Source organism: Acomys minous (genome assembly GCF_964271855.1).
Source record: "Acomys minous genome assembly, chromosome: 6".
NCBI lineage: Eukaryota > Metazoa > Chordata > Mammalia > Rodentia > Muridae > Acomys > Acomys minous.
This window is the reverse complement of record NC_140487.1, coordinates 59,521,921-59,592,259: the sequence shown is the minus strand read 5'-3', so window position 1 is coordinate 59,592,259 and position 70,339 is coordinate 59,521,921. Positions and strand designations below refer to the sequence as shown.

General features: G+C 49.0%; 4 protein-coding genes across 7 annotated transcripts; 3 read left to right on the top strand and 1 right to left on the bottom strand.

Annotated features, from left to right (window-relative positions):
• Positions 1–5,867: 5,867 nt before the first annotated feature.
• On the bottom strand, positions 5,868–13,568 carry TMEM176B (transmembrane protein 176B). 4 transcript variants are annotated; one of them, XM_084787351.1, is made up of 8 exons: positions 13,458–13,559; positions 12,699–12,919; positions 10,652–10,860; positions 8,290–8,400; positions 7,912–7,968; positions 7,455–7,685; positions 6,589–6,708; positions 5,868–6,191 (listed from the first exon to the last, which is right to left on the bottom strand). In XM_084787351.1, exons 3-8 carry the CDS (start codon positions 10,853–10,855, stop codon positions 6,096–6,098), a joined length of 819 nt encoding a protein of 272 aa, XP_084643477.1. In that variant the 5' UTR covers positions 10,856–10,860; positions 12,699–12,919; positions 13,458–13,559; the 3' UTR covers positions 5,868–6,095. The 4 variants fall into 4 exon arrangements, with proteins under 4 accessions (XP_084643477.1, XP_084643478.1, XP_084643479.1 ...); XM_084787352.1 differs by having other exon boundaries at positions 12,699–12,804; positions 13,458–13,551; XM_084787353.1 differs by lacking the exon at positions 13,458–13,559 and adding an exon at positions 12,951–13,014 and having other exon boundaries at positions 12,699–12,804.
• On the top strand, positions 13,263–17,684 carry TMEM176A (transmembrane protein 176A). Its single transcript, XM_084787358.1, has 8 exons — positions 13,263–13,377; positions 13,972–14,057; positions 14,635–14,838; positions 15,069–15,179; positions 16,090–16,146; positions 16,272–16,490; positions 16,951–17,061; positions 17,403–17,684. Exons 3-8 carry the CDS (start codon positions 14,635–14,637, stop codon positions 17,442–17,444), a joined length of 744 nt encoding a protein of 247 aa, XP_084643484.1. The 5' UTR covers positions 13,263–13,377; positions 13,972–14,057; the 3' UTR covers positions 17,445–17,684.
• A 34,193-nt stretch (positions 17,685–51,877) lies between these two features.
• On the top strand, positions 51,878–55,610 carry LOC311600274 (diamine oxidase [copper-containing]; the record flags this gene model as incomplete). The annotated part of the gene is made up of 4 exons (XM_084786775.1): positions 51,878–53,447; positions 54,162–54,447; positions 54,741–54,873; positions 55,091–55,610. 4 exons carry the CDS (start codon positions 51,878–51,880, stop codon positions 55,355–55,357), a joined length of 2,256 nt encoding a protein of 751 aa, XP_084642901.1. The 3' UTR covers positions 55,358–55,610.
• Positions 55,611–56,408: 798 nt separating this feature from the next.
• LOC311599646 (diamine oxidase [copper-containing]-like) lies at positions 56,409–68,591 on the top strand (the record flags this gene model as incomplete). The annotated part of the gene is made up of 6 exons (XM_084785669.1): positions 56,409–56,465; positions 62,409–62,487; positions 65,128–66,732; positions 67,498–67,771; positions 68,095–68,344; positions 68,475–68,591. 6 exons carry the CDS (start codon positions 56,409–56,411, stop codon positions 68,589–68,591), a joined length of 2,382 nt encoding a protein of 793 aa, XP_084641795.1.
• Between the last annotated feature and the right edge of the window lie 1,748 nt (positions 68,592–70,339).

Genomic DNA, 70,339 nt, shown 5'->3' with positions numbered 1-70,339 from the left:
TTTTGACTGGTCCTGGGACATTTCTCTGAAGGATGGATTAAGACGAATCAGAACCGAACACATCCCTAAAGGCACTTTGAGAGACATTTAATGGAGCAGCAGGCTTGACCTAAGTACAGCAGCTTGCTCCAAAAAGAGGTTACCTAGAGACTACTTTCCTACTTCAAGAGGGAATTGTGTTGGTTAAGTTTTCCTAAAGCGTCACTGCATTTTTTTTTTCAATCTCTTCCTCAGATCTGAAAGTCTGGAATCTTCTCTGCAGAGTTGGAGGCAAAGAGTTTTATCAGAAATCCCCAAAGAGACATGCCATGAAAGGGTAGAAGATTATACACACACACACACACACACACACACACACACACACACACACACACACACACACACAAGCAAAAACCTTGCCACAGGGGTGTGGTGGATTACACATGTTTTTGTTTTGATCCCAAGTGTGGCATGGGGGACAGAAACAGACTTGTGAGAGAACAGGTGATGTTTATCCACGAGAAGACCAACCACCTCATGTGAGGGCTTGGTTTTTGCCAGCTGAAACACATCTTAGTACAGACTCTGAGAGGAGATATATATGAGCCCAAAACAGGAGGCTGGGGCTTTTATAGGTCTTGGCTGTTCATCACTTCACTTCAAGAGACTCCTAGAGAGAACCACGCCAGAAAACACTTCAGGACTCTGGGTTCGGCTGCTGTTCCAGGTGCCAGCAGCAACTTTGGCTGAATTGCTGGTCTGTTGAAATCCAGCCAACTATGCCAACGGAAGTGCTCCCAGGAACTGAGTCCAAAAAGGTCTACTTCTCCTGTTCCAATTAACCTCTTTTCTCTCCTATCTAGGGTAGGTGGGTTGGAAGGGAGGTCTAAGCATTAAAGAATCTCAAATAAAGTACGTTTGGAAAAGGTCGAAGCCTACACAGGGGAGTGTGACTCCCTCCCTTTAAGCCCAAATTTCTCTCCTTTAATGTGGCTTTCCAGGCAGTTAGAGAAAGAGAAGAAAGAAAAAAAACCCAGACAGCTAATGCAGCGAGGTCAGGGGAATTCCAAAGTACTTTCCAGACTAAGCAACAACAGTACAAGAGCCCAACACCCCTGCTTATAAACAAAAAACTGAAAGCATCAGTTGGATTTAGGTTGAGTCAATAAAGCCTGTCTCTCATCCACTCATGGCCATCCTCCAGCCTTTCTTCAGCCACTCAGTTAAAGGGCAAACAGAAAAGCAAACACCCTTCACCTTTCTTCCCTATCCCACTCATAGTGCAGGAGAAAGGCCCCTGCAGAAGGAAGAAGGAGCAGCAGCCTCATTCTAACCCAAGTCTCTCTCAGTCCAAGCAACGTGGAGGGTAGGGCTACAGAGACCCAAGCTCTAGGGAGCACCTTTTAAAAAGAAAATGAATAGAACTCAGCTTCAAAACCAAGCGGGACTACTCCCTTTGTCTTAGTTTGCTTTCTGTCACTGTGATAGACACTATGACTTACAGCAACAGGGGAGGAAAGGGTTTATTTCATCTTCCAGCCTACGATGATCCACCATGAACATCCTGCTTTTTTGTTGTTGTTGTTTTGTTTTTTGTTTTTCAAGACAGAGTCTCTCTGTGTAGCCTTGGCTGTTCTGGACTCGCTTTGTAGACTAGGCTGGCCTCAAACTCACAGCGATCCGCCTGCCTCTGCCTCCCGAGTGCTGGGATTAAAGGCTTATGCCACCACCGCCCAGCTCATCCTGTTTTCTTATACAACCCAGAACCACCTGCCCATGGGTAGCACCGCCAACAGTAGACTGCAGCCTCCCTCATCAAGCATTAATCAAGAAAATGCCCCATCGATTTGCCTACAGGCTCATCTGGTGGAGGCGTTTTCTCAATTGAGGTTCACACTTCCCAAATGTGTCGTGTTAACAGAAACACCAACCAGCACACACACTCTTGAACAGCCAAAATGTGCAAGATGGAATCTGATCCTGAAATTAGAGGACCCAAGAGCCAGTGGGGTATCACAGAAGAAAAAAAAAACAGTGAGGGGGGCAGGGTAAGGAGGACAAGGAAGAGAAGAAGGAGACCTTTCCTGTTTACTCACTGTGGATTTAAGTGTTCCGTTGAAAACATTATATACAAACAGTCTAGAGAGAATTTTCCGGACTCCATCAGGGACCTGGAATCATTCCCATCTGTATACAGTTTTACCAGCAAGGCAGAGCTTTCTGGAGAGAAATGGATGCTGGCTTTTCCAAGTAAACAAAAGGAGGAGAGGTGGGGTGACATGTGATAGTCTACAGAAAAGAAGAAGAAGAAGAAGAAGAAGAAAACATCCAGAGAAGCTTCTGTGTTCCTCACTGGGTGGAGGCCGGGGACCACATTAAGACAAGCACAGAGGACATGGCGGGGCGGGTGGGGAGCCAGATAGGCAGGAAGCCCGTATCTCCAAAGTGGGGGGAACGGGGTTGCTGAAGTTTTGACACAGACGGCTTTGTACAAAAGCAACCAAACAGAAGCCAAACAAATTGATACTTGTTTTCCAGAATGAAAAATGCCAAGATTTGTCCAATGTTGGTTGCATAAGACTTGTGTAGAAACACTGAGGCAAAACTTAACATCACTTGGTGGCGGGGTGGGGTGGGGGGACATAATACCTTCTTTGACTTTGACTTTGATTGAGCTTTGCCTGTGTTTCTTTAGGCTGGGCCTCTACTCCAAAATCCTGTGCTGAATGAAAAGGAGGAACAGGCTGGAGAGATGGCTCAGTGGTTCAAGGTGCTTGCTGCTTTTTCAGAGGACTTGAGCTTGGCCCCCAACACCCACAGGGTGGCTCCCAACTCCCTGTAACTCCGGCTTCAGGGAATCCAGTGCCCTCTTCTGACCTCTGCAGGTACCTGCACTCACATATGCATGCACACATGGGGAAATAATGTTTAAAACAACAAAAAAGAAGTTAAACAAGATAGGAAATTCAAGTGGCCCTGATCCATATCCTAACTCCTCCCATGAGGCCGTCTATGTGACATCGATATACTGTTAAGTTACACAGCCTCTACCCGAAAAAATCAAGCCATACAACCTGCAATCAGCCCCCTACCCTTGCGAGCTACAGAGAGCTGCCATGGCCTTGGCATTGTCCCAAAAGGTTGCGTATTCGCCTTCCCCCTTGCTTCTGAGGGCAATCCCAGCTGCCCCTGATGCCCACACCTAATATAATCTCGAGCTGCTTGTACAGCCTTCCTACCTTATGACTTCTGGCATGGGCTAGGCCACATGGTATGAAACTAAACGCCCATCCCTGAAAACCTCTAAGTGCAAGAAACTCCCTTTGTTTCAGTTCCTCTGGAACTGAAAGGTTTGTCTCTTCATTCCGGGTCCCTTCGTGCAATTATGGGATGGCGCTATAAACCCCCTAGTACCTGGAACTAAAGAGAGTTGGAGGTCATTTTCCTTCAAGATACCCATCATGCTATATATGCCAGCTGTCTCTCCTAATCCCCTCTCACCTGAAGGCCTCATCATGACTGCCTATGGCTATAATCCCATGACTCTCCTAGTCAAGCTTCTTTGATGTGTAATTTGCTTTAACTCCCTCTCTATGACCCTCCAGATTTCCTCATATCTTTAACATATGCTAGCATCATGGAATCCTGAGGTATCACCTCAGAGTGCACCACATCCCCTGCCTCTAAAAGCTTCATGATTTCAAAGAGCAAGGTGTGGTTGCTACTAAGCCTTTACCCTCCATGATTGGAGTTTCTCCCTCCTCTGCCCCATCACGTCCAGAGCCACCCACAGGTAGCACATATGCCAAACTGGAGAATGGGGGCACTCCTACAGGGCTGTGCTGTGGGGCACCAGAATCATCTACTGTAAGTGGAAATAGAAATGGCAGTGTCTCAAGTAAGGGAGGCAAGGCATTGCTCCAGAGGAGAAAGGATGCTCGAGAAGATGGGAAAACAAGCAACCTGTTCAGCTTGACAGTGTCATGACAGTTACAGATCAAATTCGTCTGAATTGGAACATTCCATTCTGGAGATGCAAAATATCCCAAAGGGAAGCTTGCTAAGAATAGAGAAATAAGCAACTCAAAAGCCTCAAGAAGTTCCAGAAACTTACAAGGCCCCATTCTCCTTAAGATTATATAAGCAGAGAGCTGAAGAAGCTTAGATCAGTCAAACTGCCTAGAGAAGACACTCCAACTCATCAAGTTGCCTGTAAGTTATATAGAGAACTCCAGGATCCCAGGTCTTACAAGTTGTCACTCATGCTTATGTGGATTTTGGATGGTGGTGTTGCCTTTGAGCCATCCTTGTTTCTGTAAGTAACCCCTCACCCATACTTCTGTAAATAACCTCAGTAAACCCATTGGTTCATCAAGGTGGACTTTGGTGGTATCTTTATTTTGGTCTGTTGTCACTTCCCTATCTGTAATGAGTAGACATGTGCTCATGTCCACAAGGCAGAAAGGCTTGCTGACCAAGGCATTATCAGTTCCTTTTTCCATCGCACTCCCCTTCCTCTTGGGGGAAAAAAGGAATATGCCTGAGATGAAGGCACTGACAATTCCCCGCCCCCCTTGCCCTGTATCTTCACAATGTCCTCTTCCTATAAGGACACCAGTCATGTTGGATTGGACCCACCTTGATGACCCCATATCAACTCTACAAAAAGACTTTATCTTTAAGCAAAGTCCAAACTTTATCTCCAAACCTCCTGGGCCACTGGGGATTACACATTCAACATATACATACATATATATACATGTATATATATATATATTAGGGGAACATAGTCATCATAACACCTAACGCCTATGACCTCCAACTTTACCTCAGAAGTTGATGAGGTAGGGCCCTCTCTCTTAGTCTCCAGTGTTTGTCAAGTCATCCAGGAAGGCCCTTACTACACCATAGGCTGAGATCTTGGCAGGTGTAATCCTGGGCATCTATACAAGTAACAACTAAGAAACATCCCTGCTTGGCTAAGCCATAGTTTCTTGAGATTTGGCTAATGACCAGGTAACTGGTCACTACCAAGTGCACCAGTGCATACTGAGGCAGGGCAATGCTGATCACTTCACACTGCCCCAGCTAGTCAAGCGCCAATAGCAATCTCAGAGCTTCTTCCGAGTGACATCATTATAACTTCCCCTCTGTTCTTCGCCTCTGACAGACACGCAACAAACACTTCACGCTCCTTTCTTGCCTGCTACTTCACACTCTTTGTGGTGGAGGCTTGGTGCCTCACCTTCTAAACAAAGTATAGTGTCCTTAATTCCGTGAGACTCGAACCCACAGGACTGCCTTTGGCAGGTGACCCCTGACCATGCAGAGGGCTGAGTTCTGAGAGAATCAACTTGACATTATCTAGGACCACATTAAAGCTGGGCTTCTGAGCATAGATGTTGAGGGGGGGAGTTGGTAATCTTATTATGATAATTGAGGAGAAAGACCCATCCACTATGGGAGGCACCATCCCCTAGGTAGGGAATCCCGACCAAAGATGGGAGAAAGTAAGCAGGCACACATTTATCATTCTCTGCCCCTGCTGCTTTGACCCTCTCCCCACCACGATGGGCAGCATAGTAAGATAAACCCTTTCTCCCAGAAGTTATTTTGGCCAGAGTATTTATCCCAGCATCAGGAAAGATAACCAAACAATGGCCGAGAAGATTCCAAGCACTTGACTTATGTTCAACTTTACACAGTAGAATGGAGGCCAATCCTGAAGCAGAGTGTGAGTGACATCAGGGACATGCCACTGTAACCGACACCACTCTTCTATCTCCACACACGCCAACTCAACGATTGGCTTTTCCCACCACATCTGTCTCCAGGAAGAGCCCACACCTTTCTGTGAGAGGGTTTGTTTGTTTGTTTGTTTTGTTTGGTTTTTGTTTTTTTTTCTGGTTGTTTCTGCTTTATCAGCTTTGGGGAAAATGACACAAGAGCTATACATGGATCAAAGGACATTAGAGTGAGGACAGTGGGGAGAGAGGGGGCGAAAAGGGGCTGAACTGTGGCTACATCGGAAGTAGGTGTGTGCTGTGGGGCCAGAAGAGGCCCTGGGAACAGTCGCCGTCCTCCCTGGATTGCTCTGGACAGGGACACATGTGGGCTCAGGCAGCTCCCAGGATGACAGGAATCTTCTCCTTGATGGGAGAGGAGGGTGCTGAATCCCCCGCAAGAAGCTTCTTCTCTGTCTCTTCCTCATTCTGAAAATAAAGTAGGAGGCAGAAACCAGTGAACGGAAGGAAAGCATAGGATGAGGTGAGAGCTTCAGCACTTGAGCCCAGCAGAGGAAAGGAGGGACCGGGAATGACGGCAGGGAGCGCATCTCCAGCAAGAAGGATGGGAAATCAGAGTAGGGGACGTGGGACGTGAGCCTGGGCAGAGTGGGGAATGAGGGTGAAGGAAGGCACGGAGAGGCACAAGGCAGCAGAAGCTAGCCAGGAGATGCGTTCATCCCCAGACAGTGAGGGACGAGTGAAGACCAGGGACTTCCAAGGCCAAGTGCTCAGCTCCCCGACCCCACCCCATCCCCCACCCCCCCGCCACCTTTTTCACTGCCCAGACCCATACTGTCCAGGAAGCGCTTTCCTGAGTACTCACCGGGGCCTGGGAGCTCCGGCCATTCATACTCTGGAGACTCAGTGCCAGGGAAGCCACAGACACAACATTAATCAGGATACAGACAACCGTGAACATGATGCAGAAGGACAGGAACAAGTTCTAGACGCAAAGGAGCAACAGACTCAGTCAGGACTCGGCTCCTCTGATTCACACGGCCACACTCAGACACTGCCCTCCAAGGCACGTGGCACCTTCTAGTGATGGGGTGGCCACCACGTGCTCGGCTGGTGGAAATGACACCATTCCAGTGATCAGCTTGCTAGTTTCTATTCCTGCCTCTTGACAAGCCTTACTCCCAACCTGGGACCTGACTGCTATCCTGGGAAGCCAGAGGCACATGAAGAAGCTGCTATAGGTTCCCAGGCTGACAGCCCAGCTGAGCTCCCAGCCAAGAGCCACCACCTCATCTGCCTGCCACATGAGTGCCTCAGCCTGAATGCCCAGCCCCAGTGAGCTCTTGGATGACCAAACCCACTGTCTCTTCCTGTAGCTGCCTAGGAAAACCCAAATGTGAGCTGTCTGCCTCACCCCAGCCACTCCAGATAACTGCATTTAGACCCACCAACTCTGGAGGTGATTCCTTATGCATCAACAGATAAACACCTAGAACAACCATTCAGCAGAAAAGTTGAGGGTGGCCCACAGACTGTCCCCACCCCGACCTCTGATCCGGGGATCATCTTGTATCAAGGTCTGAGAAATGCCCCCAGCTTGAATGACAACTTCCTAGCCAAGGGCCTAAGGTGAGGGCCAACTTCACAGAACCTTCATCCTCGTCCTCCAGGGCTCCAAACCCTTAAAAAGCAAGAGGGTCGTGACGTGTTCTAGAAAAGCCGCAGTCTCACCATCATCATGTTCAGGTACTCTCTGCACGTCTCTGTCCTCCAGTCCGAGCTCTCAGCGAGTTGTGCCATCCCATACTCACTGCCCATGCCAGGGTATGAGGAGCTGCACACGGAAATGATCTTGAAATGGTAGGGATCACGGGTCTGCCAGACTAAGCTGGTCACACCCACAGCGGTAGCAGCTCCAGCTGTAGCCATGCAAGCCAGGAGGAAAACAAGTGATACACAGCCCTGGAAGAGAGAGGTCCAGATGCAGATGCTGCTCATCCGTGGCAGCCTCAAGCTTATCCATCTTCCTCCACTGCCGTGGTGGGAAACCTCTTCTACGCCCCCCTCCCCCAGGGAAAGCCTCATTGTATTGGTAGCTACAGGGTAAAAGGTAGAAGGTGCAGGGAACGCTGGCCATTTTGGAGGGCACAGAAAGACAGCGTTGATAAAGAAGAAGCCCGACACTCACGGACAATTTTCCCTGTCTCTTCTCATGTTCAATGATACCAACTCCAGCTACAATTGCCTGGAAAGAGAAGACAGCAGGAAGAAAAAAAATGGCCTCCAGTTTACTTTCCTGGCAAGGTTTCCCAGTCACCCTTCCACCAACAGCTCCCAAAACAGCCTGACTAAAGCAGGGTTCAAAGGGCAAGCAAGCCAACAAAAAAAGCAGCATATGACACTAGTCACCTATGTCCTGTCCTTCCTAACCTTGCCTAGAAAAATAAATAAATAAATAAATAAATAAATAAATAAATAAATAAGTGCATCGGAAGGTTTTTCTCTAGCCCTAAGGCAATTGTTTCCTATTTGGCTCCACTGAGCTCCTTGCTAGCTCCTTACTTACCATGGACCCAGACCAGAAGGCACAGCCAGTGTCACACAGCTTAGTCCGGGGCCCATAATAGATACACACGCCAAGAACGCAGCTCATGAGCCCCAGCAATATCTGGGTCACCTGTAAGATGGGAGGAAAATATCAACCCCCTTCACATCCCAAGGAAAACTACACAGCTCCAACCCAGGGGGCAGGCTTGACCACTTTCTCTGCTTTGGTCTCCTTGCGGCCCTGGGCTCTCATTCTGGAAGGTTCTCTCCTAACATCCATCGCATCACACTGATCTGCCTTTCCCCCCACCCCCATCAGAGTATTGGCTACCTGTCATTCATTACTTTGTCCTAACGTCATCACTTTATGTTGATTCTTACCATCTTCATCTCATTCTCCCTCAGGAATATCCTGCCAAATCCTGCCACCTGTCCTCAGCGGCTGACACCAGCCTAACTCCTCATATCCAAACACAATGTGGGGGGTGGGGGGTGGGGCGGGGCGGGGCTCTGTGTAGACAGGATGTAGTGGTGAGGGGCTGGGCATGAGCATGGAGAGACATCCAGGAGCCCCTGGATTCAATCTCTGGGGCCAGATAAGCTTCAACGAGATTGTCCGTGTCTGTAAGCCCAGCAGTTGGAAAGTGGAGGCAAGGGAGTCAGAAGTTCAAGGCCGCCCTTGATTACATATTCAAGGCCAGCCTAGACTACATAAGATCTTGTCTGAGAGAGAGAGAGAGAGAGAGAGAGAGAGAGAGAGAGAGAGAGAGAGAGAGAGAGAGAGAGAGAGAGAGGCGCCAGTGAAACCCCATATTTTAGGAAGAAGGCATGGCTTCAGATAGCCTACCTTGAGGAACAAATCCCACTCTTCCAATACGTGGGCAGGTTCTTTAAGGAATCATCCCAGGCTGTGGTTAAGCAATGTAGCATTCCCCTCCTGCACCGCACCGGGGAGTTTTTTCCTACAGGCTGTTCTACCCTGTGATGCTCCCCACTGCTCAATTTCATCCCAGCTCTTTTCATCCCATCAGTGTAAGCCCCAAATAAACCCCAGACAGCCCTCACTCTAATGAGTGTTTTCTCCCTAGACAACTCAGCTGTCACTAACACCTGCACCCTGTCTGCATGTCCTTCCAGCACCTTGGATTCACCCAGTAGTTGTACCACGCCCCACGCCCCACGCCCCACGCCCCACGCCCCACGCCCCACGCCCCACGCCCCACGCCCCACGCCCCACGCCCCACGCCCCACGCCCCACGCCCCACGCCCCACGCCCCACGCCCCACGCCCCACGCCCCACGCCCCACGCCCCACGCCCCACGCCCCACGCCCCACGCCCCACGCCCCACGCCCCACGCCCCACGCCCCACGCCCCACGCCCCACGCCCCACGCCCCACGCCCCACGCCCCACGCCCCACGCCCCACGCCCCACGCCCCACGCCCCACGCCCCACGCCCCACGCCCGAGCGCTGCCTCTCCTGTACTCCAGGGTTCTCATCATCACCTCTAAACCTCTACATGTCCCTGGCATCTCTTCCTTACCCCTAAAGTCCACCCTACCCCAAGTCAGGGGGGATCCCTTTCAAAAGCTCTGGGTTCCTGTTTCTCCTCATTACTTCCACTCTGACACACAAGCGCAGGGCCTGGATCATCCTTGCTGGCCTCCTCCTGGCTCTGAGGCAGCCTGAACCCAGTCTGTACTCAAATCTCATGCACAGAAGCTGGCTCACCCTGTCACTCAAGGCCTTCGGCAAAATGGCTCCTTATCAGCCACGAGTTCCTTTACCTCCGCTCTTTACTTTCACAGCACCGGCTGCCTTGTTCCTGGCACTCCTTTACCCCGGAAGTTCCTGGCACTCCTTTACCCCGGAAGTCCTTTCTTTTCACACCCTGTTGCTCCCTGTCCAAGCCTGTTCCTGCTCTACTCAGGGCCTTGCTCAGGCACCAGTTCCTCAGGTGTGACGCTCAGCGCTTACGTCACCAGATCTACCTTTAACTCTCGTCATGGTGAGCTCTTTTAGGCAGTAGCTCAGTCGCTCTGCCTCTCCCCGAAGAGTTCGGTTAGCCTTGTCTTGCACCTGCAGCCCCTATGAACTAACTCACGGGAACAACTTCACAGCCCTGAAATTCCTCTCCTGTCACCTAGCCTCTGGCTCACACAACCCTCTCTACAGCAAAGAGGAGGTCGGTTATACTTTTCCATCCAAATCCCTACAGAGAAATTTCCAAACTCTCTCCCCAAATGCGAGGGGACCTCCCCATGAGCCCCTCCCTGCGTTCCTCCCTGGGGATTCAGCCCACTTTCCTTTGCATCCTACCCAAGAGGAGAGTCCCCACCCTCTGTGTCACCTCACTAACCCACTGATGACTCCACTCTCACCCCTAGAGCCAGCTGCCCATGGTGGAAGCTGGCCTTGGAGACCCCAGTGGCCTGGGGGCAGGAGAGAAACTTCTTGAGGGAGCCCATAGCTCCCAGCAGCTGCTCCAAAGCTGACTTCTGGTGGATGTGGATGTTGATATGAGTGGACGGGGGCAGTGTGGAGGCCACTTCGACTCCATTCACCATCACTGTGGTCTGGGTCATCTTTCCTGGGGTGGGGGGAACAACAGAAATAGATAAAGTGCAGGACCTAGGAAGGGTAAAGTGGAGGGGCTAATGGCTCAAGGTCACAGTGGCATTTCTAGAGCCTTTCACCGTGCACAGCCTTGTACCCCTTCCCCAGAAGATTAATGGAATGCTATTGTTCCCATGTGCTGTGCTCCTATGCGCTGCTCCTCTCAGACTCACGCAGCTGTTGAGTGCTTGGTCTTGGCTGAAGGTCCTTTTGCAGGGAGATGGTGGAGACTTAAGAAGTGGAGACTGCTTGGAAGATGGAAGTCAACGGTGGTGTGCCTTTGAAGAGCCTCTAATCCTGACCACCTTGAGGTGAGCAGCCTCAATGATATCCTCTGCCCTGACTCTCTGCCTCGCCTTGGGCCCAGCATCAAACATCCAAAGCAGCAATGCACGCGAGCAAACCTATAAATCTACCTTCCTTCAAGTTTTTCCCCCTCAGATATTTATTCACAGTAACATAAGGCTGCGTAAAACAGCTAGGCTTAGGATGGGACAAAAGAGGAGTCTGAGTTTGACCAGCCTTCAGATCCCTGGTCGATGGACAAGCCCAGCAGGCACAATGGCTTCCTGTAATCCCAGCACTTGGGAGGTAGAAACAGGATGCCCGGGGCAAGCTGGCGAGCTAAGCCCTGCATTCAACTGAGAAAACCTACCTCAGTTAAATAGCTATTAATCAAGGAAAACATACAACGTCAACTTTGGTCTTCTACACGCAATGCTCACACTTGCATGTATGCGCCTACCCATACACATAATGCCCATACACATATTAACACACATGCACACACTATACAAATATACATGAAAGTGCAAACAATTTAAAAAAGAGTGTAACTTTAAATTTTTCATTTTTATCTTCGCCCAGTTGCCTAGTTGCCTTTCCAGGTGGGGACTGACATGATTAGTTTCTTGCAGAGCCTCCGGTTGGCATGTTTTGTGCACAAGAGTATGTAAAGCTAATTCCTTCTTATGCTTCCTCACCAATGACCTCCTACCATACATGGCCCTGTTCAACACGGTGTTGTTGTGTTCTAGAACACTGGTCCATTAAGAGCTTCCTTTTGTGTGGCTGCATAATACTCCAGGGCGTGTCTGTCATAATATTTGAGCAGACACTCAGGTTATCTCCCACTCCTTCGTATCACAAGCAGAGTAGAATAATACATTTTCCGTGGCTGCTGTCAGTTACCCTCCATGGATAGTGCAGCAAGGACTGTGTAGGCGGTCATCCAAGAATGGAGCTGTGCTCCCCACCCCTCTGAGTGTGCTAGCAACTTCCGCTCTCTTCAGTCTTACCCAAGAGATATTACATTCTGCAGTAGGTCTTAATTTAATGCAAAACCTGCTCCATTTTCAGTGTTTATCTTGAAATTTGACAAATATTTATCTTTATTCGTTTCTGAAGAATAGGTTCTACTGTGGTTTATACATTACCTTTCTTTCTCCCACTGCCTAAAACACTGCCCTGAGTTTCCACAGGCCTTGGGCTCACAAGGTCTTCATAGCCTGCATACATGAATGTCTCATTAACTCCTAGGCCCTGCTATATTCCAGCCAGCATGGAGCAGAGCACACGGCTGCCTGCTCTCTGACTCTCTCCTCTGCTGGCTCCGAATGACTGTGGCCACCTTGGCCTCTCTGATGAGTGGCCTCTGTCCAAAGGAAATTCTGCCCAGGTGACTCTACTGGCTTAAGTAGAGTCTGGTTAAGAATCAGTGTTAACTGGATATTAATAACCACTCCATCCTCACCTCCTCCCGAACTCGTTTGTCTTCTCTACACACCTCAGAGCCCTTTCACGTCCACTCACCTGGGCACCTCTGAGTTGAGAGGGCGGGAGTCCGACAACTCTTCAAGGAGGAGGTGGAGATGCAAGCTCCACGGGGACACAGTGAAGGACCCAGGTTCTTGCCTTCCTTTACGGTTCCAGGGGTCAGAAATAAAGTCTCAGTTGCCGGTGTGCTGGCCTCCTCCAGACTCCCGGCGCCACCACTGCCCCCAGCCACTCCACTCGGAATCCCTTTGCTTCCTCTGCAGAGCAGGAACTGAACCCTTAGTCACCAAGAAACCTCTGTGCTCGCCACCGCTGCCACCACGCCAGATAACAGCTCTCCTCTGGTATCCCTCTGCCCAGTGCCCAGGAACAGGGAAAAGAAACACCCTGTGTGTCTCCACTCACTTCACTTCACCCACATCCATCCCATCTCTGCTTGGTCTCAAAGGCCCCTCCCCCTCTCAGAACGCAGGCGTGAGGCTCTGGGTAATTAAGACAAAGCCAGGCCCTTGGCCTCCACAGCCTCCGCCCTGTCCCCAGAGTCACAGCCTCTGTCTGACATGTCCCTCCCTCCCTCTGTAGAGTCCTACAGGAAAGCAGAGATGGAAGAAGAAGAAGAAGAAGAAGAAGAAGAAGAAGAAGAAGAAGAAGAAGAAGAAGAAGAAGAAGAAGAAGCAGCAGCAGCATCATCCTGGGCCAGGATAAGGCTTCACGAGTAGGTCTGGAGACTTCCAGAGAAGGGGGCTCTGTGCTCCAGGAGGGGCTTCCCTGGGTCTGTAAAGAGCCCTGCCTCACCTGCTGTCCTCTGAGAGAGGTGGGGCTGGAACTGGGAGGTCTGGGAGGAGCTGACTTCAAGCTGACTCCAAGGGGAGCAAGAAGAAGCGGTAGGGGATGGGGGGCCTGACCTGGAGTTTCTCAATTTCCCAGCAAGTAACTGACAGGAAGGGGCCCCACTTGAGGGGGGTTCCATCTGGGGTAGATGACCAGGCCTGCTGTTCACAGGGATGCAGGTGACACTGGGACACTCACACTCCCAAGGCGGCATAGGCACCCACTCGCTCTGAAAGCTCTAGCCTTGACTGGACTGGAAGAGGAGGTACTAGCAAGGTGATTCCACAGGATTGACCAGTGCCAGCCCCAACGTGCTGCCTACCTCACCTACCTTCTCCAGCTCCCCCGTGGCCCAGTGAGGAACTGCCTACTGGAAACCCCCTGAAGGGGCCCTCAGTCCCAGTTGCTTGCCAGGAAGTACTGAAGTCTGTTGTCTCCCTCCCCTTCTGGCTCCCACCCAAATTCTTCCTCTCACCAGGGCTGAAGTCCTAGACCATAGCCAGCTCCTCTCTGTGCCCTCCAGCCTTACCAGCTCCGTACTGCCCTGGCCCCAGAGGAAAGCAGGTAAGACAGCCCCCCATCACTTCCACATAGACCCTGACCCCCACTACACCCAGATGCTTCCAGTCTGGCTCCCTAAGAGATTGCTGTGGGAGTTGGGGGGGGGGGGACCCTGGGATGTGCCTGTAGGATCAGGTGTGCCATCCATGTCCACTGCTCAGTCCTGTGGACACTAAGCGATCATCCACGGAGATTAACAGATCTGCAGAGTGAGCTGGTCCCTGGGGCCCTGATAGGGAAGAGATTGCACCACAGGAGCTTTGTGGGCCCCTGTTTAAGAAGCTTGGGCTCTGACCCTGGGGTCAGAGAACTCTAGAAAGAGGCTGAGAGAAGAGACCAGTCAGGGGTGAGACGGAGAGGTAAGGCACGTGGGCAGCGGCGATGTGGGGCGAAGAGGGAGCTCCAACAGCATCACGCTTTCCTGACAGACAGCCCTCCAGGAGATATCGGGTACAGCTCCATGGGGGGGGGGGGCAGGGACAGGGGGGTAGTCTTTCTGTGTCACTGAACTCTTCAACTCCAATAAGCCTCGGAAAACCTGCCAAATATGCCTTCCCGATGTTCCTTCTCTCCCTCACAGATGAAGCCCACAGACATGGAGACAGCAGACGGTGGCGGCGGCGAAGTCGACCCTGAGGCCCCACAACCCACCCACATCAATGTGCACATCCATCAGGAATCTGCTCTCGCCAAACTCCTGCTGGCCGGATGCTCAGCGCTAAGGCTTCCAGCATCTGCCTCCACCTGGAGCCTGGACAGCAGCAGGCTGCTGGTGGCCTCTTGGGTGAGAGTAGCTGCATTCCTGATGGGTCCAGCCTGCACTCACTCAGGCTAAGGAAAGCTCCCTTTTCTTGCTCACCACACTTTCCTCTGGCCTCCCTCTATGCCTAAGGCATTGCGTTGACTGTATTTTCTTATTAGAAACGGATCCAAGCTGCAGCTGCCGTCAGCTGTGGCTAACAGGTGGCCCCGCTGCTCGAAAGGAGCTGCGCTCTCAAGTCTTCTCTCTTCCAGGTGGTGCAGATTGTGCTGGGAGTTCTGAGTGTGATTCTGGGTGGAACCCTCTACATTGGCCAGTATTTAGGGATGTACACCTCAGGCGCCCCCTTCTGGACTGGGATCGTGGTGAGTGCAGCAGCCTGACGGTCCAAGGCTGTCAGAGGGCACAGGGATGGGATGATGTTCTCTTTGCTTCCTTCCCGCCACCATCTTTGATGCGGCATCACAGAGTGGGTAGCCAAACAAGACCTGAATGACGTTGGGCAGTTCGGTGCTTGTGTAAATGACAGAAGTGAGGAAACGCTTGCCCACGCAGGTGCAGGTCAGCTCAGCCCCGCTGGCTGCTACTCCTCACCACCAAAGGCAGTCACCAGTTAAGCCTCTAAGGGCTCACCTACTTCTAACTCCTGCTCCAAGACAGGGAAAGTGGACACATGTCAGGCAAGGGAGCACCGCCTTCTGGCTCTCTCACTTCCTTTGGCTCATCCTATGCAGATCCAGGGATGGATTCAGACAGACAGTGCTAATCTATGTCCTGACAGCCGGTGAGGTTGAGTATGATGGGTACAGAACTCTCTGACAGACCCACACTCTCAGGGCAGCAAAACTCATGTATTTATTGAGAGGAGAGACTAAAGCGACCGTGCTAACCCCTCCAATGGCAGAAACAGATGGATTAGTTACAGAATGATCAAATAGGATCAGGACCCATGTGTCCGCTGGGCTGTAGCAGACTCCTGTTCTTCCATCCTAATGAACCCAACAGCTGCTAAGACAAGTGTCTGGACCCGAGGCTGCCCGAAGTCACGGCCAGCATTGACAGCTTTTCCAAGAGTGTGGGAGGCTGACCGGCAAGACCTCACAAATGGGTTCCATGACTCCATCCCAGACAATAGAATGTGGCAGAGCACCTGGGATGCAGATGGAGTGGTAGAGGCCATGTGGCTGGCTCTCCAGGAGGCAGGCACAGGGAAATGAGGCGGGGGCATTAATGGGCGTCTCCTATGCTGACTCTTTTGGTTCCGTCTCTCCCCAGGCTGTGCTGGCTGGAGCTGTTGCCTTCCTTCACAAGAAACGAGGTGGTACCTGCTGGGTGAGTTTAGGACCAAGTGAGACCCGGGATCTCCCTCAAGGCTATGCCAGGCCTCCCGCTCCATCAGACACAGGCTGGGTAAAACTGAACCTTCGGGGTCTCCCTCTTTCTCCTCTTCTCCTTAGGCCCTGTTGAGAATCCTTCTTGTGCTGGCAAATTTCTGCATGGCTGTGGCGGCCATTGTCCTTGGGGCTCGGCAGTTCAACGTTTCCCTCTACTATAACAGAGCTGAACTCTGTCGAGGCTATTCATCGGATCCCTGGCCCACCGAGTCCGTCATCACCCCACTTCCGGAGGAAGCTGATAGAATAGACATGTGCAAATTCTACTTACAGATGCTAACGGTAAGTGGCCCCGGGAGAAAGGCAGGCGCAGAGAGTGGACGGGAGAAGGGCACTCCATCAACAACAGCAGGTGCCCCTCCCCCATCGTCTTGGCTCCTGAAGATGCAGGACTGAGAAATTCAGAAACCGTCGCCGCTGCTGGGCGCATCACATACGGTTAGGAAAGAAACATAAGCCATAGCCCGAGATTGCTAGTGGGGCAAGGGTTAGCAACATGGTAAATGCGTATCTTCCCTGAGCTTTTCACTCACATCACAGCTCTGGCTACTGAGGAGAGTGAAAGCGTTTCCTAGTGAGTTTTGCAGTCTACATCTGTGATCTCTCCCCATTCCAGAAGCTGTAGACGTGGATGTGAGGGGTTAGAAAGTGACCCTGGTCAGGAGAGAATTGGGGGGGAGAGGCGCAGGACCGTGGTCGCTGCTCCAGCACGCATGTCTTGTCTTTTGCCCTGTGTCCACAGACCCTGCTCACAAGCCTCCATGCAATGATCTTGGGCGTCTGGGTGCTGCTGCTCCTGGCTTCTCTCGCCCCTGTATGCGTTTTCTTATGGAAAAGATTCTTCACAAAAGCGGTGAGTCCCCGTGTCGGTGTGTTTGGGGGCAGTGGCGCTGTGCAGATGAGACGTCAATGCTTAGGGAAGAAGGGGACTCATATGTGAGTCCCAGGAAGAATCCTGTCTTTCTGTCCTATCCCACACAGTCCCCGTTTCCAACCAATGCCCCATATGCAAAGTCCCCAGGGAAACCGGAGAAGGCCACATCTACCCCAGAGCTGTGGCTTTTTTTTGTTGTTGTAGGTCCTTCAGGGCTAAGGTTGGCTCTGGCTGGCCTCGGAACTAGCTGGCCTAGAGCACAGGACCCTGCATTCCGTTTTCTCCGTGTCACTAACATCTTACTCTGTCCTCTTCCTTAGAAAACAGATGAGAAGAAACCGATGGGTGCAACTGTGATCTAGGCCTGTCTCTCCTCTTGCTCTGCGCGTCCCTCCTTCAGAAACCTGAAAGAAGAGTCTGACAAGAGGAAACAGACCCGACCCACTGCCAGGGCCAGGGTCAGGGCCAGGGACACTGCCTGCCTCTGCCCAAAATCACAGCAGCTCACAGCAGCATGTGCTCACTTCTCCTTTGCCTTCACCAGCCTGTGTCACTTCTCAGGCAGTGGCTTGATAATAAACTCCTGTGTTTTTGCTAGTTGAGCATCGCTTAGTCGCTCCATGGAATTCTCATTGGCTGGGAGGCAGCCTGAGGGCAGTGAGCCTATGATGCTCCCCACATGGCTCCAAACTCCTACCCAGGTGCAGGATTGTGCAACTTGAAAACAGCTGACTGGGTGTGCAGGCTGAGGGCTAGAGCCCCCCTACCCAGGTACAGGATTGCGCAACGTGAAAACAGCTGACTGGGTGTGCAGGCTGAGGGCTAGAGACCTCCTACCCACACTCTGACTTAAAAAGATGGATATTGGGTAGTTGGATAAATGGGTAGCATAACACCAAGATACAATCATGTCAGAACTTTCCTTTCTTTATTTTGGGGTTGTTGACAATGGAGACTTGCTATGTAGCCCAGGCTGAACTTGAACTCATGACCCTTCGGCTTCAACCTCCTGAGTACTGGGATTGCAGATGCGTTTCACCATCCTGGTTCCAACTGCCCCCCCCCTTTTTTTCAAGTTAACTATCTAGTGACATGGTGAGATAAATGTGACTTGGGCATTACAAAACCACAGATTAGTTGTCTCATTAAAAAAAAAACTAAAATTTTAGGACAACCTATGACTCATACATTTAAAAATTCCCAATATCTATACTATAAAGAAAATAAGAGCAACTTCACAGGCCATAATGGAGGCAGGAAGATGATTCCAGAGAGCCGAGTCTCGAGTCAGCCTATATCGGGGTTCCGTGAGCACCTGCACACTTGGGGTTCCTGCTGAAGGACCCGTAGGGCTCAGCATGTGTGTGTATTCATGGATAACCTATAACATCAAAAAGATACACCCCAGAATTAGGGGGGCAGAAAGACACTGTAGATGGATACTAGGGCCACTGGCCCGGTCCTGCCGGAAGAAGCCACGTAAGATTGTGAGGCAGAGGATTTTACTGATGGTAGGACACAGGAATCCGCCGCCCCCGCCCCCCTCCCCAGAGAACAGACTTTTCTAGTCAAGACTCCCAGTGGGAGGCCTGCCTGGCATGGGGGGTGCACACCTTTAATCCCAGCCCTGGGGAAACAGAGGCAGGCGGATCGCTGTGAGTCCAGGACAGCCAACGCTACACATAGAAACCCTGTCTCAAAAAAACTAAAAAAAGAAAAAAGAAAAAAAGTCTCCCAGTGGGGGAGGAAGATGTTCTCTTAAAATCCCATTGTGTGTGTAAACTGGGCAGCCTCACACTGTGGGATTTTGTGGTTTCGTGCCTGAGCACACAAACCCACCCAGTCAGCAAAAGGGTATTCTAAAAGCCAAAATCTGACCAAGAACATGACCGAACCGCCCACCATGATGAAGAGGGTGATGTGGAGAAGAGGAGGCTGAGGCAGCCATGGGCACAGAGGGCTCTGGAGATGAGGAAGATGCTGGCACGGGGAAGCAGAAGATGAGGAAGATGCCGGCACGGAGAAGCAGAAGATGAGGAAGATGCTGGCACGGGGAAGCAGAAGAGCCTTAGGCTGGGTAGCGGGCAAAGCAGACAAAATTAAACTTCAAAGCCAAAAGGCCCCTGTGACCTCTTCACCTTCCACTTCCGTTTCAGAATCTACATGTGGCTGCCAAATATGCAGATTGACCAACACATCTGACAGCAGCCCCCCTCCCCAACCTGGCAGGTGCTACATACACTCTACTGCCCCCACAATCCACGAAGGTTTGCAGGGGGGGGGGCAGGGGGAGAAAAGAAAAAGAACCAAAATTTTCCAAGATCCTGCTTTTTATTCTTAAAACTACCTCAAAAGGGGGAAATTGGTATTTCTCATACATGTCTTGTATGTTTGTACAGACTGCTAGACGTCGTGACTCAGGCTACCCAACCAGCACCCAGAATGTTCTCTGGTTCTCTGTTCTGCATCTTTACTGTCTTTGCCTGCAGTGTGGCTGTGTTTGTTCTACTCTCAAAAAAGAAAAACAAAATCTTACTTTAAAAAAGAAAAAAAACCTCGGGACTGGAGAGACGGCTTAGGGTTACAGGTGTGTACAGGTGTGTGCTGCTCTTGCCAGGGACCTGAGTTTTCTTGGGGCCACGCATCTCAGGCAAGCTCACTGTTAACTTTGGCTCCAGGGCCTCTGACACTCTGCTAGCCTCTGTGGGCACTGCACTCCTGTGCAAATACCCACACAAACACCGTACACACATTTTTTTTCCTTTTTGGTTTTCGTTTTGTTTTGTTTTGAGACAGGGTTTCTCTGTGTAGCCTTGGCTATTCTGGACTCACTTTGTAGACCAGGCTGGCCTCGAACTCACAGAGATCCACCTGCCTCTGCCTCCCTGTGTGCTGAGATTAAAGGTGTGTGCCGCCACACCGGGCTGTTAATACCATCTTTTTTTTTTTTTTTTCATTTCTGTCTATCAGAAAGTGACAAATATTTCGGCCACCCACTCCTCTTGCCATAGTGTTCTAGGCCAGGGCAAGCCACAATGAGAGAAGCTGCTAAAGCCATGGGCCCAAACCCTTTCCTCCTTAAGAAATAGATAGTAAAACAATGACAAAAAAAAATAATCTTATTCCGAGCATTCCAAGAACCTCCTCCTTACTTCAAAGGAACTAGGACAGAGTCCCCCAGTGAAAATATACCTCCATCCAGGCATCTAGAACAGGCATTAGGCAAGCCTATCTCATGGTCAGCAGGACGGACCTGGGCAGACACTGCAGAAGGCGTGTCTTCACTGCACAGGGACAGCCAGCGATGAGCCACTGGCAGGGGCTGGCATCGTTCCCTGGTCTTCACTCTTTCTCTGATACTTGGAACACTGCCCTGGATACTGACTGTGTACATTACCTCTCAGGATAAAGGCTGTGTTTCCCAGCTTGCTTTGGTGAGTTGATTCTAGTAAGCAGACATGCCCTGTGCTCTCCTTTCTGGCCCTGGGACAAGCCACACTGGGGTGATTTTGCAATGGAGAGGGAAAGCACGGTGCGCAGGACACAGGGATGCTGGGGTGCTAGGGTTGACCTGGAGCTGCTGTGTAGGTTAAGTGCTTGCCCCGCCCCCCAAGATCTTCACTGTGCTATACACAAATTCACATTGTGGGAACCTTGCCTCTCAGATTATCCCTGATTGGCTAAATAAAGTCACTTGCAGCCTGGACTGGGCAAGAAGGGAGGTAGGCGGAGCCAAGGCTCAGGGGCCTGGGCGTGTCAGAGAGACCATGAGAAGGAGAGAGGACTGAGGAAGAAGAAGCAGAGTTAGGGGGAACTAGAAGCACGTGGCTGGAAGGGGCTTGCTCTGGGGATTGGCTTGAAGGAGAGAGAAGCAGCACAAATGCAAACCATGTGCAAGCATTTATGAGGGTTTTGGCTGGGAAGCAGACATGGTAGCATAGCGGGTTAAGATCTGCCCAGCCCCAGTGTGTTAAGGCTTATTAAAGATGTAACAGGTTTCTGTGTCTTTATTTGTTTTTTAAAAATAGCAGGTTAAGGAATAACTGCTGCCATAATAATTACATAAGTCAATATTAAATATTAATAATCGTACAGCACTGGGGTACCTAGTTAGATACCTGTGTGTGAGAGAAGCCTGTGTTAGTTTGTATATTATGTCTTCACAGGCAGAAACCATTCTAACCAAGGCACTGGCAGCCAAGCTTGTTCAATCATCACATTGTAGACAAAAATCCATCATTAAAAAAGAAAAAAGGTCATCGGGGCTGGAGAGATGCTCAATGTTGTAATGGAAGTTTTGGTTTCATTGTAAACTCAGTTATGTTACACAAATATGTTTTTGTTTTAATCCCAATTGTGAGACTTTAGTTTGAGCTTTATTTCGTCCACACATGATAATTGTCTCATGTGGGGTGTGGTCTTTGCCAGGTGGTAATGGTCCACCTCATGCAACATGGAAAGGGGCGTGGTCTAGGACTCTGAAGAAGATAAATAGGAGAGCCCGGAAAGAAAAAGTGTGGCATGAGATGGCGGCGTGTGGCGTGTAGCAGTTTGGAAAGACTGAACTGATGGTGTTGGACATAGATGGAGAGAAACATTGCAGCAGCTTAGTGGAGACTCCTTGCTACATTTGCTATTGAGGGTGATTAGTATTGCCCCCAAAGGACTCAATTGACCCTAAACAGCTGGGTCTGCACCCTCTCTCCTCATTAACATTCTTTCTCATATCCAGGGTTAATGGCTTGGTGGAAGGGAGGTAGAGGCTTCAATACCCCAGGTAAAATAGAGTTTAAAAGCAAGTGTCAACACAGTCTTAAGAGTACTTGCTCCTCTTTGAGAGGACTCAGGTTGGGCTTTTAGTACCTCCAGAGTAGCTCACAGTTCCAAAGGATCTGAGACCCTCTTCTGTCCCTTGTAGGCACCAGGCACGCACATGGTGAACATACAGACAGACAGGCAAACACTCACACACCTAAAATAAAAATAAACAAATAAGATCTAAACACTACAAAAAAAAAAACAAAAAACAAGTATCTTCCTGATAAGGAGCCGCAAAGCATGTCTGAGCACAGTCCACTACACCTGGGTACGGACCTTAGCAAGAGCCAACAGAAAAGGCACTGCTTGGAGAAACACGGATAAAACCGAGGTCTAAGGAAGACACGTGGCTCTTGATTCACTTGACTGGTCTCCATCCTTGTCACCCACCTGCAGCCACTGAGGACATACATATCACTCTGCAGAAATGTTCTCCAGTCTCTTCTAGTGTGGCGAACGGGAAATCAGCCATGGTGCCTCCCTGGCCACATACCTTACAGTCTCTAAGGCCTCTTCAAAAGGCCCCCAAGTGTGAATTCTTGGCTTTCTAGGCCTGCACTTAGTCTTGTGCTGCTCTGTCTCCACCCACACAGAATCTGGGGGGGGGGGGGCAGGGAGCTAAAACAAATCTTGGACCTTTGTTTCGGAATAGTGACCTTTCTGGCCCCTCTCAGCTGTGTGCTGCTTCTCACTGCTTCAGAATCAAAGAGTGTGTTGCTTTTACCTGTATAAGTCACAGCCGAGGTAAAAATCAGAGGGATATAGGGGAATCAGAATAGTTTCCTTGTTTTGGGGTAAATGAATGGAAATGGGCCTGTGGAATCACATGGGGGTCTAGAGTCATCGTTATCTCCTCACTCTCAACCCAGGAGGTGCGTGTGTGTCACTAATGAAACAGTATGCACCCGTATGCACGTTTATACCCTCCTCTGCGTGGATACTGTAATCGCAGCAGAACCATATGCTGCAACTTCCTGTGGTGAATTAACACTGAAATTATAGAAGCAAAGGGTTGTGAGAAAGCCATTCATTGTGCCAGTTCACACACACACCTGCTCCGCACCATCTCATTGAATGTTCTGCATCACAGGACTAACATAACATTTCAAAGCAGTGCCTGGTCACTCCCACCGCAGCCTAGAACTTCTGGTAAAATAGTTTCTGACAATTGTTCCCAAACGTACAAATCGCTACAATGTTTATAGTTGGGTCAATTACCATCAGCCACAAAAAAAAGGGGGGAGGAGAGAAAGAATACTGTATGCAACATTGGGACTTTTTTTTTTTTTTTAGTTCTACTGGGTTATGACCTTATGAGGCCTTATAAATGCAGATATTTAAACATGCCCACAAAGTCATAGGAAAGACTAAGTTGACTAGAATAGTAAAGAGTCAAGTGAAGATTAGCAGAACGCCAAATGAAACATTACAACGCCAGGCGTTGGTACACGCCTTTCACTAATGGCCCTTAGTGTTAATGGCCTCGATTTTCCAGGCAAAAGACAAAGATTAGCAGACTGAACTTAAAATCATGACCCATATAGCTGTAGCCTGCAAGCAACATACCTCCCCATCAAAGATGAACACGGCTTTAGGGTAAAAGACTGGGAACTGACAGTCTAAGACAACCAAAGTAGAAAACAAACCAGTACAGCCGTACTAAAATCTACCTAATTAGTCGTCAAAGCAAAATTATTCAGAAGAAGAAAAAAATCATTGAGAGGCTATTACAACTCTAAACATAGATGTATTGAACATCAGTCAGCCCAATATCATAAAACAAACAATACTGGCTGCAAAGACATACTAATCCATGACTTCCACATCCTTCTTGCACCAATAGACTGATCATCCAGTGCCATAGAAACAAAGCCAGCATGGAAGACCTGGATCGTGGAAGACGTTGATCAATGGGATAGATTAGTTGACCGAGGCATAAACCCATGCAGCACCAGTCACCTGATTTTTGATGGAGATGAAAAGAAAAACGAACAAATAAATAAATGGACAATCAGAAACCCAAAACAAAGAAAACAAAACAAAAAGCAACATACGTTGGAGAAAAGGCAACATCCTTAGCAAATGGTTCTAGAAAACTATATCCACACACAGAAGAATGAAGCAGAAATCCCTGGTCCACACCTTTGTGTAAACATCAGTTCAAAGACTGAAAACCTGGAACACTGAAGCTGCTAGGGGAAAGCACTTCAAGGTATAGGTGCAGGCAAAGGCCTGTTGAAAAGCATTCCAGCAGCTTGGTAAATAAAAGCAAGAACTGACTGCACGAAATTAAAAAGCTTCTTTCACAACAAAGAAAACAGATAGCTGAGTAAGGAAACGCCCTACAGAATGGGAGAAAAGATTGACAAATAAACATCTGGGTTAATATCTAGACTATATAAATAGCTAAAAGAATAAATGCCACCCCCCCCAAACAGCTAGTGAATGAAGAGACAGCTGGCAGCTCTCTCTCTCTCTCTCTCTCTCTCTCTCTCTCTCTCTCTCTCTCTCTCTCTCTCTCGTGTGTGTGTGTGTGTGTGTGTGTGTGTGTGTGTGTGTGTGTAAATAATGGTTGAGAAACTCCTAACTATGCTTTTAAAAAAACATAAGCCTAAGAGTGAAGGCACTCAGTGTACCTCAAGCAGAATAAAGTCAAAGAAAGATAAGCCATCCATTCAATTACACAGATACAATCAAAGGCTCAGCCAGTGGAAAGCAGCCTTCCACTTATGAGAAGAGTGGTCCAAACACTTGGCAGAGCCAAGAAGCCAAGGGAAATAACACAACGCTGAAGTGCTGCAAGAAAGGAGGTGCCAGCCCACAGGCAACTTCCAGTGGGACATGCGTCATTAGGGAGAGCAGGAGGTGACGATTTGCAGATTTTAATATGCTCTCTTGTGTTCTTTAAACAAGTAATAAAATGTCTGATGGAATTTCCATGAATGTAGATTTGATACACATGACAAATAGGGCACCAAGGGCAAAGGACAGTGTATTGGTAAGCCAAATACACTGACGTATATACTAAATATACTGAAGTAGCCATGTATATTGTAATTCTCACAGCAACAGATAATGGTACCCTAAAAAGAGTAAAAAAAAAAAAATAAGTGTTATACAAATTCAAATGGAGGGATAAAAAGGTTCATGTGGCCTGAAAGTGAGCAAGGGGTAAGAGACATGGAGAAGAAAAACAAAAAACAACAAACAACAAAAACAAAACAGCAGGATGCAGCACAACCAAATAATGAAATACAGAGCTTACATGCACTATCTGCATAACTAGTCTAGTCACAGCGAGAAGATGGACTGTCCACAGTGACTGCCTTAAGTGGACCAACTTATACTGTACCCAGGAAAATCACCTAAAATACAACAGCATGGGTGCATGACGTGCAAAAGGGCAGGAAAGGTCTATCGCACAAACATTAATCAAGGAGAAGTAGGAGTAGATGCTTTTAATACCACACAAAGTAGCCATCAAAACAAAGAAAAGTTCCTGGGTTAGGCTGAGTCATTACATAATAATGAAAGGGTTCTGGGCTGGAGAGATTGCTCAGTAGTTAAAAGCTTTTACTGTTCTTCCAGAAACAATTCAGACCCCAGCCCATGGTGGGCAGCTCACACAGGCACCTGTAGCTCCAGCTCCAGGGAATCTGACAACCTCTCTGGTCTCCATGGACATCTGTATATACACATTCTCTCTCTCTCTCTCTCTCTCTCTCTCTCTCTCTCTCTCTCTCTCTCTCTCTCTCTCTCTCTCTCTCTCACACACACACACACACACACACACACACACACACACACACACGAATAAATCTTGGGACGAAGAGATGGCTGCGAGCTTAAGAGTACTGGCTGCTCTTCTAGAGGACCCAAGTTCAATTCCCAGCACCCACAGTGTTGGCAGCGACCCTCTGTAATTCCAGTTGCGGGCAATCCGATGCCTTCTCTTGGCCTCCACAAGGCATGAAGCATGCATGTGGTGAACAGGCATATACGCACGCAAAACACCCACGCACCTACAAATAAAATATATTTGAAAATACATCTTTTTTAAAAGGGTGGGCTCATCAAGACAGAAATACTAAAGCTAAATACATATGCACCCGATGACAGAGCTTCAAAACACATTAAGCAATGATGGGTACACCTGAAGGGAGGAATCCATCACTAAGGTAGGAAGCTGCAGCACCCTCCTCAGTGGCAGAATAAGTAGGGGTGCTTGCCTAGGAGATCTAGCGCCAAGCACTCCAAAAGCAACTATGAATACAAGAATGAATATACAGAAACGCAGGGCACAGAGGAACATCGTTAATAGCCGGTTCCTGCTACACTCACGGAGTATTCCGCAACCACAGAGTACACCGTCTTTCACAACTCAATGAAAATTACCAAGACAGGTCTTCAAGATGGCTCAGTGGGTTAAAGGCACTGGCAGCCAAGCCTCAAGGCCTGAGTTCAAGTGCTGGGTTGCACTGTAGAAGTGAAGAGCTGACTCTCAGAAGTTGTCTCCTGACCTCCACAGATGTGCCATGGCATACCTAGCCCCCAACACTGCAAGAGATCCTGCCTCAACAAGATGGAAGGGCAAAGCCCGCTGCCAAGAGTTGTTTTCTGATCTCTGCGTGAAAGCTGTTTCCGCCACTCCAGGCTGGCTGTCCCTAGGGCTTCCAGACCAGTCTCCAGTCTCCACCTTCCATCTCAATGTAGGAGGCTCTGTCACTCACAGGAGTGCTGACACTACAAATGTGAGCCACCGAATCCTGATTTCTTGGGGATTCTGGGAATTCAAACTCAGCTACCTCACAATTCTTTTCCAGTGCACAATCTGCTTTTGACTCATTTGTTTATTTTTAAATGCAGGATGAGAGGGGAATGAAGAACAGCAAGGGTCTGGGATTTTGCTGGGGTTGCAGAAACCAAAGCATGGCAACAGATAGGACTTACGCCGGGGAGCAGGGCAGGGTGGGGACAGGAGATGGAAAGCAGGGTCAGGCTGCATGCTGTAAGGCAGCTCCCCAAGTCTGGAAAGCTCCAGAGGTGGTAAACAAAGCAGCTCGCCAGATCCTGCCAGTAAAAGGCCATTTCCTAGCGGAGAAATTTGGCTGACATTTGTTTAATTGGATTTACAGTCTGGCCACAACAGGGCAGATCTAGAAACAGCGCTGTGGAAGCCAAATCCACACCATCTTTAAAGGCTGAAGCGGGAGGTGCTGTACCAGGTCTTGTCTCAGTTTCGCTGTGTGTTGCTCATCACAGAAATATGTGTTTAAAACTCTGTGACTGGTGAGTTCACAACAAGAGTGAAAGGAAAGTTGAATTTAAATCCAAATGCCTCCTTCCATCCATAGTCCTTATTTGAACCCTTTGCTGCAACCATCCAGAAGCAACAAACCTGCCACCTGGTGGCCATTTAAAACAAAACAAAACAAAACCTGGCTTTGCAGGCTGTGACTACATGGTTGGGGAGGAGGTCCCCTTCTGTCACAGACCTAGAGAAGGGGAATAGGGTGAAAGAGGGAGTGAGAGAAGAACGGGAGGATACAAGTGAGGGGATAACAATTGAGATGCAATCTCAATAAATTATTTTAAGAAAAGAAAAGAAAAACCCTAGACACAGCTCTTTCAAAAGCGCTCATCCCCGACTGAGCAATTGCCCCCTAAGGCTTCCTGTGTAGAAGGTCCTGTCAGCCCTGGAAATTCAAGGAGGATAGGTTGTGCTGGTCCCAGTGGATGTTTGCCCAGACACCTGTTCTATCTCAGCCAGCTGGTCTGAACTGTGTCCCGGGGTCTCAAAATTAGAAGCCTCAAAAGAGTTTTCCTCTGCTCCAGCCTCCCACCCATTTCTTCTCCGATCCACCCCCACTCACCTTGGAATACACAAAACAGGAAGCAGGCTCAGTAACTCTAAGTGGGAGTCACCCATCACAGCTCACCCTTCCCCCACCATCTGCAGAGACCCTCAGCCCAGTCCTGCTCTGACTCGGGCCTGAATCTTACTGAAAGGACCCTCTTCATCCAAAAGCAGGAAGTGTAAATGACCTGAAGGATGCTTTTGAAAGTGTAGTTGTCTCCCTCCCAGAACACAGAAGCAGAGAGGCAGTCTGAGCGAAGACCAAGAGAAGAATTTCCTGAGAGCACAGCTCCGAGTCCCCCTGTACCATCTGGGCACATATTTCCTAACAGGACACAAAAGAACCAACCGTACAACGAGGGGCTGAGAAGGCCCATTGCACTGGAATCAGAAACCTCTGGTTCCCTCAAAACGAGCAAAGGAAGTGGAAAGGTGCACCATCCGCTGTCAGAGGCTATCTGTGAACAGGTGATTGACAAGGGACAGGTATTCAGAAGGTTTTAATTTGAACTGCGTGAAGTTGCCATTTGTACTAGGACCAAGATGGTAATACGTATCAGCTGTCGCATATGAAGAGTTCATATAACTCATTATGGCAACAGAAAAGATAGCCAAAACTAGGAATAGACACCAGATATCAGGGGAAATCCAAGTGGACAATAAACAGGAAATGTATTCAGTATCAACACACACACACACACACACACACACACACACACACACACACACACACGAGTTGAATTGCATGCACAATAAGATAACATAAACCAAATCTGCCATGTGTGACAAAAGAAAAGGCCCTGTCTGGCCATACCACGTAACAATAAGGATGAGAACTGTCTCGTGCCCCTGGCAGGAATTGGCGCCATCACACTGAGAAGTGACCACACACTAGAATAAAGCTGCAGCCTGTCACTGACGACTCCACCGACGCGGGAATAGATTCACCAGCCCACGTGCACCAACACGATCGATCGTAGATGCACAGTCTGTAACATCCCCAGTCCGAAACACAGACCAGCAGTAAGATGGGTATGTCAGCTGTTGTAGACTCCCGGAGTGCCAAACATACAGGAGCGCCGTGGACACATGCAGCTCGGCAAAACATAAAAAAGGTGCACCAGGCACCACCTTCAGTAAGATTCTGTTGGTGAGAGGTTCAAAACAGGCAAAGCCAGCCTGTATCTTCTAAGGCTGCATCCTTGGAGGACAAAAAGCCGGTCCAGGGCAAAGATAGCAGGGAATGCCCATGGGTCATGTGATCTGTTGTGGGGGGAAGAGAGACGGCTGGGGCATCCTAGGAGCTATGGGCCATTTCACGGCTTACCTCATGTCTGTCCACAGGACCTTATGTCTGTGCTTATTTTTTCATTGGCATACGTTTCATGATTTAAAAAGATAATGAAAACAAAATTCCATCACAGTCAGAGGTCTCTGGACAAACCCTGAGGACAAAAGATTGGGGATGCCACAGGAGTGGTCTAGTAAGCCAGGAAGGAGTTTGCAGATTGTACCTCTGAATTGAACCTCAGAAATAAGCCAGAAGTGGGGATGTTACCCAGGAGGTTGAGGCAGGAAGATTACAAGTCCAAGGCTTATTTACCTACACTATGTATTTGAGTTCAAGGCTAACCTAGGCAATGTAATGAAACACTGTCTCAAAATAAAAGATAAAAACCCAGCTCTGCTTCCTGGCCCCCTGACATGTGAACAAGAGAGGGCATTTAGGAAAGCGGTGCTGCTCCAGTGAATTTAAGAAACCCTCTGACTGGCCCCTGCCACAGAGAAGTAAGCGCCTGCTACTAAGCCTGCACACAGTAGGGCCCGGTATCCCAAACCCAACAGTAAGGTTGCCAAATTCTTTGAAGCTGCACCGCTCGGACACAAGGGGGCGCTGTTCTCCTTCATATACTGGCTGTTAAAGAGTGAGTGGCAGGCAGATTGGCTATGAAAACATGGGCCTAGATCCCACAGAGCCTCTGCAGTGCCCAGGCTGGAGAAGAGGCCTGAACCTCCACCCCGTCCCACCCCACTCCACCCCTGACTCCCGAAGCCTAAAGAAGAGGCGCAGGGGCAGCGGGGGGGGGGGGGGGGCGCAGCTTTGCTCTATGGCTGCTTTTCCCAGGCACAGTAGGTCCCCAGACAGGTGGCTCCTGGGCCAGGCCAGGTTGGTTGGTTTTCTTGATAGCCTCTTGCCCTTCCCAACAGTAAACAGGGAGACCAGTCCTGGTTTGCGGGGCTCACACCTGCCCTCAGCCTTGCCTGCCACTTTTGTTGTCCTAGCTGGTGGCTGTCATCCAACGTTACCCTGACTTACTTCCATATCCAGCCCGCTCCCGTGGGCCCTTCTAGAATATGAAATGGCTTCCTCTGCACCCCAACCCATCACCCTAGAAAGAGCACCGCGGAGAACAAGATTACTTTTGGACTCAGTGGTAGTGTTGACTGGCTGAGTGGGTGGTTTTTGTGTTTGTTTGTTTTCCTTGATTTGGCGTTGTTAGTTCGTTTTGAGATCAGAACTCAAAGCTTAGCTTAGGCTGGCCTAGGATTCACAGCTAACTTCCAGCCTCGGCCACCCAAGCGCTGGCTTACAAGTCGAGCCACCACACCAGACCTCGGGTACTCCTGCCCGTCAATGTGGGGCTCAGGCTTTCTGCCACAAGACAGTGCATGGTCATGAAAAATAGTCAAGCAGTACCCTACAGACTTGGTGCCTGAACCTTCTTAGAAAGAAGACCGTTTGGAGTTTGCGGGCAGCAGACTCCTTTGAGATTTCTGTGGCCAGGAAGCCCAGTTCGAGCTTGCTTGCGCTTCATGGGATTAGCTGAGAACAGAAAGCAGAGCCACAGAGTGTCTCTTGGAAGCCAAGAGACTGCTGTTCCAGAGAAAGAGTGTGCCCCAACTTGCTCATCTGCCACCACGGTGCAGGAGAAGGGTGTGCCATGTGCTTGCTCATGAGTGCAATCGCCTCCATCCATTAGCTAGGAGGACAAAGGTGTTCCTGGGAGTTTTTGCCATTGTTGTTTTCTCCGCAGACCTGCCTTCCAGCCGGCTCTCTCTGCCCTGTACCTGGCAGGCTGGCCTTTAAGGTCTCCATGGCCTTGACCTGGGGTTTGAGATACCAGAAGAACTCAAATTGGATTTCAGGGTAACTGGGACAAAGGTTAAAAAAAAAAAAAGGCCTACAGGAGATAGTCTGGCCAGCTGCAAAGAGCAGCCCCCGCTAGAGATAGCGATGCCTAGTGACTGACCCAAAGGCTCCCACCGGGGAGATAGAGTTGATAAGAGACCCTAGTTTTTTTTTTTAAGAGAGATTTTTTAATTAATTTATTCATATTACATCTCAATTGTTAGCCCTTCCCTTGTATCCTCCTATTCCTCCCTCCCTCCCGCTTCCCCCCTTCTCCCCTCCCCTATGTCTGTGATTGAGGGAGACCTCCTCCCCCTATATATGCTCTTAGATTATCAAATCTCTTCTTGGTAACTTGCTATCCTTCCTCTGAGTGCCACCAGGCCGCCAAGAGACCCAGCTTTATGGCCACATTCCTGCCCTAGCAACCGACCCATCCCATAGGGGAGAACAAAAAAAGTTAAGCCATGGGTGGCCTTGGTGCCCTTTTCTGCTTAAAGGACATTGAGAGGATAAAAGGACCTCAGACCATGGACCTTGAGGTCGCTCCTGAGACCTAGCATTTGGGGGATCAGCTCAGAGCTGAATTAAAGATTCCTCTTGCATTTTACAACAGTTTCATGTGTTTTCTGGTTCTTTTTTAGGGGGAGTGGGATCGATCTGGGGGGCATAGCAGGTTCAGCCTGTAGGTAGCTCAGCCTATGAATAAGACCAGCTCCAGGGGCTTCCTCTGTGTTAGGCAGCGTCTATCAAGGCTCTGCTCTGCAAAAGAGCTCTACCCAGCCAGCGGATTCGCTATCAGGCCTGGATGCTCCACCAGGCCTTGCTGATGTCCTCAGCCTTCCTCGTCTTTGTAAATGTCTGTTCTGTCTGTGAGAATGTCATCTGCACCCCCCAACAGGACCCCCAGCTGACTCAGTGAGGTTTCTTTTCCTTCGCCTTTACGCTCTTTGGAACATGATATTGAGAAACTGTAAAATTATAAAATATAAGATGCTTGTCTAACTTTGCTTGCCCTGTGGCCTGAGAACCTCTCCCAGTTCTCATTACTGCTAACCTCAAGAGTTCCACCCTAATTCCCAGAATAGTTACATGCAAGCTTCCAAATATCAGATGTACCCCATAGGGTTTCCAGTAACTGCCCTAGGGACCCACACCCAAGTCCCCACAAGAGGTCTCCCAACGCCAGATGTCCTAATGTCCATATGGTTTAACTTGATAAGCAACCCCATCTGCTTTGCAGTTTTTGCCTTTAAAATTAGCCTGTAACAGCTACTTGGGGTCCTTCACCTCCCGAGTGCTGAGGGACCCTGACACATCGACAATTGGGACTTCTGATGTGTCAGTAATAAATTTTACGTATACCTCCAGCCTGTGTGACTTGAGTGGTCTCTCCCTTCCTGAATTGGACTCCAGGGTCCAACAATATGAATCCCACTCCCGGGACTCACATATAAACTTAGCAGCTACAGCTGAGCTCAGCGACACAGAGATGAGACACAAAGATGACCGACTGACCAGACGACCAGATTCCAGGGTCTAGAATCTAGGAGGAAGCCAGCAGGAACTGAGCCCAGTGGCTCAAGCGATCATGTGAAGCATTCCAGGCATAGCCCGCAAAGCAGGAGGGAGCGAGGTGGAATGTTCCCTGGGGCAGCTATGTGAAAGCTACAGGAGGCCTTACAGGAACTGCCTGCTGGGATGGGACAGCACTGAGAGACACTCTTAGGGGTCAGAGCCTGCAAGGAGATAGGCAGGCTCCCACTGCAGAAAGGTCATTCTGGCAAGGACACGGATGTGGAGGTAGCAAGCTTGGGAACAGGGAGGCCAGTAGGGGGGGATATTCTGGGATATAGGCAGACAGAAGGCACAAACTAAAACAAATGGGAGAGTAGTGTGGAGTGGAAGGAAACAGACCTTGCTGCCCGGCATCCTTAGCAATAGCAGTGCTGTGGGGACTGGAGACTGCGTGGTGAGTTCTAGGCCAGCCTGGGCTTCATTGTAAGTTCTAGGCCAGCCTGGGCTACCTAATAAAACTGTCTCCAAACATGCACATCATCACCACCATCAACAACAACAAACGCCTTTTGCTAGTACATTGGGAGTAGGAAGGGGAGAAGGGCAAGTCTGGAAAACCCTTTCTAGATGGATGACCACGGCATTCCAGCAGGACAAGAGAGGCGATGTATTCCAGTCAGTTTTCTTGAGTCGGGTGCCCGTGGGAAGTGAAAAAAAAAAAACCTGTTAGGAGGCTGAGGACATAGGTATGGGCCCACAGTAGTCTAGACTCAAGATGGGCTTACACTGCCTATTTTCTTCCTTTTAAAAATGTCTACTAATTGCTCTGCCTGCATGTATGTCAGTGCACCAAGTGTGTGTCTCATGCTCATGGAGGTCAGAAGATGCCTTCAGGTCCCCCAGGACTGTAGCTACAGACCTTTGCGGGTCACTAGGTAGGTGCTGGGTCCTCTGGAAGAGCAGCCAGTGCTCTTACTCACTGAGCCATCTCTCCAGGGAGCTGGCTCACAGAACAGGGCCTATGCTGGTCATCTTCAAGAGCAGCAGGAGTGAAGATGAACCTGCCGTGTGCCCGTACTCTGCTGTGTGCTAAGAAGTCATTGATGACCGGCAGTCTCATGGGTGCCGTCAGCCATCAGGCACTGTGCCAATCAGCCACGACGCCAACCATCTCGTGGATGCTGTCAGCTGTCAGCCACTATGTCTTTACGGTGAATGCTTTGATCTCATTTGTGTTCACAACACAACCCTATGAGGTTCCAACTTGGGAAGAATTCAGTGACTTGTGCCCACCTAGATTGCTGCACCACACAGGCAGCAATCTAGACACCAAAACTCAAGCTCCTGGGAGTGTCCTTACTCTGAACAAACAGCCCAATTACTGTCTCCGTTTCTACCTTCAGAAAAGCTGGCCTTGCGGCTAAGACTCAAATTCACCCTTTCCTGCCCCCTGCCGTCCATTGGTGGAAGTTCTGAGATTCGCATGCCCCCGCCCCCACGCCCGCTCCCCTGCCCCCACCCCCCACCCCCACGTCTCCACCTCCCAAGAGTGAAGCTGGCAGAAGGAAGCAGCTCTCGACTACACTCCAAGTGATCGTCACAGAGTTCAGTGTGGCAGCCCAGCATGACGACACACTTCCATAATCCCAGCCCCTGGGAAGCAGAGTCAGGGGAATCTCTGGAGTCTGAGGCTAGCTCGGTCAACAAAGCAAGTCCCAAGCCAGGAAGGACTATATAACCAGACCTTGTGCCAAATATTTAGAAAACACAGGAAAGAACATCCATTCTGGGGTGTAACTCGTGCCCTGAAAAGTGAAAACACACACACACACACACACACACACACACACACACACACACACACACACACACACACACCCATTTGTCCCTTTATCATCTTGCACATGTTTTGGAGCCAGGTGCAAATACCTATAATTACCTGGAATAGTATATCTTTTGCATATTATTCACCAGATGTCCATACCTGTTTTGGTCCTTTTTAAAGATTTATTTTTTATTATGTATACAGTGTTCTGTCTGCACGTACACCTGCAGGCCAGAAGGGGGCATCAGCTTACATTGTAGATGGTTGTGAGCCACCCTGCGGTTGCTGGAAATTGAACTCAGGACCTTTGGAAGAGCAGGCGGCGCTCTTAACCACTGAGCCATCTCTCCAGCCCTGTTTTACTTTTTTTTCAAAAATGTTTCGTTTAAGGTAAAGTTAAGGCTCAATGAAATGTACATTCTAGTTCTGAAATAAAACATCACAGTTTATCAGAGGAATATCAAATGGCTGAGAAACACTTAAAGAAACGCTCAACGTCATTAGTCATCAGAGAAATGCAAATCAAAACAACACTGAGATTCTGTCTTACACCCATCAGATTGGCTAAAAACAAAAATTCAAATGACATCACATGCTGGTGAGGATGTGGAGAAAGAGGAACACTCCTTCATTGCTGGTGGGAATGAAAACTTGTACAAAGTTTGGAAAGCTATCTGGTGCTTCCTCAAGACACAGCTATTCCACTCCTCAGAATATACACAGGAAATGCTCCAGCACACAACAGGGACATATATTCAACCATGACCATGTTCATAGCAGCCTTATTCATAATAGCCAGAACATGGAAACAGCCTAAGTGTCCCTCAGTAGAAGAATGGATAAAGAAACTGTGGTACATTTACACTACGGAATACTACTCAGCTATTAAAAACAATGAATTCCCAAAATTTGTGGACAAATGGATTGAACTAGAAATGATCATAATGAGTGAGTTAACCCAGAAGCAGAAAGACTCACATGGTATATACTCACATCTAGACACTAGCCCAAGGGGCATGTCTCATGAAAGTCTTCGCTTAGCGGGAAAGTGGGTCAGAGGGAAGGACATCCTATTGGGACTTTAGGTGAGAGAAGCATGGGAGAATGGGGAAATAGAAGGATCCAGAGGGTCCTAGAAACCTACAAGAAGAACATTATGACGAGCAGATCTGGGCCCAGAGGTCCTACTCAAACTACAATCTACGGCACCAGCCAAGGACAATACGGGAAGTAAACTTCGAACCCCTACCCAGATCTAGCCAATAGACAGGACATTCTCCACAGTTGAGTGGAGAGTGGGGACTGACTTTCACATGAACTCTAGTGCCTCATATTTGACCACGTCCCCTTGATGGGGAGGCCTGGTGGCACTCAGAGGAAGGATAGCAGGCTACCAAGAAGAGACTTGATACCCTATGAGCATATACAGGGGGAGGAGGTCCCCCTCAGTCACAGACATAGGGGAGAGGAGTAGGGAGGAAGGAATGGGCAGATACAAGGGATAGGCTAACAATTGAGATGTAATATGAATAAATTAATAAAATATTTTTTAATCACAGTTTATTTCCAAAACTGATAATGTATCTATTCTAATAGTCCAAAGCCAGTCCTGCTGAATCGAAGTCAGCGAGTCAGCAGGGCTGGCTCCTTCTGGAGGCTCCAATGAGACCATCTACCTCTGTGCTGGCTCCCCCGTTTGTGTCCCCTTTGTCACAGCACAGTGACACCTTGCTCCCATAGTACCTTCTGACCTCCTGCTTTCTTTCTGTAAGGAGCAATCCAGGCTGTCCCCTGCCCCACCCATCTCAAGAGTGTCAGTGTAAGCACAGCTGTGCAGCACCTGTCCCATGAGGGGCACAGTCACAGGTTGTGTGGATGCAGGTGTGGTCATCCTGGGAGCCACTGTTCAGCCCTCCACCTGCATCAGGTTGTTTACAGACATTTCCACTGGTCAACTGAAACTCCCCTCAGGATTCAGAATGCTTCATCACCCATGGAAAGTCCTCTCTGGCCCCTTCCCTGTCAGTTACTTCGCCACTCCCCCCCACCAGAGGCTGAAAACGAAGTAACAGCATTGTAACTTTTGAGTCTGGCTTCTCCTGCTTGGCAAAGCGCCCCTGGGACTTGTCCGCACTGTGTCTGTCGGTATCAGGTTGTTTGTTTTTTATTGCTTAGTACTATTCCAGCTGAGCAGACCTCAGTCGGCTCACCCTGCCACCCTCCCCTTGATCTTTGCTGCTGACATTGCTTGTCCCTTGGCCTGTAATAACCTCCTTGGCCCTGACCTGTGTTCCTAACACAAAGTCACACCCATAGGCCTCACAAGACCCAGTGTGAAAGCTGAGTCCTTGGAAAACACATTGTAATCCACTGCCACACCTCAGCTGGGGGGCCCGGGCGGGCCCTCTCCTCCCTGCCTGGGTGGGTGGCACTGCCTCCTCCTCCCTGCCCTGTACATACTTTGGTCTTTATCCTTGACTGTCTTATGATCCTTACTTGTTTATTGATTTGGCCTTTGTTACTGGAGCCCACACCACCAAGGGCAGAAACCAGGGGTCCTTTTTTTTTTTTTTTTTTTTTTGAGATGGGGTTTCTCTGTGTAGCCTTGGCTGTCCTGACTCACTTTGTAGACCATGTTGGCCTCGAACTCACAGCAATCCACCTGCCTCTGCCTCCCAAGTGCTAGGATTAAAGGCGTGCGCCACCACATCCTGTCTCCTAGACTCGCTTTGTAGATCCTGGCCTCGAACTCACAGCGATCCACCTGCCTCTGCCTCCCGAGTGCTGGGATTAAAGGCTTGCGCCACCATGCCCAGCTGGGGTCTTCTGTCTTATATTCTGTCTTTATACCCTGCGGCTGCCTAGAGTGGGAGAAATGTGGGTCTGGTGAGCCGGAACTAATTTTAGCATTCTCACCATCAACAAAATGATTCTCGTGTGCCGTGACTAAAATGGCCCCGGGAAGCACTTGGCACAAAGTGTCTGAAGCAGGGAGTAGAGCTTGTTTGTGGAGGACACAGATGAGGGGCGGTGATAAAGCTGGCCGGAACTCAAGCAGGACAGGAGCACAGAGGTGGGAACTGAAGCAGAGGAAGCCGTGGAGGAAGTCTGCTCGCTGTCTCGCTCTCCACATTCAGTGTAACTGTTCATACAACCCATGACCACCTGCCCAGGTGTGGCTCCGCCCATATCAATCACTGATTTTAAGATGCCCCACGAACTTGCCACACCCCACAGTCCAGTATGCCAGAGTCTCCCATGCACCTGAGGTGGCACATTCACCAATGGTAATTTTCTATTTGGGAGCTGCAACCCTGTGACATGCATGATGCCAAGCCTTGGATGTGTTCTGGTCAAAAAAAAAAAAAAAGCTACCTGGCTTTTGTAACTTATGCAAACATAAACCCAGGGTATAGTCCCACCAATGTAAATGTATGAGATACTTGTGGAAGGAACATAATGTGATCAATAAATCATATATTTATTTATATACTTCCCAAGACAGATAATATGTATTTAATAATGTAGCTGAGGGAATTAGGGTGAGATTAATAGTTTGACTGGTTGGCTAAGACATGGATCAAAAGGTGGCCCATTAGGAGCAAGTTAGAAAGATCTGATCTCCCTTGGGCTAGCATTGAAAGGATTCAAACGTGCAGGGAAATTGCAGTGCTACCATAGAAGAACCATTTAGTCTCTTCCAACACATTGGTAGGGTTCAGAAGGTATATTTTGACCAATATCTTGAACACTAGGTTCTCCAACATAGCCCTCTAGCACCTTGAAAAGTTCTGTAAACTCTCCTCTCTATTGGCCAGACCTTGCTGTGAGAGCCACTGCCACTCAGTTGGAAATCAAAGGAGAATAATTTGACCTGAGGAGGATATGGGCCAAGTGGTGACACTCCAAAACATGGTTACCGACGTAGACACCAAAGGCAGGGTGACAATCTGAGCATGTGGAGACCTCTGACATTGAGCTGCGTGTACTGTTCCTAGAGGCAAATAAAAAAGATGTCTACTGGGTTCATGCTTGATCCAGACAAGCAGAAAACGTTCATGTCAACTGAACAATAACGCATCTCAAATCACAAAAACAGAGGACCAGTGGTACTCAATAAGTTCTCAGACCCCTGTGAAGGAAGAGCGGTCAAGTTCCCTCTAGGATGGCCACACACACTGACTAAATATTTACACTGTTATAATCCACAGGGGGAAGTGGGTCCATGAACCCGTCTTGCGGTCAATTCTTCTCCAGGGATACAGTGAATAACTAGCACAGACTCCTTTAGTAACTGGCAGAAGCCCCATCCTGGTTATCTGAGCTATGGAGTAGGGGCTGTTGTGCGGAGGACCAGAGAGTCTCTACAGCAGCCTCCGCATAGGAGCTGCATTCTGGACAGGGTTGTAGAGATCAGTGTCACCATCAAGGACTTAAAAACACATAGGCAATGACTCATGCCACATCTCCATACAGTTCTGTATTGGCGCATACAAAAGATGGACCTGTGAATTACAGAGCCTGGCAGAGGTAAGTTTAACTAAGTGGTGACTCGAACTGCAGCTGCTGTACCAGAGTGATTTTACTGCCTGAGCAGATAAACACATCCCTGGGTACTTGCTTTTGCAGCTATGGATCTGACAAGCACCCTTTCCACCATCTCTGCCCACATGCCCACCAGGAGCAGTTTAACTTCAGTTGACAAAAGCGGATATAGCTTCACCCTTCAACCTTGAGGATACAGCAGCTCTCTAGGCTGGAGTCACGGTGCAGTCCATAGGGACTTTGTCTTCTTCTGCTTGCGTAAGACATTACTGATTCATTCTATTGGTGGTGTGATGCTGACTGGGCCTGGTGAGCATGGAGTAGCATCCATCCTCGGTAGTAAAACACTTGTGTGTGTGTGTGTGGGAGAGAGAGAGAGAGAGAGAGAGAGAGAGAGAGAGAGAGAGAGAGAGAGAGAGACAGAGACAGAGACAGAGACAGAGACAGAGACAGAGACAGAGACAGAGACAGAGACAGAAATCCAAGGGAAATAGATCTTCTGCCTCTGTGACATTTCTCAGGGGCCAGACAAGGCCAGGACAAGATAGTCTTCCAAGTTGATTCGGCAGACAGGCATGTGAGTGAAATCTAATCACTAGTTCCCTGGGTAAGCCTCGTCCCTGAACAGGGTTTAACCATCGAGGAGGTCTGGGTCCCGTCTTGTTAGCCAGACAAGTGTGGTGATTTGCTTCACACTGATTTCCCATCCATCTCCAGAAAAACCCTTGAAACCACTGTCATGGTGGTGCCCAGTCCTGCATAAAAGGTGTCACGAAAGGCCTCTGCAGCCTCTTATCACCCTGTCCGAGGCAACCAACCTTTCCCCATGTGCCTGCCAATCACATTCTTTCCCTCAATCTCCCGCCCCACCCCCACTCCCAACACATACACACCCCAACAGGTCTCCTACTCGTCTACCTTGATTCTAATTTCTGGTGAGTCTAAGCGGTACTGTAAGAGCTGGCTCCCCTACCCCAGTGCTGCGGCTGCCTGCCCTCCCACTCTTGATCGACTAAAGCCAAGGCAGGGCTGTCTGCACACGTGGCAGGCTCAGCAGGAAATGGGAACCTGGTACCCCAGTGAAGAGGATGGTGAGGAGCCCTGAGTCAAGTGCAGGCCTTCTGGCTCACTAGGACATACTCAGCAATCCTGTGATGCTACCTGAGGCACTTTCTCAGGGATCCTGTGGCACACAAAGTGGAGGAACTTCACGGCTACACCAATAATGACAGAAATCGAAACTGCTGGGCAGAGAGAGTGAGTTCAAAGGCAAATGTCCCCCACAGAGGCCTTCCCTGTGAAGTGGGAAGGGCATGAGGGGAAAGGAGATGAGGAAGAGATGTGAGGAAGATTTGTAGAAGAGAAGTGAGGACAGTTTGAGGGGAAACCCCTGAGAGATTCGTCACCCCCAAATCAGAGGAAAGTGCAGGCCCTTTGGTAGGGGTTGCTAGTTTCCCAGGCTCTGCCAATCTTGCACTGCTCATGAGAGTGGCATGCTTTAAGAATTGTCCTTATGTCTTGAGAGAATTTTTTTCTCTCTCATATATATATAAGATCTAAGTCAGTGCCTTGCTTATTTGTAGACCTGTGGTGTCTCCTTACCCATGGTGCACTTTGTCCCTGGGACAAGAGTAGAGGGTAGGAAGAGATAAGGGTCATTCCATGCACAGTTGATGATAGAGAAATGGGACACATTTTCACTCTACAAGACTGTGAATCTCAAGAATCTCTTATCCCATAAGGACCCCCCATCTACATCCTTCCTTGGTCAGAGATTTCTTCCCCCTTAATCCTTATTTTAAAACTAACTAACGATGTTTTGCCTGCGTGTATGGCTGTGCACCATGTATGTGCCTGGTGTCTGAAGAGGCAAAAAAAAAAAAAAATAGGGTGTCAGATCCCCTGGGCCGAGAGTTATGAACCACCACGTGAATAGCAGAACTAAGCCTTGGTTCTCTGGAAGGACAACAGTTGCTTTTAAACGCAGAGTCATCGCTTCAGCCCTGTGTTTTCCTTACCCTTGAGGAGAAGGAAGAGCCAACTCTCTAATCTCCTTTGGCTGCCATCAGTCGATGTACGACACTGGCCTTGACCTGTTCTTAGTGGTAGAAATCCGTTTCTGCCTGATAAAGGAGGACAAGCTGAGGTTGCTCGGAGGCCATGCGTGAGCATCAAGTTGACTTGAACCCATCAGAGTTCTTAGTTGGGGCCCAGGATCTAATCTTTTCTTTGAAGACAAGGTCCTTGCAGTGACTGGGTTTAGACAACCCATTGGAAAGCCCGGGGTGGGTAACAGAAAGTCCACTTGGGATGAAAATGACATTTGGTGGCCAGAATTGCTGTTCCACCTTGTAGACAGACCTACTCAAGAGGTTAAATCTGAATGGAGGAGGGGGGCCTTGAGTGCTCATTAAAGTGACACAGTGGCACTAAGCTAAGGCAGGTTGAAGGATTCGTTCTCAGAAACATTAGGGGGAGAACGAGGGTGTGTTCCAGCTGCAGATTACAAGGCCACAGCTATGGCTGGGGTCTGCCTTTCAGAAGGCTTTCCTTCTGAACACACACCCAGTGGCATCTTTCCTCTGATAACAGCCCTATTCAGAGCCCCTTTTAGGGTTAGTTTACTTTTCTTGCCTCAGGTTGTCATCTGTTAGGCCACTGAGACCTGACCAGCTTCCCTTCTGCTAGTCGAACCCACCAGGGCTCTCAGTGCCTGTAAGGGAGCCCTTTGGCTTCTTTAATGCTGGTTTCCAGAAGAGGCCATTGGAGGGGAGGGGGTGGGGGGGCGGCTCACTGATCATGTATGTGACTTCTGTTGGATTTGTTGAGAACACTCCCGTCTCTTCTGCAGAGTACACACTGGTTAGTAGCCAACCCCTGCAGCTTCTCATGATCCCCTGGCCAGAACTTGGGTGACTCAGTGTGAATGACAGAATCCTTTAAAGATGGTTCTTGAAACCCTTTGGCTCTGGCTGACTGTGCATGTGCCGACTTGGCTCTGGCTCCTCTCCTCAGCCACTGCCTACTGACCTAACAAGGCCAGTTGCACTAAGTTTCAGGTGAGAGTGATGGCTTTTATTTTTCAGCTTCTGTAACTTTCTGATGTGGGGAACATTTTGAAATATAAAGTGAGACCAGAAGACAGTAGCCCCCTTTATTGAATCCCCTTTTAAAAAATAAAAATAAAAATTGCATGGGTTTTTGCCTGCATATGTGCCTATGTACCGTGTGTGCAGAAGCCGAAAGAGGATGTAGGATTCTCTGGAACTGGAGTTACATACAGTTGTTAATCCCCACATGGGTGTTGGAAATTGAACCCAGGGCTTCCAAAAGAGCACTCAGTGTTATCAACCACTCTCCCACCCCTCCAGCTCCTGAGTCACTTTTTTCACTACTTATTTATATACTTAACTCTGTGCCACCATCCTCTTTATTTGGGAATCATAGTAATCATTACTTTCAGAAAAAAAAATGTTTAAATAGTGTTAAGTCTCATTTGGGGGCTGTCATCACATGAAACAGAGCAAGAGGCAGATCCTTGCTCCAATAAACCTGGCACTCAGTGAGTCTCTCCCGAGGCTTTTACATTTGAAGTCAATCGCTACATCAGCCAACTGAGCCCAGGACTCCAAATCCACTTCACACACGGTGTCACCTCCCTGGACTCCCAAATGGCTTCCGTCTGTCTCTAAGTCCATCGGTTCTGTCCCTTTAAGAAAGACAAGCAGCTGAGGAGATGAAGGGCAAATGCTTGCAGTCTTTGCCCTTATGTTATCTGTAATTGTCACCAATCATTAACCACAGGATGGAAGGACCGTGCCTCAGAAGATGAGGTCATCAACAGCAATATGAGAGGACTGGCAGCTGGACACAGAACATGGTGAACCCAGGAGAAGGGATAGCATAGCCACCAAGCCTGCATCCTCAGATGTTACACCCCATTTCCTCCAAGCGCCATGTCCATTAACATTAAGTCAAGGCCAGTGGGCTCAGCTGGGCATGGAGTAAATCAACCCTGGAATCTAACACAAGAGAATTGCCACAAACTCAAAGCCAGCATGGGCCACACACACAGTCTAAAAGATGGTGTCACCTTAGCTTCTCTGCTCAAAGATTTCACTTGCCTCTCTTCCCTGGACACTTGTCTCTTCCATGAGGCAGCTGTCTTCAGGTTGCCCATGCTCCTGGAAGTAACCCTTCATGTCCCTGTATGGAATGTCAATAGCATCACTGATTCACCAAGGTAGAGTAAGGTGGAATTTGGTGTGTCATTGGTGCCCTATCTGGGGTGAGTAGACATTTGCTTGTGTCACCCCAGGAAGAGCCACACAACACAGTTGCTGACTGAACTGAGATTGACAGAACCAGAAACAAGTCTAGGAAGAGTTGTCGCATGGCCCCAGTTGTGGGTGGTAAGGCACAAAATGAAGCCTAACCGGTCTGAGAGTAAGTATCTGCAGGGACAATCCCAGTATCGCTGCCTTTCTTCTGTGGTAATAAGATAGTGTGTCTCCTTGTTGTAATGGCAGATGCATGCTCCTGGTGATGAGTGGCAGCCCATGCAGCAAGAGAAAGCCGTCCAAGAGTGGTCCATGCTTAGGAGGGTATCCTCAGGAGGCTGTCTTCCTCTATGTGATGTGAAACGGCACATCTCTCTGAAGGATGAGGTTTAGGATGCAAGTAAAGGACATCCTCAAATTGGCTGGCAAACTATTATCATTCCTGGAAGCAGCACATGTGGGATGGGACCACAATCGGACTGTGACAGCTGCTGCGTGGTCTTTGATGTGTGTTGTAAGACATGCAACTGAGGCGTGCCTGTCTTCCCAGAAAAGGCTTAGCTGCGTAATGAAGGGATTACAACAAGAAAGAGCCATGTGGGTGTTCTCCACATCAGCCTCTGGCTTGTCAGGGAAAACGGGAAGAGGAGAGGAGGAGATGGAGGTGTGGGCTTGCCATTTCTTGCAGCTGGCAGGGTGCAAGGGAAAGAGAGTAAAGATACCAGTGCCAAGGGCAATCTTCCTCCCTAAGAATCATGGCCAGGAAAATGCCTGAGGCCACCACCCCATACAGGCTACTGCCACTACTGCTGACTATGCTCCATAATGGGATAAGGTCCTATTGCTGAAGACATCACACACACGCTTTTGCGAAGGGTGTGGGGAAATCAGCCTGGGCCTGAGCTGCATGCTCTTTTCCCCCATAGCTGTCTATTATTGTCCCAGGAAGCACTGTGCAAGTTACTGGGAAGAAAATTATTACCAACAGTTCTACTCAGCTATGCACCCTGCATGCTATAACACCAACTTTCCAAACAATATATTCCCACTGGTGCAATAGTGGCACAGCTATTGCAGGTATGAACAACTGCTTTGTTATTGGATTTAAGGCCCACTATGCAGGAAGTAACCACATTTGATACTGCAATCCAGGACAAAGACATGCAATTCAGAATGTCAAAGGCCCCAGTGGGGAGACCTCTGCTACAGCTTTATTAAACAGATATGATGGGCCTGGTAAATTACTTTCTAAACACTTGTGTTTATGCCCAGAGAGTGTCAGCTGCCATCCTTGGTCATTAAGAGAAAGTTCTTTTTTTTTTTTCCCAGTGGGTGATGGTTACTGCAGATATTACTAACTGGTCAAGCTACTGAGAATGACTCTTGTCATGGTATAAAGTCCAACACTCAACCATAAATGGAAGAAAATAATCAGGCCTTTATATCACACCACACCCCGCCCCCAAGACTTCATGTCAAGAAGGAGGGGCGGAAAGAATATAGGAGTTAGAGGAAGCAATTGTGAGTTGCACAGCTCTTTCCTCCTAATTGAAGCATCCCCTACTGGAAGGAAGAGGGAGCCTCAGAAGACCTTGGAAACTAACAAAACCTGAAAGATCCAGGAAGTCCAGAAAGTTATAAGAGCCCTCCCCAGGCTTAAGAAACAGGAAGCAACTCCTGGAGAGTAAGACACTCTCTCTAGTGGAGTCTTTTATACATCAGGCAAGAGAGACTCGAGGATGCATCTTTCATAAGTTGTCTTTGAGTTACTTGTGTTCCTTTAAGTAACCGCAATAAATCCATTGGTCCGCCAGTCCAGATTTAGGTGGAGTGTGCCTTTGGTCTGTCACTGGTATCCTGTCTGAGGATGAGTAGCAGTTTGTTCTCATTTTCCCAAGGAATAAAAAAATTGCATAGCATTCAGGGAGCCAATCTAGTGAGTTTAGTGTTGTTCTTTATGTATATTGGGTCTTTAAAATACGCCCAGTGGCTCTGTGTGCATTTCTTCTCATTTTTTTCAATTGGCAGCATTGTTCTCTGCTGTTCAGCCTGCTTCTTCTCATGGTCTTAAGCTTATCTACTTGGGTTTCTGCATGGACACTTTGTGTCCACAGCTGCATGGTGACTACTGTCCTTGTGATGAGCCCCCAATGACCTCCAGCTCCTCAGCTCACAACAGCTAGGGTTCCTGCCCCACTTCTGGGCCTGTCAGGACCTCTGCCCCATGGACCAAGAAACAGAATTGCTGATCTGCAGGGCATGCATACATCAACCTCTCTCTCCACACCCTGCTAATTGCTCTCCAGAACATCTGTACCGACCCTACCCCCTCCCACAAGCTGCCCCAGAAGGTCCTCTTCCCTACACATCTATGGCAACACTTGGCATCCTCAAGCTGTCCAATTTTTGCTATTAGTGGATGTTTGCTTAGATCTCATTGTTGAATGCTTTGGATTTTTTCCAAATAGCTAATACATTTACTCTTGAGCCCTTTGGTTTCCTCTCTTTTAAGTTACCTTCAAGATTTTTTATTCACCTAGGACTCCACAGAGATTGCTGTTTCTGCCTGATTTGTAAGCATTTATTATGTATTCTAGATAGTCCACTCATGTTTTTTTTTTAAAAACCTGTTCTTTTGGAGAAATCATATACACAATTCACTCTTAAAGAACACACACCAGCAGATTGTGATATACGGCTGATACATGCAACCATCAGCAATTTTAGGATGTTGTTCTTACCTCAAAAAAGAAGAGGCCATGAATATCATCTCTTACCCCATCTTTCTAGCCCATCTCCAACCCTCTGCAGATCATGACCATTCTGGAGATCATGGCTTCTCTGGACACCTCTGATAAACAGAACCATCTATTCTATGACCTTTTGTAAATGGCTTCTTTCACTTAACACAGTGGTTTCAATGTCCAGCCATGGTGTAGCACATACCAATACCTCGTTCCTCTCTGTGGACGAGCAACTGTTTATCAGTGATTAAACATCTAAGTTTCCTCTGCTTTCTGGCAATTGTGACCAATACTGTGGTAGACACTTGTGCACACATCTGTGTGAATGTATGTTTTTTGCTGTGAGCATTTATCTAGCAGTGCACTTTCTAGATCACATGGAAAATGCATGTTTATTCATGTTTTGCAAAGTGACTGCCTCATTTTATTACCACAAACTATGCATATGGGTTCAGATTTCTCCTTATCCTGCCAACATTTGTAAATATATCACATTTTTCCGTTCTACATATTTCATTACTATTGTTGATATTTTAATCTGATTTGGAAGACAGTAAACTTTAAATACTATGAAATAAAATGTGACATTTAAATATGTGGATGCAATATGTAATGATCAGTAAGCTTGGTGTGTCTGTCACCTCAGATATTTGTCATTTGTGTTGAGAAATTCCACTGTTGGGAGTAAAAGACACTATGTTAAGTGAAATTAACAGGCACAGAAATGTAAATTCTTTGTGTTCTCACTTATATATGGAAGTCAAAAAGTTACTCAATGATCCCATAAATAATAGAGTATAACACTGGCCAGGATGCAACATACCTTTAATCCCAGCCCTTGGGAGGCAGAAGTAGACAGATCTTTCTGAGTGTGAGGCCAGCCAACCTATATAGTAATTCCAGGCCAGCTAGGGCTGTATAGTGAGACCCTGTCTTTACAACATTAGAAAATAGATTCATGATGAACATAGCTTAGGAAGCAATGGGATGTAGAGGGGGGGGACTAGTGTGTTAAAGATGCAGTTGGATAAGTGAAATAACTGTCAATGTTCTATATCACAAGGGGAAGACATGAGCTCTTTCCAAGCAGCAGAGAGGTGTGTGAAGTCTTTACGTTGATGTGCACATCTCTGGTGATTGAAGTGGATGAGGTGTTTTCTTCAGATGAGCGTGTACTCAAATACTTCCACTTTCAAAAACAAAAATCCATTTCTGTTTTTGATTATGTGTGTTGTGTAAAAGGAGGGCAGAAGAACATGAATGAAGATTCCTGAGGAGGCCAGACGCTGCTGACTGCCCGGAGCCAGAATCACAGGCAGCATAAATGTTGAGGATCAAACTCAAGTCCTCTGCAAGAGCAATCTTTTCTCTTAGCCACCCAGCTGTCTCTCCAGTCCCATTTGCCCATTTCAAATAGAATTATTTGTCATTCTTTTATTACTGCTGCTGCTTTACTTATCTGCTATATTTCATTCCCGTGTGTGTGTGCGTGTGTGTGTGTGTGTGTGTGTGTGTGTGTGTGTGTGTGTGTGCAGGCACGCTCATGAGTATGAACACACACCTTGGGGTGATTGCTAAGGCTTCCATATCATATCAAAGGTTAAGAAGATTTCATCTGTTTTCTTCTAAGAGTTTTATGCTTTTAAATGTGCATGTAAGTGTCTATTTCAAGTTCACATTGGTGTGAGGTGTGAGGTATGAGTCCAACCCCCATCCTTCCCTCTGTGCCTTCTCCCTTCACTCATAACCTGTGCCAGTATCTTCTCATGCTGCTAATTGTTTTCCTTTATAGAAGTAAAAGAGGTTAGACTTTGCACTGTTGGGTTGTTTTGGAAACTGTCCTCTGGCCCAAACCCCCTTAGCTTTCTATGGACTTGGTGAGCCTACAAAGAATTCCCAACTCTAAAGACAGAAACTTTTGTTTTCACTGTAGCCCTCATCATTGTGATAGTTAAAGCTAATCCCACTCAAAGCCCTAGAACGCTGAGATGGCTGTTGCCTCCTTTCTTTGTCTAGTGGCCAATAGATCCTGAAATGATTCTCAAGGCAAGCAGTGGAGAGTGGCAAGGCCCACAGTCCCACTTAAACACCACAGTCCCCGAGCCACACCCTCTGTTTTTTTCTGAATAATGCCAGGATTCCAGAATACAGAGCAGTATCTCTTCTGCAGGCTCAACTCAACAGTTTCTCTCTTTCAATGGCTTCCTCTCTGACTTCAAGTTCTATATACGCACCCGAGGCCCTCTTTCTGCTGCGAGTGACTGTCTCTATGAGCCCCGCTTGGCCGGGGCCTGCTTCCTGTTAAGAACTGACCAGAAGCCTCTCTTTACAGCAAGTGGAAACCACCAGAGAAAGCCACAGCTGGACACAACGCAGAGATCAGTAGATTCTGGGGTCCCAGTCGCAATAGGTACATCAACATCACAGCTCCTATATCTATGGCTTGGGAGACATCACAGAAGAAGAAGCAGAAAGATCCTAAGAGCCAGAACACCAGGAAGCCTGATGTGAGACAGTCTCCTAGAGATGGGTACACCAACAAGGCCAGCATAAGAGCAATGTTAACAGACTTACTAATTCGGAAGGGGAAATTCTTCACAGAGTCCCACCCTAAGACAAAGAACTATAGATAACAAATAATTACTAGGAGAGGGGAAATTGGCCTCTCCCAGGCATGAGCCCCCCCTTATTCATTATCCAGTACAAAATGGTAAGCCAATAAAATTGGACTTAGCAGATGTGTTTATTTATTTGTGCATAAATACTATACATATATATTTATGCATGTATGTAACAATAATAATCAAAGAGAAAGAGACTATCAATTTGAGAGCTGGGAGAAGTGAGAGGGATTGGAGGAAGGATACCTGGAAGGCGCCAAAGAAAGGAAGGGGATGAGGAAAAGTAAGATAACTCAATTTTAAGTGTGTGTGTGTGTGTGTGTCTGTGTGTCTGTGTGTGTGTGTGCGCACGTGCATATATATCTCCATAAGTAACAAAGCTGGAAGAAAAGAATTGTCTAATAAATTTCTCTTTAGCTTGCACTCTAGTATCTGAACATGATCCTGTGTTAACAAATTATGACATTACACAGCTTGTAACAGAGAAAGCCAAGGACAATTCTTGGAAAAGGTGGTGCTGTTACAAGGGAAATCACAGAGAAACAGCCCAAGGGCACTTGTACGTCAACCAGCAGCACCCCAGCACATCTCCAGGGAGGAACCCCATGAGCTATAGGCCCAGGGAGGTTGACCCATACTTCACTCTGTCCCTCCCTGTGGGGCGGGGTCCAGTATCTTCAAGAAGACTTCTGGGGTCAGTGGCCAGGAACAAAGTCTGGGAGCTGGGGAGAGACCGACCGGAGCGGAGCACACAGGTGGGTTCTGATGGGACAGCAAACAGGTCGTCAAGGAAGGGGTAAGGAGCAAGTCGACAAGGCACAGTATGAGTGGCAGGGGACAGAAAGACAGACACGACGACACAGGGAAGGCTCAGGAAGTTTCAAGAGCCCAGAATGGGCTATAGAAGGCCATTGCAGGCAACTACGGGGTGAGAGAAGTGGGCCCTGCGAGAGGGTGGCTAACAGGGAGGGGGCTGGCCCTCCTCCCGTGAAGCTGGAAGGGTCGATGGCTGCCAAGTTGTCCCCTGCCTCTATGGCTCTGCTGTGGGTCCCTCCCCGGCACTGCCCACGTGACTTCAGGAAAGAGAGGGTTCTAAACGGCTTTCTGCACCACCTTCCTACTGGCTAAAGAGAAACACATTTGGAGATAAGAGACTGTAAAGAGGGGGTGGGCAGCCATAAAGGGCAGGGAAGCACTGGGAACACACAAGGCACGCACTGAGATTGCAGCCCCTCCTTCTAGAAAGACAATATAAGATCAGCGGTTGGTAGAGGGTGAACTGGGTGTGGGTAGTGGGGGGGGGGAAACAGGAAGGACTATGGGGAACCTGGAGGATTTGTGCGGAAGGACAGCAGGGTATTACCTGTCACTAAGGTCAGATATTACCTGACACTATGATGCCAGGTGCCTGTCATTACACCTCGGGATCTCCTGGATGTACCATCTGCTCTGGGTATTAACGGGGTGTCCCCATGGCTCAGCTGTTCCACACGGAACACTCTGGTGCGGGCAGGTGCTGATAGCAGAAGAGGCTAGGGGAGGTGACTGGGATCAGAGGACGGGGTGCAGTCTACACTTCCTGGTGAAGGTGGCTATGAAGCTGAATGCACTCTCAGGACTGCGCAGTCCAGTCAGAGGGCCAGTGGAACGTCCATGTAGGACTCCAGGTTCTGCCGGAACCTTCAGGTGTCAGCTATAAGCATAAGGCAGCTCTTCCAGTGAGGAGGTCATTAGGAGGGGCCCTTCCACTGAGGCCCAGCAGCAACTAGGTCAGATTAGAGTCTAAGGAATTCAGAGCTCATATGACAATGACAGAAGGCAACATGTGTGCAGGAGCATAGGTCTCCTGGAAATTCTGCATGTAACAGGGCCTGACCTCACCTCCAGGCACAAGGGAATTCAGCGAGATGAGCACGTAAGGCTCATAGCCTCCCTAGAGGCCATGTCCTGCATGCATACACAGTATTTTTTCCTGGTGACTTGGGTGCAAGTTTAGGGGGATAAAGAGCCTGACTATGCCCTCCAGACAAAGGAGAGAGGAAGGGTTTCTCTCTGATTTTCTGCCTAGGATGATCTAACTAGGGAGGTCTTAGAGCCTTCCATGGTCAAGGAGCCCCTATGACACACTGCAATGAAAGACCAGAGAAAGTGGGCAGGGCTGTCCCTATGCCCTGATGTAGTCTGTGGTGTTCACCACCTCCAGTGTACTGTGGTCCATACTGCATCATCAAGGGATCAGTTAAAGGAAAAGATTAGCTAACACCACAGGTGTACCTGGAAGGCCAGCTTTGTCCTAAACACTTTTTTTAAAAAAGATTTATTTATTTAATGTATATGAGTGTTCTGTTCTCATGCACACCAGAAGAGGGCATCAGATCACATTACAGATGGTTGTGAACCACCATGTGGGTGCTGGGAATTGAACTCAGGACCTCTGAAAGAGCAGGCAGTGCTCTTAACCGCTGAGCCATCTCTCCAGCCCCCCAAAACTCTTTACTTAACGTCCGGTTTGCTTTTGGGGCAAGCCTAGAGTGGAGCATGATGCTGATGTCATTTCTGTTTCACAGTTGAGACCTTGGAAAAACAGAGCAATATGGTCAAGGTTGTACAAGTCCTCCTTTAGCCGGATTCGAACCCAAGGTAAACCTGAGGGCCTTTGAACGCTTTGAACATCCACACTAAATTTCAAAGGGTGGCCCCTAAAGAGTACTTTACTGTTGGGGAGATGACTCGGATGATAGAACTTGCTCTGCAAGTGCAAGAATCTAAGTTTGATGCCCGTAACCCACATGAAGTTCCAGGAGCAGTGGCATGTGCTTGTGATCACACTGCCAGGGAGGCAGAGTGAGGAGATCCCTGGATCTCACTTGGTGGCAAACCTAGTGAAATCAGTGCTTCCCAGTTACAGGTCAGAGAATTTGCCTTACCAAAAAAGAATGGGAAAAGACACTGGAATTTGACTTCTCCTTTACACATGTATGAATATACAGCAGACTCACACACGCATACACACGCACACTCTTACACAGACATACAAACACAAATACACGTATGAACAATTTCATAAAAGGTGGTTGTTTTGCACTGAGTACACCCCACTGTTGCAGCAGTATACAGGCCTTTATGTCATTTGAACTTGGGTTCTGGAGCTACTGTGACTCACGACCCTCACCGAGGGACCTGTTCCTATTTTGAAATAAACTGCCAGAAAGGACCAGACATAGGAATGTGTGTGTGTACACAAGAAAGTCAGCATGAGTAAAGAGGTAAAAGGAAGAGAAGTCGGTGACTGTGTGCACAGAGGACTAGACAGCCCTAGGAACCCAGAGTGGGAGGAACCAAAGAGAAAGCTAATAGGGAGGAACGTGCTAGGCTGAGGGACAAGGTTCAGAGAGGCACTCAGAAAGTTGAGGGTTATACTCAAGCCTTCTCCCTCCCTCCACTGTGTTCCAGAGTCATGAGGCTGTCACAAACGAGGGTGGCCTTCGGCTGGGCAGCTGTCACATTGCTTCTGCAGATGGCAGGCCCAGCATGTGCCATAAGGACTCCTTATGAGACATCTAGGGTGTTTGAGGACCTGAGCGCCCAGGAGATAAAGGCAGTGCACAGCTTCCTGATGAACAGGAGGGAGCTGGGGCTGCAGCCAGCCAAGAAATTGACTTTGGCCAAGAACTCCGTGTTTCTCATTGAGATGCTGCTTCCCAAGAAAAAGCACGTGCTGAAATTTCTGGATGACAGAAGCAAAAGCCCCATCCGGGAAGCCAGAGCCATCATCTTTTTTGGCGCCCAGGAACACCCCAATGTCACTGAGTATGCCGTGGGGCCCCTACCACTGCCTTCCTACATTCGAGCCCTCTCACCCAGGCCAGGGCACCATCTGTCCTGGTCATCCAGACCCATCTCCACGGCAGAGTATGACCTCTTGTACCGCACGCTGAAGACAGCCACCAAGCCCCTGCACCAGTTTTTCCTTGATACCACCGGCTTCTCGTTCCTGGGCTGTGATACCCGGTGCTTGACTTTTACCGATGTGGCCCCTCGTGGTGTAGAGTCTGGTCAGCGAAGAAGCTGGCTTATCATGCAGCGCGATGTGGAAGGCTACTTCCTACATCCCACAGGGCTGGAGATCCTGGTGAATCATGGGAGCACGGATGCCCAGGACTGGCGAGTGGAGCAGCTCTGGTACAATGGCAAGTTCTACAACAGCCCAGAGGAATTGGCACGGAAATATGCAAATGGAGAAGTGGACGCAGTGGTCCTCGAGGACCCGCTGCCTGAAGGGGCAGAGCAGCCTCCACTCTTCTCTTCCTACAAACCCCGGGGGGAATTCTCCACGCCCATCACTACTTCCGGCCCCCACGTTGTCCAACCTAGTGGACCTCGGTACAAGCTGGAGGGCAACACTGTGCTCTATGGAGGCTGGCGCTTCTCTTACCGACTGAGATCCTCTTCTGGGCTGCAGATCTTTAATGTGCTCTTTGGAGGTGAGCGCGTTGCCTACGAGGTCAGCGTGCAGGAGGCTGTGGCACTTTACGGAGGACACACGCCTGCAGGCATGCAGACTAAGTATATTGATGTTGGCTGGGGCCTGGGCAGCGTCACTCACGAGCTGGCTCCTGGCATCGACTGCCCAGAGACTGCTACTTTCCTGGATGCCTTCCACTATTACGACAGTGATGGCCCTGTCCGTTATCCACATGCTCTCTGCCTCTTTGAGATGCCCACAGGGGTGCCGCTTAGGCGCCACTTTAACTCAAACTTTAAAGGTGGCTTCAACTTCTACGGGGGTTTGAAGGGGTATGTGCTGGTGCTACGGACAACGTCAACAGTCTACAATTATGATTACATCTGGGATTTCATCTTCTACCCTAATGGTGTGATGGAGAGCAAGATGTACGCCACTGGCTATGTCCATGCGACCTTCTACACCCCTGAGGGGCTGCGCCGTGGCACTCGCCTACAAACCCATCTGCTCGGCAACATCCACACCCACCTAGTGCACTATCGTGTTGACCTGGATGTGGCAGGTATGACTCAGCACCACACTGTCTCAGTGACCCTGCTGCTTCTCAGTAATAGATTCACTCCACCAGGGGGTGGGATGAGCCTGTCTGAGTGACATCCGGGTTATTCTTTCTGTCTGCTTCCTAGCAATATGAGCAATGTGTGTCCCTGAGGCAGGGTACAGTGCCCTAGGGTTACCCTGTATGTGGGGGTGGGGGGGTGGGGGGTGTCTGTCCTTGCCTTGGACTCAGTGGATTGGTACACATGGAGTGAGCAAGGAGTAAGTATCCAGGTGGGTAACGGATGCTGAAACTTCATACTTTGAAACAGGGCTCAGTGCCCTCTAGGATTGTTCAGTGTGTTTCATGGATAAATGATGTCACCTCAGAAGAGTGGCAGGGATGTGATTGCTGACGTTCCTTGGGGCTGTACAAACATGGCTGCCACTGCACCAAGGTTCAGACTACAGAAAATGTCCCAGAACACAGCTCTCCAGAGACCTGCCAGGTATCATGTGCATGCACCACATGCCATGACCAACCTATGAACTGGTCTCTGATTTTATTTTCTTTGTCACTGTCATGACCATGGTGCCCCAGCACTGGGTCAATGCCTGCTCGCAGAACTGCGTATTCTTTCTTGTTGGCTCTGGGTGTGGTCTAGGATGGGCATCTTACAAACAGCAAGGTTTCCCTTCCAATATTTGACTCTCCCTCCATCTCCTCTCATGCCCACAGGCACCAAGAACAGCTTCATGACACTGAAGACAAAGCTGGAAAACATCACGAATCCCTGGAGCCCAGCTCACTCCCTCGTCCAGCCCACACTCGAGCAGACCCAGTACTCCAGGGAGCACCAGGCTGCATTCCGCTTTGGACAGACTCTGCCCAAGTACCTGCTCTTTAGCAGCCCCCAAAAGAACCGTTGGGGCCACAGGCGCAGCTACCGCCTGCAGATCCACTCTATGGCTGAGCAGGTGCTGCCACCAGGCTGGCAGGAGGAGCGGGCTGTCACTTGGGCCAGGTGAGGAAAGCCAGGGAAGGGCAGGGGCTCCCTTCGGTGACTGTGTGTGCCTGTTTGTACTTCTGTCTTCCAGGCTCCGAGTCTCTGTGTGTTTGTGGGTGTGCACATTCCTCTGCACTGGGGAAGGGAGGGGTGGCCCCTGAGTGCTGATTGGCATTCTTGAAGACTCCCCGGAGAAAGTCATCGTTCTGTGAAAGCAAGTGCTTCACTATCTTTGACCCTGAAGATGCTCTCTGGAAGGGAATCAAAGGCAGCCCTGGTGCTCAGGGACACCTGACTGCTCTTCTCTGCAGGTACCCCCTGGCTGTGACGAAGTATCGGGAATCTGAGCGTTACAGCAGCAGCCTCTACAACCAGAACGACCCCTGGGATCCGCCTGTGGTCTTCGAGGAGTTCCTTCGGAACAACGAGAACATTGACGAGGAGGTACTGACCCCCATCCCCGCCCTTGCCCCCTCAAGCCTTATGTCAAGCCTAGAAGCATGGCTTTTCTAGTGTATGGTAAGTTCAGGGTCATCATAGACCCACCCTTCCCTCTAATGGGACTCAGGGCATCTCAGGAGCTTTGTAGACACACCTTTGAGGACCCAAGCCAATGTCGGTACTCAGCATTGCCTTGTCTGAAGCCTTGTCCTTCCCATAGGATCTGGTGGCCTGGGTGACAGTGGGCTTCCTGCACATCCCCCACTCAGAGGATGTTCCCAACACAGCCACCCCTGGGAACTCTGTGGGCTTCCTGATCCGGCCTTTCAACTTCTTCCAAGAGGACCCGTCCCTGGCATCTAGAGATACTGTGATAGTGTGGCCCCAGGACAAAGGCCGCAACCATGTCCAGCGCTGGATCCCCGAGGACAGGCACTGTTTGACGTCTCCTCCTTTCAGCTACAATGGAACCTACAAGCCTGTGTGATGGGTCTGACCCCAGCCTCTGCAAAACAGCCCCAGAGCCCCCACAAGGACAGGCAGCAAACCCTTCTGTTTCCATCCTGTATGTTGTTTTTTAGCAGCAGAGGAAGGCTGGCCATGGGCTCTGTCAGGTTTTAGTACTCACCTGCCAAAGACTTCTATGAGCAAAGGAAGGATGCTAGATCCTCCTGGGTTATGGGGAAGTTTGGTTTTTGTTGTTGTTGTTGTTTAACATTTGAGGCTTTATCTTCCTATCATGAAGCTTCAGGGAAACTGTCACACCTCAGTGACAGGCACACATAAGGAAACTGTTGTATGAAAATCTAATAAAATGACCCCTTCATCCTTTAGACGTTGCTCTAGTGTCTGTGATTTACCCCTGATCTTTTTCTAAACACACACACACACACACACACACACACACACACACACACACACACACACACATTGATTTGCCACAGTTTTGTCTGTAAAACATAAAAGCCTAGGAGCCTAGGAGCACCCAAGGCCAGTGGCTAATAAAACAGATTCCAACCATCTCCTTGTTATGAAGAAAAGAAGGCTGTAATTGGCTTAGAAAAGCATTTTCAGGGAGCTCAGAAGATAACTGGTGAAAAAAAACAGGGGAGGGGGGCAAGTAGCTCCTGTGAACAATGCCCCCTGCCCCCCCCCTCTCTCTCTCTCTCTCTGTGTGTGTGTGTGTGTGTGTGTGTATACAGCTGTCACACATAGACAGCACAAAGGCAGATGCTGACAGTGTGGGAGGCTTGTGAAGCCCCAGGGCATTCAGGGCTGCACTCTATACCTTCTGCTCAATTTTGCTATGAATCTAGATTGTTCTAAAAAGGAAATCTACGGTTCCATCGGCATCCCACCAAGGAGTCTGAGGTAGTTAATGGGGCTGGGGGAAGCGGAAGCCATAGTCATTGGTGTGTAATCACTGATGAGTTACTCTTGCTCAGGTATGTAACTCCCAACCCCCCCCCAAGACCCCCAACCCAGTGCTCAGGAAAGCAACCCAAGAAAGTGCAGCAGGCTGCAGAAAGGAGTGACGGATGGATGGTGATGATATGGAAGTAAGAGGGGCTTATGGGAAGGAGTTTGCCATGAGGGTAAGAGGATAAGGAGGGAGATACTGCCAAAGTGGGTTATATATAATTCATATATAAAATTGTGTTTAAAAATTAATTTTTATAGGTAACATATTTACATCATTTCCACCATGCCACGTCCCCTTACTAATCCTCCCACTTGCCTTCCACCACACTCGCTCCCAAATTCACGGCCTCTTCTTTAATTGTTATTGTTACACACACATACACACACACACACACACACGTACATGCACACACAAACACACGCAGTCCTGCTGAGGCCATTTTGAGTGTTATTTGTATGTGCGTGTGTTTAGGGCTGACCACTTGGAATTGGACGACCTTTCAGGGAGGTTTTCCTGAAGAAAGCTGACTCACCCCTTTTCTGCAGCCATTATTCCCTGATAGACTCTTACAAATGCCCCCTCAGCCACACTCACAGGCCACGAGGCTCATCCTCATGCAGGTCTTATTTGGGTCTTACGGTTGAGATGTCAAGCGTGCAGGTTCTCCGTCGTGTCTAGAAGACTACTTCACAGCAGATGTTCACAGCAGACGTTACTGTTGTCTCCCTCCCTTCTGTGGTGTTCCCTGACTGAATTTCAGGTGCAGGAGTTGCATTGCAGATATGTCAGCTGGAGCTGGGCAGCTCACAGTCGCTTACGCTCTACAAACCAGTTGTGTATCTCTGTGATAGTCCCTTTTGCTTTTAAAAAAAACCGCTTACTTAATGAGAGATGAGAGGGGACTACACTTCTCTGTACAAATAAGGATAAGCACTGGTTCTCAAGCTGTGGGTCGAAACCATCACGAAAACACATATTTTTGATGGTCTTAGGAACTGAGACACCACTCAGTAGCAAAATTGCAGTTATGAAGTAGCAACAAAAATAAATCTACGATTGGGCCTTCCTAAGACTATCAGAAACGTGTTTCTAAACCAGTTGAGAACCACTGGTTTAGAAGCCACTTAGCAATCACATTGGTTGAGGAAAGGGGAGACATGGGTTCTTTTCTAGGGCTATGACCTCTCCGGGCATGGTGGTGGCTAGGTTTATAGTCCAGGTGTGAATGCCTTCCCATAGAGCAAGCCTAATGTCTAACTGGGCAGCTATTGACTCCCCCTAAATAACAGTGTCACTATGGCACCACTGGGGATGTCTTGCCATGCCAGTCACTCTTGAGGTTCATAGGCATCTCAGCTGGGTAGAAATGTTGACTGCTTGTCTTCCTCGGCAGCTTGCGTAGCCCCTTCCAGTACTATGAAAGCTAACCCCCAGAGATGAGTCTTCAGGCCACGTCTAGCTCAGTTCCTCCACATCCTGTGTCCTAAGTGGACGGCATCTTCAACAAGCCCTTCAAGGCAACAATGAGCAATGTTAATAGCTCACAGTGCTTCAGGAGTCTCCTGGATTCCCCTGCTCAACAGAACAAGATTTCCTGTGCCTGACACTGGGGTTTTGGTTAACTGATAAGCATCTGTGGTTCTTATGGGAAGCATTATCACTCTGTGTTGCAGCACAGCTCCATTTGTGTGTGTGTGTGTGTGTGTGTGTGTGTGTGTGTGTGTGTGTTTCATTTTAAACTTTATTATTCAAGAATGTTTCAAATTAGAAAAAACACACACACCAAAATCAACAAGATCCAAAGACTATACAACTCAGTGCTGTTGAGATGGACAGATTTTTCCCTTCAGCCAGATGTCTGGAACTCAGTAAGTCGAACTGAGTCAGTGATCTCCGGATTCCATGAGTGGCCCTGTCACTGAAAAGGGGAACTGTTAAGTGGGATGCACAATGCAGACCTTTGCCCTTAACACACATTTCCTTCTCAGCTTTTCTGTTGCCATGATAAACATCATGACCAAAAGAGACTTGGAGCAAAAGGGGTTTTTCTAGCTTACACCTCCAGGTAGCCTTCCGCCACTGGGGAAAGCCAAGGCAAGAACTCTCAACCAGGAATCTGGAGCAAAGACCATGGAGGAGCATAGACCCATTGGCTTGCCTCCAAGCTCGTGTACAACTAGCTTTCTTATACAATCTGTAACTGCCTGCCCAGGCATGGCACCGCCCACAGTGAGCTAGGCCCTCTTCCATCAATTAGCAACCAAGAAAATGTCCTGGGCCAGGACTAGCGGGTGGCACACACCTTTCATCCCAGCACTTGGAAATCAGAGACGGGGGATCTCTGTGAACTCCAGGCCAGTCTGGTCTACATAGTGAATTCTAGACCACCAAAACTACACAGTGATACCATGTCTTCAAAAAAAAAAAAAGGAGGGAAGAAGTGAGAGGGGGAGAAAGGGAGGGAGGGAAAGGAAAAAGGAAGGGAGAGAAAGAGACCCACAAGTTAATCTAGTGGAAGCAATTTCTCACTTGGGGTCCCTCCAAGCATCTCTGGGCTTTATCAAGTTGACAAAACTAACCAGCCTACAATAGCATCCCAAATACTTGTGAATACACAAAAAAGCACATGCCCAAACATATCCTATACACAAAGAAAGAAAGAGGCATACAAAACAAGAAAACGATTAAAGAGATCCAGAATCAAGAAGTCGCCCAAGCTACGTGGAAGTGAGTTAGAACAACTGAGGAACTCTGGGTTGGGTATGGAAATTCCTGCCCAGGGCCTGTTGACAAAGGAAACAGAAAAGCAAACAGACAAGCAACTCCACTCTGATCCTTCAGCACTGTGGCTCCCAAACCGCACAATGTTGTCACCCATGAAGCCATGGAAATTTCCAGAGCCCAGACCACCAAGGAGCCAGAAGTAGGAGAGACAGGCACAAAAACCCAAAGGGCAGCCAAGCTCAAGGGTTCACTGAAATCAGCCCCATTTTCTCTCCCTCATAAAGAAAAGGAGAGCTATAATTCTTAGATTAACAATGTACCTGAGCTCAAAGGAAAGTAAGTTAGAGAACGCTAGCGAAGGTGAACGAGCTCGCATGTACTCTGAACATAGCTGAAGGACAGAAAGCTGCCTGCCTCCTATGAGGTCACTGTACAAGATGTTTATGGCACTGCATGGTCAGGGACTGGTCAGTGTCACTCACAAGTTAATCCTGGCCACTCACTGTCCAGAGAAAGCCACCCGCATGCCCAGAGCCACCTGGCTTCTCACAGCCAGCGGGTGATGCTTGGCAGTGATTAAGCACTATGCAGCTGAGCAGTGCAGGTACTTCTACAATCAGAGTAATCCTGAGGTCCCTGAAGGTCTTGGAGGCCCTCCTTCAGAACTAGAGCACTGAAAACAAAAAACAAAACACCAGTCCAGTCCTCTCTGCCCACTCCCAGAATTCTCAGAAGTCTATGCCTAGCCTGGTCCCCTATGCCAACACTGTCCCTTGTGGCTGAGGGGGGCCTCAAATTCACAGGTCACGAAAGGTGGGCCTATCTCTTTCCAGTGGAGGCTGTGGACATGTCAGGAAGATTATAGGCACACGTAAAAACATCCCAAGTCAGAATGCCTTCAGATGGCCAGTGGTTAACACTGACCTGTCCACCAAAGCCTGTGTCTTTCCCATGGTATTTGGTGGCCTGAGTGACAGTAGGACTCTTGAACATCCCCCCACTCTGGACATTTTCCCAATATGGCCACCCCTGGAAGCTCTGTGGGCTTCCTGCTCTGACCTTCAAGTTGCGCAGAGAATCTGCCCAAGGACTCCAAAGACGTGCAACCCTGTGTCCCATATGCAGTGAGCACAGTTATGACAGACACTGGATCTCTGAAGACAGAGCCTGCCTGGTGCCTCCTTCTTTCCATTATAATGAGTCCTAAAGTCCTGTGTGAAGAGTGTTATGCCCCTGTTCAATAGCCCCAGAGCACCATAGAGACAGACAACTCTTTCTGCTTCTACACTGTATGCAGCTTTCTAGAGCTATGGTAGGCATAGTGCCACACACACAGATGGGTGCCCATGGGCTCCATTTGTATTTGTCTACTGCACCCCAGTAAGTCTTCCATGACCAGCATAAAAGAAGTCCACCAAGGTGCTTGATTTCTGTAGAAGACAGAGTGTTCTGTACCTGAGCTGTCAGTTCCTTCTGAGGGAGCCCACAGGTTAAATGTCCTACCTCAGTGCTTGGTATGTGCAAGGAAGTCACTTTGGGGAAATCTAAAAATTTACCAACGCCTTTACTCTATGGCTGTTGTTCTAGAGTCTAAGATTTATCCCTGTGACTCCTCTACAAACACCAGAAAAGCATGCAATGTGCTGATTTGCTGCAGTGTCATCTGTAACAACATAATTCTGGAGACACCGCCATTCGGTCTGTAAGAAAGAATAATTCCATAAACCAAGGCATAGCCACACTGCTGTGCCAGCTGATGGAGAAGGAGCATGAACAAGGACAGTCTGTGGACTGCAGGAAAATCCTGCAGAAAGTATCGAAGAGCAGAAGAAAGTGACAGTGATATGGGTAGTGTGCTCCTTTTTAGCTTAGAATGGGGAGAGAAAAGTCCAGAATGGAAGACAAAAGGCATATGAATGTCTCTTTAAAAAAAAAAAAAAGATGGGGCAAAGAAGCAGACTTTTCCTTCATGGCTCCTTCAGGATCACATGCCTGAAAAATCTCCAAAGCTGTGGCTGGGATGATGGCTCAGTCAGCAACAAACTTGCCTTGCAAGCACGAGGCCGTGAGTTCAGATCCCAGCACCCAGGAGAGATCGGTCCCAGCAGACCATGTCCATGACCCCAGCACTGGAGTCAGAGAGTAGAGACATCCATAGCCCTGAGCTCCCTGCCCAACCAACACAGTGGAGAAGCTCAGTGAGCCCTGTGTTGAGAAAGAGAGAGAGAGAGAGAGAGAGAGAGAGAGAGAGAGAGAGAGAGAGAGAGAGAGAGAGAGAGACTCTGGCTCAAAACAATAAGGTGGAGAGTAACACACAGTACCCACCTCTATCCTCCACACACAGAGGGGCACCCATCCATGCATATGCACACACACACACACACACACACACACACACACACACCAAAGCACCCCCCCCAAAAAAAGAAAGGTCAAAAGAAAAGTTAAAATGAGCTTCTGACCCCAGGAGATGTTACCCAAAGCACGTGGAAATCATTTCAAGTAGAGCAGCAAGAACTGACAAGATGGAGTCCCCCTCAGACTCTTATTCTCTGCACGTTGGCCATTTGTGGGCCTCTGTGTTACTCGTTATCAACTGCATCCGCAGAAGCTCCTCTGACAATCATTGAGAGACACACCACCTTATGTACGCAACAACAAGTCATTAGGAGTCAGTTTAGTACTGCGCCCACTGAACAAACTAGTAGGTTCTCCGCTGGGGTCTATGACACGTCCAGCCACAGGCCATTGGACCAACAATAGTGCCACGTCTGGGCTGCATCCTGTGGAGCAAGACTGTATCTCCTCCCATCAAGGCTGAGAGATCATTGCAGAGCAGGAAGAGGAAACACTGTAAGAGCCAGAGGCGGTGAACAAATGGAGCAACGCGCCCCAGACACAACAAGGCAGCTGCACAGGAAGTCATAGTGGTTATGACAGCACAAAAGTCTCATGAAACCTCAGTCCAGATCAAATCCCAGATCAAACCCCATAGAATGGGGCGTCATTAAGTCTCACCCCGAACTGAGGAGATATTGGCAGTAGAGAGCTGCTGCGAGAGAGTCTATCGCTTTGTTTTTTCCTTGAAAGCTTTCTTTATGCCTTCCCAAAGACCAACTGCAATGAAATGAGGTGAGTCATGACTTATTGTCTTCATAACATCATCACCTCAGAACCGGATCACTTGGCCCTTTCTCTTCTTATTGCCTCCCAGCTCAAAATGCCTGCATCTCTTAATGGCCAGCATCCTCTTAGATCTGCAGTTGGCCTCAACACACTCCAGTCTCAGCACAATCTTCTTTGTAGTTTTAGCCTTTTTGAGGAAAATAGGCTTAGTCTGCCCACCCTAGCCATTCGAGTCCTGTCATAATGCCGCTTTCTCTGAGCATAGAAAGATCGCTTGCCCTTCTTGTACCGTGTCACTCCGTTCACCACATTGGCAGGAGAGCAGTGCCACACTCTGGTGGAAGGTCGTATATCCATGAATATATGGGCAACACAAATTGGACCTTATGGGGAAAAGACAAACTGAGGACACAAAGGGAAGAGGATACAGACCTGGGGGGAATTGGGGATAGGGGTGAATATGGTCAAAACTCATCGTAGGAATTACCAGCAAACTACGAGAAAGAGAAAAGATTAACAGGAAACTAACAAGGTGTCTGTGGAATTTCCTACCCCAGACCTGCAGACAGAGGGGGAAAAAAAAGCAAATAGATGGAGAACCCACAGTGCCCCTCCAACACTGCACAGAGCTGTCACTCTTGGCAGCTGTTAGAGCCAGGATGCCCAATAAGGAACCAGGTGCAGAAGAAACAGTTGTGAGAGCTGAGAGGCAGTGAAGGCCAGAGTTCAATAAAACTGATCCAAACCTTGTCCTCCACAAAGAAAGAAAGGCTGTGATTGGTTTAGATAAGCATTTTAGGGAAGCTAAGATGTTAGTGGGTTAGAAATCAGAGAGCAAGCAGCTACTGAAGGTGTGTGTGTGTGTGTGTGTGTGTGTGTGTGTGTGTGTGTGTGTGTGTGTGTGTTTGTGGCCACCCCTACCACACTGAGCTTAGCTTTAGGACTGTAAGTTGCCTCTCTGTCTTGGCTAGACGTCGGACCCTGCTGTGCATGTAGATGTGGCTCAGTTCTATCAGCTTAACAAGAGCAGAAGCTCCTACGTGTGTTCCTATAGGGCACAGGTGAGGCTGGCATTGGAGAGGTAAGACCAAGGAAACAAACCATAAACCAGGGGGCCAGCAAGTGTGAGAGCCCAGAGCAAGTGACAGAAGTCATCTCAGAGACATTCTTGGATGACAGAGGATGACCTTGAGAGGAGGTGGGTTCTGAGGACAAACCAGCCTCCTCTAGGAAGCAGGGAGGAACACTAGCTGGCGCGTTCTTCCTTGCCCTTCGTGGCCGCGATGCAATGCCGATCCCTGCCTTCTCTACTGCCTAATTACTGAAAGAAAGGTTCTGCAACCTTTCTTCCGCTTCTTCTCCTTTAGGACAAATCGGAAAGACATTTGGGCATAATTAATAAAATAGTAGGAGGCCAGACAGGAAGGACATAGAAGCACCAGGTGTACAGGCCTGCCGTAGGATTCGAACCCTGTTCTAGAAAGATGGTGAAAGTTCAGTAGTTGGCAGAGGTTGAAGAGAGGAGGGTGCTGAGGAAGCTTTGGGGCTTGGAGGGACCATGAGAATACTCCCTGACACTAGGGTGGCTGGTGCCTGTCAGCACATATTTGTCATGATGCTCTGATTGTGTACTGAGTGTGAACTCTGGCACACATACTGGTTTTGAAGTAGTAATGGTGGGGTGTCCATATAGCTCAGCCATCGTCACCTACGGAGAAGCACAGCAGGAAAAATCAGTGGGACACTTGAGTACACTCCACAGTCAGGCGGAGCCTCCTGGCTGGTAGGTAGTTAGTGACAGGCACAAGGCAGACGGTCTGTGGTAAAACGCCATCAGGAAGGTGCTCCCTCCAGGGCTCAGCAGCATTAGCTTCAAGTTAGGTTCTGGTGAAATCAGAGCTTGTGACAGTGACAACTTCTAGCACGTAACAAACATCTCCCTGTGACTCTTTATACAGCAGGGCCCTGACAGACAGACAGCTCCACTCCCCAGGTCCAGGACAGAACAGAGTAACTCCACCCAATTCTTCCAGAATTGCCCACGAACCAACCCTTCAGCACACAGTACACAGTACTTTGTTGCAGTTCGGATAGGAAGTGAGGAGGTGAAAATCCAAACATGCCTTCCACCAGATGGAAAGGGAGAGAGGCATCTTGACTCACTATCTGATGGGCCGACAAGATGTTCCCAAAAAACTAACGGCAAAGAGACCCTGACTTGAGTACCACACAGGATGCCACAGGAGCCGTGGAAGGACCAGTCTCCTCCCCATCCTTCTTTCACAAACAGGCTCAGTACAGCCAGTCTACAGTGCCCAGAACCTCCAGTGCACAGGGTCCACACTGTACCACTGGGGCTCACTTGAGAATGAACCAAACTCAATAATCCCCTTGTGGCGAGAAGACTGGGATTCTCCTACACATTTTATATTTACTGTTGGCCTTGGCTTGTTTGACTCCACAACCTGCTGTGGTCATTTCTATTTCACAGTGGAGCAAAGTGGGTGCAGAGAGTTTAAACAACGTGCCCAAGGTCACACAGGTCCTCAGTCCTCAGTCCTCGGTGTTGTCACTTTCCAGAGCTTGGATCTAGATACTAAGCTTCAAAATATGTCTCTCTAGAAGGTAATCTTGCTATCAGCAAAGCCAGCCCTCTGTCCCAGGACTCGATAGCCCATAAGGACTGTCTGGTGCTGCAGTGACTCACCATCTTCCTAGCTGATGTATATCCCCCCCCCCCACGGAGATAACACCAAAAGTGGAAAAAACAGGAGTTTATCTAGATAAGAAAGACTATAAGAGATTTTTCAGAGAAGGGAGAAAATAGGAAGATGGACACACCGGGATCTAGGCAGCACTGAGATCTGTGAGTGGGGACCCAGAGGCTCACTTCAGCCGGAGAGAGGGAAGAAGACAGTAGGAAACTAAGAAGCCAGAAGAACAGGACACTGTGAGCGGCAAGCTTGCAGAGGGAAGTACTTAAGTCTTCTCTCCTGTACTGTGTTCCAGAGCCATGGGGATGGCACAGAGGAGCCTCACACTGGGCTGGGTGGTGACAGCCATCTTGCTGCTCCAGATGGCCATGGCAGAGCGCCCCAGGTGGAGCTTCAACGGCAAGCCCCAGGTATTCTCTGACCTGAATATTTTTGAGATGAAAAGTGTGGAAAACTTCCTGATGCTCAGGAAGAAGCTGCAGCTGGAGCCATCCACAACTTCAAATTTGACCAAGAATTCGGTGTACCTCATAGAGATGCTGCTGCCCGACAAAAGCGACGTGCTGGATTTTCTGGACAAAGGAGAACGGAAGCCTGTGCGGGAAGCCCGTGTCGTCATCTTCTTCGGTGCCCAGGAGCCCCCTTGTGTGACTGAGTTTGCCGTTGGGCCCCTTCCCGCTCCAATCTACATGCGAGAAATCTCTCCCGGCCCTGGGGACAATCCATCCTGGGCATCTAGACCCATCTCCAAAGCAGAGTACAGACTCATCCACAGCACCCTGACGAAGGCCACTGAGCCTCTGCATCAGTTCTTACTTGACACCACCGACTACTCACTAGAGGAGTGTTACGAGGAGAACTGTCTGACCTTCACGTATGTGGCCCCCTATGGCACAAAGTCTGACCAGCGCCGTAGCTGGTTCATCCTGCAACGCTATATGGCAGGTGACTTCCTGCTGCCCACAGGCCTGGAAATCCTTCTGGATCATGGGAGCATAAATGCCCAGGACTGGCGAATAATGAGGCTCTGGTACAATGGCAAGTTCTATAACAGCTCAGAGGAACTGGCTCAGAAATATGCCGCCGGAGAAGTGGACATAGTGGTCCTCATGGAGTCGTTACCCAAGGACAAAGAGCAGCCCCTAGTCTCCCCTTCCTCCAACACCACAAAGGAACTCCCCACTGCTGTCGGCAAGACTAGGCCCAAAGTGCCTAGGCTCCGCTTTTTTGGCTATACTATAGAGGACAACACAGTGTACTATAGAAACTGGATCTTCTCCTACCGGCTACGGCCCTTCTCTGGCCTGCAGATCCTGAACGTGCACTTCCGGAATGTACGCATCGCTTATGAAGTCAGCGTACAGGACGCTATGGCACAGTTTGGAGGACATATACGTGCAGGCACTCAGGCCAAATACATGGATGTGGGCTGGAGCTCAAGCAGTCCCATTCGCCAGTTAGTCCGTGGCGTTGATTGTCCAATCAGAGCCACCTTCCTGGAAGCCATCCACCGCTATGATACCGACGTCCCAGTCTCTTATCCACAAGCTCTCTGTCTCTTTGAGATGCCAGAAGGGATGCCAATTAAGCGTTTCTTTACCCCCAGCTTCAAAGCCAACTTCAGCTCCAGTACAGGGACAAAGGGACACATGCTGGTGCTACGGACAATCTCAACAGTCCACCACTATGATTATATTTGGGACTTCGTTTTCCACCCTACTGGGGCAATCGAAGCAAAGATGCACACCACTGACTTGGTCCGCGCCATCTTCTACCAGCCTGAGGAGATGAAGTACATCTCTCAATTGCATACTCACCTGTTCAGCAACATTCACACACACCTAGTACATTACCGTATTGACCTGGATATAGCAGGTAGGACTTGGGGGGCCACACCAACTCAGACACTCGACTACTACCCACATATAACTTCACTCCATAGGTTGGGGATCAGACTTCTTGGCAATAACAACAGGAGATTGTTTCAACCATACTCCATGCAAGAAGAAACACCCACTCCTGGAAAATGGTAGCTGTGAATGGTACCCTAGGGTGTCCCTGACTGTGAAGTGTGAATCTGTTCTTATTGGCTCTGAGTAGAATTGCGTGGGGTGGGGTGGGGGGTTCCATGGAGATTAAACAGTGCCTCTGCCAGGCACTTTGAGATGGGTTCTAATATCATCTGGGGGATGCTCGGTGTGTTTCTTATAAATGTCGTCATAGAGAAACGGAAGAGAAGTGATGATGCTTAACATCCCGTACCAGATACCAGAGCCAGATAGCTTCCCACTGGGCCCTCTGGTCAGGAATACACACCAGTCCCCAAGCCTGCAGAAACACGGGCTTCCTGTTCTAGGTTAAAATCGCTATGAACAAGCTTGGAACGAGCTCTCCAGAGAATGGTGGGATCACAATGAAACTGCCACCGTTCCCAGGAGTGACCCAAGAGCTGTCCCCCAGCTCCTCTGGTTCCTGGTTTGCTCAGTCTTCTAGCCCACACTGCTAGCCCAGTATCTGTCCCTAGCATGGCTTCTTCCTAGTAGTTGTCTATGGATATTGTGTAGTTGGGGACCTCAGGGGTCGAAGAAGGAGGTTTCTGTTTCAACAACTGATTCTCACCCTTTCTCCTCCTGCCCTCAGGCAGCAATAACAACTTCCGGACGCTGAACATCGTTCCTGCAAACGTCACCAACTCTGACCATGAAATCCAAAACAACGTAAAGCAAACAAATTACTTGCAGGAGAGCCAGGCAGCCTTCCGCTTTGGAAAGCCACTTCCCAACCACCTGATCTTTAGCAACCCCCACAAGACCCCTTTGGACCACAGGAGCAGCTACCGCCTGCAGATCGTCTCCAAAATCCATCAGATGCGACTGCCAGGCAAGCAGAAGAGGCAAGGTATCTCTTGGATCAGGTGAGAGAAAAATCTAGTTCATTTGGAGCACATGGCCAGGGGTCCCTCACAGTAATCACATGTTCTGTTTGGGCGTTTTGTTCTGGAAGGTCTGTGTCTGTGTTTTCATCCAGAAGTGCACCCTGTGCACCCCAGGAGGGAGAGGAAATGCTTACAGAGATCCTGGCCCTAAGATGGTCATGGGTGATTTTCCAGACCTCTAGGGTATAAATGTCCATCGTGGAGAAGGACTAAATTCTCCATCTTTGACACTGGGGATGCTCCCAGGAAGAGATCAGATGTGGTCCAGGGCCCAGAACCATCGGCTCCTTCTCTACCTGTAGGTACCCCTTGGCTGTGACCAAATACCACGATTCTGAGACGTGCAGCAGCAGCATCTACAGCCGAAATAATCCCTGGAATCCCCCTGTGGTCTTTGAGGATTTCATTCAGGACAATGAGAGCATTGAAAATGAGGTAATGTCCCCATACCCACTGGCCACCTCAGGCCTGTCACCAGCCATCGCCTACACCTGTCACTGGGCCCCAGACTTGTGCTTACTGGATGACAAGTTCAGGGGTCCTAGCAGACAGGTCTGCTGGTTTTAAATGGAACTGAGGACATCTCAGGCAGGCATGACTGAACTTACCATAAGCCACAGTGACCTCAGGTGGCCAGGACTCAGCTCCGCCCTGTCCACTGAACCCTTTGTCTCTCCCACAGGATCTGGTGGCCTGGGTCACAGTGGGCTTCCACAACATGACCACACCTGATAGCCCTGTGGGCTTTGTGCTCCAGCCCTTCAACGTCTCCATGGCAGCTAGAAACACTCAGATCTAACTGCTGCAGTTACATCGGGCACTGCATCCCTGGATATCAAGCTTGTCTGATGCTCTCGCCTTTCAACCACAATGGGACATACAACCCTGTGGGAAGAATCCTTCCCAGGCTCCAGCTTAACAGCCCCAGATGAGCACAAGGCTAGACAATAAACCCTTCAGCCTCCACCCTCGACTGCTGCTTCTTAATGACAGGGGAGGGCGTGGGCCGCGCACAGGTGGGTGGCCATGGTTACATTCAAGCTTGTCTCCTCCCTCCCCCCAGAAAGACCTTAGTGACAAAGACAGCAGAAGCCCATAGGATATTGGCACTCCCTATGGGGCAGGTTTTTCAATAGCTGAGGTCTTCCCACTCTCTGTCAGGAAGGCTACGGAGAAACGTTCCCCATCCATGTCAGCCATGCAGAGGAGGGAAGCTACTATAGGGACATCTAAAAAGATTATCAACACTTTCATCCTGTGGCCACTGTGTCTGGCACCTAAGATTGACTCCCGACATGCGTAGAAACATAGGTAAAAACGTGTGGGTGTGTTATTGCTATCTGTGACAACAAAAACAAGGAGAAGAGCAGCTGTAGGGAAGAGCAGTGTCGTAAGCTAGGGCCCAGGCAAGCCGCAGTGCAGGTGATAGAAATCTGTATGTGCCAGAACAGTCTATACACTGTAGGAAGACCCTGCAGTTTTCTTACAGGAAAACCCACATATTAAGTGGAAGATTAAAATAGCAGATAATAGCACACATGTGTGCTATCTGTTGTGTAAGAATGGAGCAATGAAAGCTCCACTTTTCTCGGGAATGAAAGGTCAGAAAGCTGAAGGCACAGGAAAGGGATTTTTCTTCATGGTACCATTACAGATGCGGCACTAACAAGCCCAAGGCTGGGGCTAGAATGGTGGCATCGACAGTAAGGAGCTGGCCAGGCCAGCGTGAGGACCTGAGTTCAGAGCCCTAGCACCTATGTAAGTCGGGCACACGACTGCAGGTCTGTAACCCCAGCAAAGGGTGGTGGGTGGAGATAGACCGATCCCTGGAGCTTGCTGGGCAGTCACTCTAGCAGAATCAGTGAGCTCAAAGTCCAGTGAGGTGCCTTGTCTCAAAAAGTAAAGTGGAGAATGAGGGGCAGGTACACGCTCCACAGGGAGTTCCACACATATGTGCACAGATACTGGCAGACTCCTATGCATGCACACAAGAGCACATGCCCACACATGTACAACACACAGAGGGGGGCATAGAGGAATCTGAAGACCTAACAAGTCGGGTGTGGAATTTCCTACCTCAAGCCAAAGGACACAGAGAGAGGGCTCACACTGTCTCCCCACTGCATGGAGCTGTCACTCATGACAACTCTTAGAGTCAGGACCCCACAATAAAGAGCGTGGAGCAGAGGAGACCACCAGGAAAGCTGAGGGGAAGCCAAGCGCAACGGTTCCTGTCTTTCACCTTCTCCATGAGAAAAGAAGGCTGTAACTGACTGCCTCACAGGAGGTCACAAGGAGCATGTTAGAAACCAGAGGACCTTGTCTAATCTTCTAGGGATATATTCTCTGTCTGTCTGTCTCCCTGTCTCTCTGTCTGTGTCTCTGTCTCTATCCAAGGCTCCCCTTTCTGAGGAATAGCGGAGAGATGGAGAGAGAGGGCATGAGGAAGGGAGGGAGGCTGGGATCGGGAGGTGATGAGGGAGGGGGCTACAATCGGGATGTAAAGAATTCAAACTGCAGAACAAGCAGGGAACTTCTACCGCTACA

Coding starts and splice junctions, on each gene's coding strand:
- TMEM176B (XM_084787350.1), bottom strand. CDS start 10,855: ATGACCCAGACCACAGTGATGGTGAATGGAGTCGAAGTGGCCTCCACA. Junction 7,686..7,911: donor AGAGACAGGGAAAATTGTCC/GTGAGTGTCGGG, acceptor TCTCTCTTCCAG/GGCTGTGTATCACTTGTTTT. Junction 6,192..6,588: donor GCCGGAGCTCCCAGGCCCCG/GTGAGTACTCAG, acceptor CTTTATTTTCAG/AATGAGGAAGAGACAGAGAA.
- TMEM176A (XM_084787358.1), top strand. CDS start 14,635: ATGAAGCCCACAGACATGGAGACAGCAGACGGTGGCGGCGGCGAAGTC. Junction 16,147..16,271: donor AACGAGGTGGTACCTGCTGG/GTGAGTTTAGGA, acceptor TCTTCTCCTTAG/GCCCTGTTGAGAATCCTTCT. Junction 16,491..16,950: donor TCTACTTACAGATGCTAACG/GTAAGTGGCCCC, acceptor CTGTGTCCACAG/ACCCTGCTCACAAGCCTCCA.